Here is a 69,761-nt window from a genome sequence, read left to right on the forward strand (position 1 = left end):
TTTAAGTGCACTACGCAGAATAAACACAACATTATTAATATTGCTACTACGGATAATTTGATCCAAAATTCCCTAAAACAGCCCACTACCTATAATATAGGTTTTTTAAACATAAGATCTTTGATAAAAAAAAATGTTTCTGCTGTTACCTCAGAAATTGCCTGTTCAGATGTTATGATTGTGGCTCAGAGATTTGTATGTAGATTATATTTATTTTCCATAACAAACAGGATAACTTAAATACCCTGGCAGTGGCAATAAGCTTAAATGTTTGTATTTACATTTTTGGAGTTGATTTTCATCAAATATGCTATTTAACTGCTACTGTTTAACAAGGACTGATTTAAATTGTGTTTGCACAACAAATGTTTTGGCACTTTTGTTCATGTGGGAGAATATTCCAATAAAGGTGCACTACACACTACTTTTGAATTCATTATTGGGCTTTGCGTATACAATGCAGTTAATCGCGATTAATCGGAGAAATAGTGCGATTAACTTCGATTCAAAATTGTAATCGTTGCCCAGCCCTAATTTTAAGACAACAATCAGATGTCATTGGTCCACAATTTACTGTCTACAAGCAGGTGTTATAAGCCCATCATCAAAAGACAAGCAAACACACTTCATTCCTTTCCCATTTGATCTAAGATGTATTTTTTTGTTCAAACTGATACTTGTCAAAGTCTGGAAAGGATCCATGCTGCACTATGGCTTCATGGTTAGCATGTCAGCACGAATCCCTGTTGGCTCCTTTAAGTAGAGTTTGCATGTTCTCCCTGTGCTTGCGTGGGTTTTTCTCCAGCTATTGCTTGTATTCCGTCACGTGACTTCTTCCCGGAAGTGAAAACCAGTGGTGGTCAACCAAGACAAGATGGTGGTTTTACAGCCAGCAGCTCGCGAACTAAATGAGTATATATATTTTTTCAAACAGATACGGGCAAAAAATAAAACTGTGCATGAAATAGATCTCTACGGTTTATCTAAAAAATATTTGTCAAGTGATATCAAGGATTATACGTTCCCAGACATATCCAACTATTGTGCCCCGGACGCCATTCTACACAACAAAACAAAACTTGGAAAAGCACAAAGTCTAAACCTTCATTGCATGTGTCTGGGTCAAGGAATTTGGTAGTAAGACTATTCCACATTGGCACATATCAGTAGATTGTTTTATTGCTACAAACTCAGGACATAAGTTATTGGACACGGGTGGGCTTCGGGGACATTGGTGTTAGCTCAGTTTTATCTAAAGTTCAATGGAGGTTTGTTTTGATGCACATGGCTCTAACTACCACTGCTGTGTGATGTGATCACTGCCTGTGCATAATGTGTGCACAGAAACCCTTCAACCTTCACGAACAGGGAGACCATCGCCCCGGTCTGCCGATCCTGAGAACGACTGTGACTGACTTCCATGTAATGTTGAAGCAAAGTTCAATCAATATTTATTTATATAGCCCTAAATCACAAATGTCTCAAAGGACTGCACAAATCATTACGACTACAACATCCTCGGAAGAACCCACAAAAGGGCAAGGAAAACTCACACCCAGTGGGCAGGGAGAATTCACATCCAGTGGGAAGCCAGTGACAATGCTGACTATGAGAAACCTTGGAGAGGACCTCAGATGTGGGCAACCCCCCCCTCTAGGGGACCGAAAGCAATGGATGTCGAGCGGGTCTAACATGATACTGTGAAAGTTCAATCCATAGTGGCTCCAACACAGCCGCGAGAGTTCAGTTCAAGCGGATCCAAGACAGCAGCGAGAGTCCCGTCCACAGGAAACCATCTCAAGCGGATCAGCAGCGTAGAGATGTCCCCAACCGATACAGGCGAGCGGTCCATCCTGGGTCCCGACGAGCGGTCCATCCTGGGTCTCGACTCTGGACAGCCAGTACTTCATCCATGGTCATCGGACCGGACCCCCTCCACAAGGGAGGGGGGGACATAGGAGAAAGAAAAGAAGCGGCAGATCAACTGGTCTAAAAAGGAGGTCTATTTAAAGGCTAGAGTATACAGATGAGTTTTAAGGTGAGACTTAAATGCTTCTACTGAGGTAGCATCTCGAACTGTTACCGGGAGGGCATTCCAGAGTACTGGAGCCCGAACGGAAAACGCTCTATAGCCCGCAGACTTTTTTTGGGCTCTAGGAATCACTAATAAGCCGGAGTCTTTTGAACGCAGATTTCTTGCCGGGACATATGGTACAATACAATCGGCAAGATAGGCTGGAGCTAGACCGTGTAGTATTTTATACGTAAGTAGTAAAACCTTAAAGTCACATCTTAAGTGCACAGGAAGCCAGTGCAGGTGAGCCAGTATAGGTATATATGTATGTATATATGTATATAAAGGTATATACAGTATAGGTATATATGTATGTATATAAAGGTATATACAGTACAGGCGTAATATGATCAAACTTTCTTGTTCTTGTCAAAAGTCTAGCAGCCGCATTTTGTACCAACTGTAATCTTTTAATGCTAGACATGGGGAGACCCGAAAATAATACGTTACAGTAATCGAGACGAGACGTAACAAACGCATGGATAATGATCTCGGCGTCCTTAGTGGACAAAATGGAGCGAATTTTAGCGATATTACGGAGATGAAAGAAGGCCGTTTTAGTAACGCTTTTAATGTGTGACTCAAAGGAGAGAGTTGGGTCGAAGATAATACCCAGATTTTTTACCGAGTCACCTTGTTTTATTATTTGGTTGTCAAATGTTAAAGTTGTATTATTAAATAGAGGTCGGTGTCTAGCAGGACCGATAATCAGCATTTCCGTTTTTTTGGCATTAAGTTGCAAAAAGTTAGCGGACATCCATTGTTTAATTTCATTAAGACACGCTTCCAACTGACTACAGTCCGGCGTGTTGGTCAGCTTTAGGGGCATGTCCAACGAAGATAGTCCCACATTGTATGTTCCACGTAAGGTGAAGCATCCTGTACATACAAAAAAAAAGACTTTGACGAGGAAAACAATGGTGTCTTTGTTTCATTGGTTGGGTGTGAAACTGAGCTCAAGTTAATTATACCAATTATTTACGTCAACTTGTGACTATCTTTTATTCAGTATTTCCTTGTTGCAGACTCCTGTCCATAATTAACATACAGATCATTCCAGGGCTGCGTCAAGCTAGCAAATAAAAGGATGGCTCTTAGTTGTCCCAGGTTCAGCATCCAACAGCCCTGAAAACTTCAAAGGTAACACACTACAACTTTACAAGCGACTTTTCGAAGTCTATTTGACGGCATGTTCAATATAATAGTGTTTGTCTATCCTTGCACAGATGGCGTTTTCTCCTCGCATGTTTTTCCTCCTTTGTGGGATCAGTGGACTGATGACCGGAGCTGTAAGTCACAATCTCACCTGCTGACTTCAATAAACATGTATTATTTTCTTGCATTGTCTGCTGTCTTCATGTTTGTAAATGCTCTGTTCTTACCTTCTACACAGTGGTCTCGTCCTAGCAGAGGTTGGTAGCCGTGACCACTTTTTTTTCAATTAACAATGACTTATTTGATGTTATTCAGTCCGAAAATAACAATTGTGTTGCAGAAGTTTGCTGTCCCGAGGGATGGACTCAGTTGGATGGTCACTGTTACATCTTCAGAGATGACGAAAGGTCCTTTTTGGATGCAGAGGTATGAAAGAATGTCACAATGTAGTCGTAAAGTATTTATACACCAGGGGCTGCTGAGCCACCTGTTTGTTCATTTATCAAAATATTCCAACTATACGATGGAATGAATCTAATCTACTTTTTCACTCTGTTTCTACCATTAGAGTGTCTGCAACATTCTTGGTGGGAATCTGGCCTCAATCACCAGTGCGGTGAAAAATTCCGTCGTTCAAGACCTGGTCAATGAGGCGGGTGCAGATGAAGCCTGGATTGGACTCAGTGATGCCATTGAGGTGAAACATTTAACAATGTCAAAGTTGTCTCCTAGTCAGTGGAATAATTTATTGGCACCTATCAAATAAATGTATCCTCCATACTAAATCAGGGCAAAAAGGTGACAATAGGAGGTGTAGAGCTGAGGGTTTCATAATGATACTGTACCATGCTGATAATATTTGTAACACAATCAAGATGTAAAATATTGTGACAAAAGAGCAGTAGATAAAATGGCATGCAGTTGTTCTCTTCAGGAGTGACTCATTCAAATGTGACTTTGACTTCCAGACGGGAACCTTTCTTTGGACTGATGGCAAACCCTTCGGATTTAGTGACTTTCCAACAACGCTTCCTACGGATGGATGTGTGGTTATTGATGCTGACGCCACCACCGGTATAAGTATAATCAGTGAATCTAATTTAGTTGCAATTAACTGTAATGTCACTCTGAAAACTTTTTTTTTTCTAGAATCATGGGAAGGGGAGTCCTGTACCGACCTATTTCCATACGTTTGCATCAGAGAGGCGTGCTGTGACCACACTTTCTAATCAAACCATATCATCTTATCTTCTATAACAATGTCTTTCACTCATCACAGCGAGTGTACTCAGAAGATATAATACTTTGTGTTTCTGGGTTGACTATCAAATATGTTTTTTCTCCTACGCTGTTCAGTTGTTGAATGTTAGTGCAACACATTTGAAACTGAAACACCTTCTTTCTACTAAATAAAGGAAGCTATCTGCATGTAAATATGTATTTGTGTCTTATTTTCCACTCAACCAATTCTGAACTTGAGCATTGCTTCATTATATGAAATGACAACTTTGTCCGTGAAGAACAATTGGAATTTTGTGCAATTTAGCGTTTTTTTTGTTTCTTTAAATACTTCTTCACAGTCACGTTTTTTAAAGCAAAAACAATAATAACACCACTGGCTACCTTATTACCATTAGTGGTTGAACAGAACAAATTTTAGGGGAAATAGTCTATATTTTTCACAGTTACAATTAATTTAAAATGGCAACCCGCCCTATTTTGCCTATAAAGCCCTTAAAAACACCCAAACACCTCCAATAAAAATTTTTATACATGATGATACATCAATCAATATTTATCAATCAATGTTTATTTATATAGCCCTAAATCACTAATGTCTCAAAGGACTGTACAAACCACTATGACTACGACATCCTCGGAAGAACCCGCATAAGGGCAAGGAAAACTTACACCCAGTGGGCAAGGAACATTTATAATGAGATTTGATATTTACATACTTAGATCATTTTAAGCATACGCAGCGCATCAATTTCAAAAACACATGACAACGGTCGCCTTTTTCTTCAACATCACTGATTGTGCGCATGCGTTGATCTAGACGGCCGCTGCTGCAGTTCGCTCCGTCTTTGTCTTTTTTTTTTGTTCTTTGTGCGTTCTGTACTTTTCTATACTTTTACATTTCAATCAATCAATCAATGTTTACTTATATAGCCCTAAATCACTAGTGTCTCAAAGGACTGCACAAACCACTACGACATCCTCGGTAGGCCCACATAAGGGCAAGGAAAACTCACACCCAGTGGGACGTCGGTGACAATGATGACTATGACAACCTTGGAGAGGAGGAAAGCAATGGATGTCGAGCGGGTCTACTGTGAAAGTTCAATCCATAATGGATCCAACACAGTCGTAAGAGTCCAGTCCAAAGCGGATCCAACACAGCAGCGAGAGTCCCCTTTTAAGAGGACGGGCAATATGCGCATGTGTAAAGTTAGGAGGACATGCCTCGTTTAGCGCAAAAAAGTCGTTTGGTTTAAGCCAGGTTTCGCTGAGACCGATGACGTTAAGATTGTTGTCTCTGATGATATCATTAACTAACAACGTATTGGGAGACAATGATCTTATGTTTAAAAAAACTATATTATAGGTAGTGGGCTGTTTTAGGGAATTTTTGATCAAATTATCCGTATTAGCAACATTAATAATGTTGTGTTTATTATACCCAGTGCATTTAGTATAATTACGACCATATCTAGGAATTGATACGACGGGAATTTTCCGATTGTTTGTTTGTTGCTTTGATAAACTGCGCGCATCATAGTTAGCCACCTCAGTAAAACACATGTCCAACTCTGAAACACTCAAAGCAGAAAAAACGTGTTCTAATTTAACTGACTCCTTACCCAGACCAGTAGTCTCGCATCTTCCATTTAAATCCGGCTTCAGGATGGAGGGAAGTGGTGCTCTTTGGGGATTAGCCTTCTGCTTTGTTTTTAGCCCCGCTCGGCATCCGCGTTTCCGATTACACCGCTGGCGTCTGCTCCGTAGACGGCCCCCGCTGCTACTATACTCCCCTGCTTTACAGGCCGCTGGATGTAGCCGCCGAAGTATTCCCGTGCTAGTTAGCGGATCCAACACAGCAGCGAGAGTCCCCTTTTAAGAGGACGGGCAATATGCGCATGTGTAAAGTTAGGAGGACATGCCTCGTTTAGCGCAAAAAAGTATTTTGGTTTAAGCCAGGTTTCGCTGAGACCGATGAAGTTAAGATTGTTGTCTCAGATGATATCATTAACTAACAACGTTTTGGGAGACAATGATCTTATGTTTAAAAAACCTATATTATAGGTAGTGGGCTGTTTTAGGGAATTTTTGATCAAATTACCCGTAGTAGCAATATTAATAAATTTGTGTTTATTATACCCAGTGCATTTAGTATAATTACGACCATATCTAGGAATTGATACGACGGGAATTTTCCGATTGTTTGTTTGTTGCTTTGATGAACTGCACGCATCATAGTTAGCCACCTCAGTAAAACACATGTCCAACTCTGAAACACTCAAAGCAGAAAAAACTTGTTCTAATTTAACTGACTCCTTACCCAGACCAGTAGTCTCGCATCTTCCATTTAAATCCGGCTTCAGGATGGAGGGAAGTGGTGCTCTGTGGGGATTAGCCTTCTGCTTTGTTTTTAGCCCCGCTCGGCATCCGCGTTTCCGATTACACCGCTGGCGTCTCCTCCGTAGACGGCCCCCGCTGCTACTATACTCCCCTGCTTCACAGGCCGCTGGATGTAGCCGCCGAAGTATTCCCGTGCTAGTTAGCGGATCCAACACAGCAGCGAGAGTCCCCTTTTAAGAGGACGGGCAATATGCGCATGTGTAAAGTTAGGAGGACATGCCTCGTTTAGCGCAAAAAAGTTGTTTGGTTTAAGCCAGGTTTCGCTGAGACCGATGACGTTAAGATTGTTGTCTCTGATGATATCATTAACTAACAACGTTTTGGGAGACAATGATCTTATGTTTAAAAAACCTATATTATAGGTAGTGGGCTGTTTTGGGGAATTTTTGATCAAATTATCCGTAGTGGCAATATTAATAATGTTGTGTTTATTATGCCCAGTGCATTTAGTATAATTACGACCATATCTAGGAATTGATACGACGGGAATTTTCCGATTGTTTGTTTGTTGCTTTGATAAACTGCACGCATCATAGTTAGCCACCTCAGTAAAACACATGTCCAACTCTGAAACACTCAAAAGCAGAAAAAACTTGTTCTAATTTAACTGACTCCTTACCCAGACCAGTAGTCTCGCATCTTCCATTTAAATCCGGCTTCAGGATGGAGGGAAGTGGTGTTCTGTGGGGATTAGCCTTCTGCTTTGTTTTTAGCCCCACTCGGCATCCGCGTTTCCGATTACACCGCTGGCGTCTGCTCTGTAGACCGCCCCCGCTGCTACTATACTCCCCTGCTTCACAGGCCGTTGGATGTAGCCGCCGAAGTATTCCCGTGCTAGTTAGCGGATCCAACACAGCAGCGAGAGTCCCCTTTTAAGAGGACGGGCAATATGCGCATGTGTAAAGTTAGGAGGACATGCCTCGTTTAGCGCAAAAAAGTCGTTTGGTTTAAGCCAGGTTTCGCTGAGACCGATGACGTTAAGATTGTTGTCTCTGATGATATCATTAACTAACAACGTATTGGGAGACAATGATCTTATGTTTAAAAAAACTATATTATAGGTAGTGGGCTGTTTTAGGGAGTTTTTGATCAAATTATCCGTAGTAGCAATATTAATAATGTTGTGTTTATTATGCCCAGTGCATTTAGTATAATTACGACCATATCTAGGAATTGATACGACGGGAATTTTCCGATTGTTTGTTTGTTGCTTTGATAAACTGCACGCATCATAGTTAGCCACCTCAGTAAAACACATGTCCAACTCTGAAACATTCAAAGCAGAAAAAACGTGTTCTAATTTAACTGACTCCTTACCCAGACCAGTAGTCTCGCATCTTCCATTTAAATCCGGCTTCAGGATGGAGGGAAGTGGTGTTCTGTGGGGATTAGCCTTCTGCTTTGTTTTTAGCCCCGCTCAGCATCCGCGTTTCCGATTACACCGCTGGCGTCTGCTCCGTAGACGGCCCCCGCTGCTACTATACTCCCCTGCTTCACAGGCCGCTGGATGTAGCCGCCGAAGTATTCCCGTGCTAGTTAGCAGGTCTAGCAAACACGCGTCCATCAGTCCAAAACGGACCGATATGTCCACATCCAGAAGTGTCTGGCGGTCGTACGTGATCCCGGAGTGACCACGATGTGAGCCAGCCATAAAGTTTGTAGAATTGTCCGGTATTTCTGCCAAATGTTCCATATTTAGCAGGAGCTCCTCGAGGTCGCAGCCCTTCCGGGCGCCGCCATCTTGTTATATTATTATTGTTATATTATTATTGTTATATTATTTAATCTACATTTACTTTTTATCAAGTCGTGCCCTTCTAAACATGCAGTTTAGAAGTGTGGGGACGCTACTGATGAGCTCAGACGGGCAACAACAGTGCAGAAGCTCTTTCTTCTACACCAGGGGTAGGGAACCTATGGCTCTAGAGCCAGATGTGGCTCTTTTGATGACTGCATCTGGCTCTCGGATGAATCTGAACTGACGTTGCTTAACAAGATAAAAAATGAATAATTTTTTTGTGACTGACTTCCATGCAATGTTGAAGCAAAGTTCCAACCAAGATAGTCCCACATTATATGTTCCACGTAAGGTGAAGCATCCTGTACATACAAAAAAAAAAAAAAGACTTTGACGAGTAAAACAATGGTGTCTTTGTTTCATTGTTTGGGTGTGAAACTGAGCTCAAGTTAATTATACCAATTATTTACGTCAACTTGTGACTATCTTTTATTCGGTATTTCCTTGTTGCAGACTCCTGTCCATAATTAACATACAGATCATTCCAGGGCTGCGTCAAGCTAGCAAATAAAAGGATGGCTCTTAGTGGTCCCAGGTTCAGCATCCAACAGCCCTGAAAACTTCAAAGGTAACACACTACAACTTTAAAAGCGACTTTTCGAAGTCTATTTGACGGCATGTTCAATGTATTAGTGTTTGTCTATCCTTGCACAGATGGCGTTTTCTCCTCGCATGTTTTTCCTCCTTTGTGGGATCAGTGGACTGATGACCGGAGCTGTAAGTCACAATCTCACCTGCTGACTTCAATAAACATGTATTATTTTCTTGCATTGTCTGCTGTCTTCATGTTTGTAAATGCTCTGTTCTTACCTTCTACACAGTGGTCTCGTCCTAGCAGAGGTTGGTAGCTGTGACCACTTTTTTTTCAATTAACAATGACTTATTTGATGTTATTCAGTCCGAAAATAACAATTGTGTTGCAGAAGTTTGCTGTCCCGAGGGATGGACTCAGTTGGATGGTCACTGTTACATCTTCAGAGATGACGAAAGGTCCTTTTTGGATGCAGAGGTATGAAACAATGTCACAATGTAGTCGTAAAGTATTTATACACCCGGGGCTGCTGAGCCACCTGTTTGTTCATTTATCAAAATATTGCAACTATACGATGGAATGAATCTAATCTACGTTTTCACTCTGTTTCTACCATTAGAGTGTCTGCAACATTCTTGGTGGGAATCTGGCCTCAATCACCAGTGCGGTGAAAAATTCCGTCGTTCAAGACCTGGTCAATGAGGCGGGTGCAGATGAAGCCTGGATTGGACTCAGTGATGCCATTGAGGTGAAACATTTAACAATGTCAAAGTTGTCTCCTAGTCAGTGGAATAATTTATTGGCACCTATCAAATAAATGTATCCTCCATACTAAATCAGGGCAAAAAGGTGACAATAGGAGGTGTAGAGCTGAGGGTTTCATAATGATACTGTACCATGCTGATAATATTTGTAACACAATCAAGATGTAAAATATTGTGACAAAAGAGCAGTAGATAAAATGGCATGCAGTTGTTCTCTTCAGGAGTGACTCATTCAAATGTGACTTTGACTTCCAGACGGGAACCTTTCTTTGGACTGATGGCAAACCCTTCGGATTTAGTGACTTTCCAACAATGCTTCCTACGGATGGATGTGTGGTTATTGATGCTGACGCCACCACCGGTATAAGTATAATCAGTGAATCTAATTTAGCTGCAATTAACTGTAATGTCACTCTGAAAACTTTTTTTTTTCTAGAATCATGGGAAGGGGAGTCCTGTACCGACCTATTTCCATACGTTTGCGTCAGAGAGGCGTGCTGTGACCATACTTTCTAATCAAACCATATCATCTTATCTTCTATAACAATGTCTTTCACTCATCACAGCGAGTGTACTCAGAAGATATAATACTTTGTGTTTCTGGGTTGACTATCAAATATGTTTTTCTCCTACGCTGTTCAGTTGTTGAATGTTAGTGCAACACATTTGAAACTGAAACACCATCTTTCTACTAAATAAAGGAAGCTATCTGCATGCAAATATGTATTTGTGTCTTATTTTCCACTCAACCAATTCTGAACTTGAGCATTGCTTCATTATATGAAATGACAACTTTGTCCATGAAGAACAATTGGAATTTTGTGCAATTTAGCGTTTTTTTTTGTTTTTTTTAAATACTTCTTCACAGTCACGTTTTTTAAAGCAAAAACAATAACAACACCACTGGCTACCTTATTACCATTAGTGGTTGAACAGAACTTTTTTTTTTTAAATAGTCTATATTTTTCACAATTACAATTAATTTAAAATGGCAACCCGCCCTATTTTGCCTATAAAGCCCTTAAAAACACCCAAACACCTCCAATAAAAAATTTTATACATGATGATACATCAATCAATATTTATCAATCAATGTTTATTTATATAGCCCTAAATCACTAATGTCTCAAAGGACTGTACAAACCACTACGACTACGACATCCTCGGAAGAACCCGCATAAGGGCAAGGAAAACTTACACCCAGTGGGCAAGGAGCATTTATAATGAGATTTGATATTTACATACTTTGATCATTTTAAGCATACGCAGCGCATCAATTTCAAAAACGCATGACAACGGTCGCCTCTTTCCTCAACATCACTGATTGTGCGCATGCGTCGATCTAGACGGCCGCTGCTGCAGTTCGCTCCGTCTTTGTCTTTTGTTTTTGTTCTTTGTTCGTTCTGTACTTTTCTATACTTTTACATTTCAATCAATCAATCAATGTTTACTTATATAGCCCTAAATCACTAGTGTCTCAAAGGGCTGCACAAACCACTACGACATCCTCGGTAGGCCCACATAAGGGCAAGGAAAACTCACACCCAGTGGGACGTCGGTGACAATGATGACTATGAGAACCTTGGAGAGGAGGAAAGCAATGGATGTCGAGCGGGTCTACTGTGAAAGTTCAATCCATAATGGATCCAACACAGTCGTAAGAGTCCAGTCCAAAGCGGATCCAACACAGCAGCGAGAGTCCCCTTTTAAGAGGACGGGCAATATGCGCATGTGTAAAGTTAGGAGGACATGCCTCGTTCAGCGCAAAAAAGTCGTTTGGTTTAAGCCAGGTTTCGCTGAGACCGATGACGTTAAGATTGTTGTCTCTGATGATATCATTAACTAACAATGTTTTGGGAGACAATGATCTTATGTTTAAAAAACCTATATTATAGGTAGTGGGCTGTTTTAGGGAATTTTTGATCAAATTATCCGTAGTAGCAATATTAATAATGTTGTGTTTATTATACCCAGTACATTTAGTATAATTACGACCATATCTAGAAATTGATACAACGGGAATTTTCCGATTGTTTGTTTGTTGCTTTGATAAACTGCACGCATCATAGTTAGCCACCTCAGTAAAACACATGTCCAACACTGAAACACTCAAAGCAGAAAAAACTTGTTCTAATTTACCTGACTCCTTACCCAGACCAGTAGTCTCGCATCTTCCATTTAAATCCAGCTTCAGGATGGAGGGAAGTGGTGTTCTGTGGGGATTAGCCTTCTGCTTTGTTTTTAGCCCCGCTCGGCATCCGCGTTTCCGATTACACCGCTGGCGTCTGCTCCGTAGACGGCCCCCGCTGCTACTATACTCCCCTGCTTCACAGGCCGCTGGATGTAGCCGCCAAAGTATTCCCGTGCTAGTTAGCGGATCCAACACAGCAGCGAGAGTCCCCTTTTAAGAGGACGGGCAATATGCGCATGTGTAAAGTTAGGAGGACATGCCTCGTTTAGCGCAAAAAAGTTGTTTGGTTTAAGCCAGGTTTCGCTGAGACCGATGACGTTAAGATTGTTGTCTCAGATGATATCATTAACTAACGTTTTGGGAGACAATGATCTTATGTTTAAAAAAACTATATTATAGGTAGTGGGCTGTTTTAGGGAATTTTTGATCAAATTATCCGTAGTAGCAATATTAATAATGTTGTGTTTATTATACCCAGTGCATTTAGTATAATTACGACCATATCTAGGAATTGATACGACGGGAATTTTCCGATTGTTTGTTTGTTGCTTTGATAAACTGAAGGCATCATAGTTAGCCACCTCAGTAAAACACATGTCCAACACTGAAACACTCAAAGCAGAAAAAACTTGTTCTAATTTAACTGACTCCTTACCCAGACCAGTAGTCTCGCATCTTCCATTTAAATCCGGCTTCAGGATGGAGGGAAGTGGTGCTCTGTGGGGATTAGCCTTCTGCTTTGTTTTTAGCCCCGCTCGGCATCCGCGTTTCCGATTACACCGCTGGCGTCTGCTCCGTAGACGGCCCCCGCTGCTACTATACTCCCCTGCTTCACAGGCCGCTGGATGTAGCCGCCGAAGTATTCCCGTGCTAGTTAGCGGATCCAACACAGCAGCGAGAGTCCCCTTTTAAGAGGACGGGCAATATGCGCATGTGTAAAGTTAGGAGGACATGCCTCGTTTAGCGCAAAAAAGTCGTTTGGTTTAAGCCAAGTTTCGCTGAGACCGATGACGTTAAGATTGTTGTCTCTGATGATATCATTAACTAACAACGTTTTGGGAGACAATGATCTTATGTTTAAAAAACCTATATTATAGGTAGTGGGCTGTTTTAGGGAATTTTGATCAAATTATCCGTAGTAGCAATATTAATAATGTTGTGTTTATTATGCCCAGTGCATTTAGTATAATTACGACCATATCTAGGAATTGATACGACGGGAATTTTCCGATTGTTTGTTTGTTGCTTTGATAAACTGCACGCATCATAGTTAGCCACCTCAGTAAAACACATGTCCAACTCTGAAACATTCAAAGCAGAAAAAACTTGTTCTAATTTAACTGACTCCTTACCCAGACCAGTAGTCTCGCATCTTCCATTTAAATCCGGCTTCAGGATGGAGGGAAGTGGTGTTCTGTGGGGATTAGCCTTCTGCTTTGTTTTTAGCCCCGCTCAGCATCCGCGTTTCCGATTACACCGCTGGCGTCTGCTCTGTAGACGGCCCCCGCTAGTATTCCCGTGCTAGTTAGCAGGTCTAGCAAGCACGCGTCCATCAGTCCAAAACGGCCCGATATGTCCACATCCAGAAGTGTCTGGCGGTCGTACGTGATCACGGAGTGACCACGATGTGAGCCAGCCATAAAGTTTGTAGAATTGTCCGGTATTTCTGCCAAATGTTCCATATTTAGCAGGAGCTCCTCGAGGTTGCAGCCCTTCTGTGCGCCACCATCTTGTTATATTATTATTATTATATTATTATTGTTATATTATTTAATCTACATTTACTTTTTATCAAGTCGTGCCCTTCTAAACATGCAGTTTAGAAGTGTGGGGACGCTACTGATGAGCTCAGACGGGCAACCACAGTGCAGAAGCTCTTTCATCTACACCAGGGGTAGGGAACCTATGGCTCTAGAGCCAGATGTGGCTCTTTTGATGACTGCATCTGGCTCTCGGATAAATCTGAACTGACATTGCTTAACAAGATAAAAAATGAATAATTCAACTTGTAATCACAGTGTTAAAAACAACGTTCAAAATATAAAACATTCTCATGCATTTTTATGTTCAAGAAGTTGCGTTAATGGTAAGAAGTAATTTATTTATTATTGGTTAGTGTGGGGCTTGCCCTCCTGGGGGTTCTTCAGACCACCAAGAGCCTGTTTTAGGGTTGCAATATTTTTTTATTTTATTTATCTCAGTTGCTTTCCAGCAATTGTCTTTTTTCTCTTTCGTCCTCACTCGCGCTCTGGCTCCAGCCTCATTCCTGTCTCTTCTCCCGGCTGCTGCCTATAACAGAGCGACAGTTGATTAGATTAAAAAGGCCCAGGTGGGCCATCTACACACCTGTCGCTGATTTCGAGGCCGGTCCTGGCAACATCCCGCTTTGCTGCAGGCCCGCAGGCCACACCCCCTCCACAGTTAACTTCAGAATAACAATGTTAATACAAAGAATAAGAGACCTATTATACTCTGGAAATGTTGGTCTTACTTAAAAATGCACGCGTTTAGTTGTGTTCAGTGTTAAAAAAAAATATTATATGGCTCTTAGGGAAATACATTTTAAAATATTTGGCTTCTTGGCTCTCTCAGACAAAAAGGTTCCCGACCCCTGATCTACACCAAGGAAAAATGTTGTTAGCAGCACCAGTTATTAGCATCCAGCTAACTAACCAGATCCCAGAGGAGCTAAAAAGGACTTACGGAGGTTCTTGTGACTGTCGAGGGAAAGGGAGACGCTCGAGACAGAAGAGGGCTGAAGCGAGGAGGGAGCGAAGGAGATATAAAGCATATATTCCTTCCATCGTCATGCGTAACGTGCGTTCTCTGCCAAACAAAATGGATGAGTTGTCGGTGCTTGCCGGTAGTCAGAAAGAATATCGTGAGTGTAGCCTAATGTGTTTTACTGCACGGCCATGTTCGGGATAGTAACGTCTCTATAAACGGCTTTGAAATGGTGCGCGCTGACTGGGACCCGACCAACGGCAAGCGGAAAGGAGGGGGGCTTGTTTTTTTTATAAATAAGAAATATTGTCAACCAAGACAAGATGGTGGTTTTACAGCCAGCAGCTCGCGAACTAAATGAGTATATATTTGTTTCAAACAGATACGGGCAAAAAATAAAACTGTGCATGAAATAGATCTCTACGGTTTATCTAAAAAATATTTGTCAAGTGATATCAAGGATTATACGTTCCCAGACATATCCAACTATTGTGCCCCAGACGCCATTCTACACAACAAAACAAAACTTGGAAAAGCACAAAGTCTAAACCTTCATTGCATGTGTCTGGGTCAAGGAATTTGGTAGTAAGACTATTCCACATTGGCACATATCAGTAGATTGTTTTATTGCTACAAACTCAGGACATAAGTTATTGGACACGGGTGGGCTTCGGGGACATTGGTGTTAGCTCAGTTTTATCTAAAGTTCAATGGAGGTTTGTTTTGATGCACATGGCTCTAACTACCACTGCTGTGTGATGTGATCACTGCCTGTGCATAATGTGTGCACAGAAACCCTTCAACCTTCACGAACAGGGAGACCATCGCCCCGGTCTGCCGATCCTGAGAATGACTGTGACTGACTTCCATGCAATGTTGAAGCAAAGTTCCAACCAAGATAGTCCCACATTGTATGTTCCACGTAAGGTGAAGCATCCTGTACATACAAAAAAAAAAAGACTTTGACAAGGAAAACAATGGTGTCTTTGTTTCATTGAAACTGAGCTCAAGTTAATTATACCAATTATTTACGTCAACTTGTGACTATCTTTTATTCAGTATTTCCTTGTTGCAGACTCCTGTCCGTAATTAACATACAGATCATTCCAGGGCTGCGTCAAGCTAGCAAATAAAAGGATGGCTCTTAGTTGTCCCAGGTTCAGCATCCAACAGCCCTGAAAACTTCAAAGGTAACACACTGCAACTTTAAAAGCGACTTTTCGAAGTCTATTTGACGGCATGTTCAATATAATAGCGTTTGTCTATCCTTGCACAGATGGCGTTTTCTCCTCGCATGTTTTTCCTCCTTTGTGGGATCAGTGGACTGATGACCGGAGCTGTAAGTCACAATCTCACCTGCTGACTTCAATAAACATGTATTATTTTCTTGCATTGTCTGCTGTCTTCATGTTTGTAAATGCTCTGTTCTTACCTTCTACACAGTGGTCTCGTCCTAGCAGAGGTTGGTAGCTGTGACCACTTTTTTTCAATTAACAATGACTTATTTGATGTTATTCATTCCGAAAATAACAATTGTGTTGCAGAAGTTTGCTGTCCCGAGGGATGGACTCAGTTGGATGGTCACTGTTACATCTTCAGAGATGACGAAAGGTCCTTTTTGGATGCAGAGGTATGAAAGAATGTCACAATGTAGTCGTAAAGTATTTATACACCAGGGGCTGCTGAGCCACCTGTTTGTTCATTTATCAAAATATTCCAACTATACGATGGAATGAATCTAATCTACTTTTTCACTCTGTTTCTACCATTAGAGTGTCTGCAACATTCTTGGTGGGAATCTGGCCTCAATCACCAGTGCGGTGAAAAATTCCGTCGTTCAAGACCTGGTCAATGAGGCGGGTGCAGATGAAGCCTGGATTGGACTCAATGATGCCATTGAGGTGAAACATTTAACAATGTCAAAGTTGTCTCCTAGTCAGTGGAATAATTTATTGGCACCTATCAAATAAATGTATCCTCCATACTAAATCAGGGCAAAAAGGTGACAATAGGAGGTGTAGAGCTGAGGGTTTCATAATGATACTGTACCATGCTGATAATATTTGTAACACAATCAAGATGTAAAATATTGTGACAAAAGAGCAGTAGATAAAATGGCATGCAGTTGTTCTCTTCAGGAGTGACTCATTCAAATGTGACTTTGACTTCCAGACGGGAACCTTTCTTTGGACTGATGGCAAACCCTTCGGATTTAGTGACTTTCCAACAACGCTTCCTACGGATGGATGTGTGGTTATTGATTCTGACGCCACCACCGGTATAAGTATAATCAATGAATCTAATTTAGTTGCAATTAACTGTAATGTCACTCTGAAAACTTTTTTTTTTCTAGAATCATGGGAAGGGGAGTCCTGTACCGACCTATTTCCATACGTTTGCATCAGAGAGGCGTGCTGTGACCACACTTTCTAATCAAACCATATCATCTTATCTTCTATAACAATGTCTTTCACTCATCACAACGAGTGTACTCAGAAGATATAATACTTTGTGTTTCTGGGTTGACTATCAAATATGTTTTTCTCCTACGCTGTTCAGTTGTTGAATGTTAGTGCAACACATTTGAAACTGAAACACCATCTTTCTACTAAATAAAGGAAGCTATCTGCATGTAAATATGTATTTGTGTCTTATTTTCCACTCGACCAATTCTGAACTTGAGCATTGCTTCATTATATGAAATGACAACTTTGTCCGTGAAGAACAATTGGAATTTTGTGCAATTTAGCGTGTATTTGTTTTTTTTAAATACTTCTTCACAGTCACGTTTTTTTAAAGCAAAAACAATAATAACACCACTGGCTACCTTATTACCATTAGTGGTTGAACAGAACATTTTTTTTTGAAAATAGTCTATATTTTTCACAATTACAATTAATTTAAAATGGCAACCCGCCCTATTTTGCCTATAAAGCCCTTAAAAACACCCAAACACCTCCAATAAGATTTTTTATACATGATGATACATCAATCAATGTTTATCAATCAATGTTTATTTATATAGCCCTAAATCACTAATGTCTCAAAGGACTGTACAAACCACTACGACTACGACATCCTCGGAAGAACCCGCATAAGGGCAAGGAAAACTCACACCCAGTGGGCAAGGAGCATTTATAATGAGATTTGATATTTACATACTTTGTTCATTTTAAGCATACGCAGCGCATCAATTTCAAAAACGCATGACAACGGTCGCCTCTTTCCTCAACATCACTGATTGTGCGCATGCGTCGATCTAGACGGCCGCTGCTGCAGTTCGTTCCGTCTTTGTCTTTTGTTTTTGTTCTTTGTTCGTTCTGTACTTTTCTATACTTTTACATTTCAATCAATCAATCAATGTTTACTTATATAGCCCTAAATCACTAGTGTCTCAAAGGGCTGCACAAACCACTACGACATCCTCGGTAGGCCCACATAAGGGCAAGGAAAACTCACACCCAGTGGGACGTCGGTGACAATGATGACTATGAGAACCTTGGAGAGGAGGAAAGCAATGGATGTCGAGCGGGTCTACTGTGAAAGTTCAATCCATAATGGATCCAACACAGTCGTAAGAGTCCAGTCCAAATCGGATCCAACACAGCAGCGAGAGTCCCCTTTTAAGAGGACGGGCAATATGCGCATGTGTAAAGTTAGGAGGACATGCCTCGTTTTGCGCAAAAAAGTCGTTTGGTTTAAGCCAGGTTTCGCTGAGACCGATGACGTTAAGATTGTTGTCTCTGATGATATCATTAACTAACAACGTTTTGGGAGACAATGATCTTATGTTTAAAAAACCTATATTATAGGTAGTGGGCTGTTTTAGGGAATTTTTGATCAAATTATCCGTAGTAACAATATTAATAATGTTGTGTTTATTATGCCCAGTGCATTTAGTATAATTACGACCATATCTAGGAATTGATACGACGGGAATTTTCCGATTCTTTGTTTGTTGCTTTGATAAACTGCACGCATCATAGTTAGCCACCTCAGTAAAACACATGTCCAACTCTGAAACACTCAAAGCAGAAAAAACTTGTTCTAATTTAACTGACTCCTTACCCAGACCAGTAGTCTCGCATCTTCCATTTAAATCCGGCTTCAGGATGGAGGGAAGTGGTGTTCTGTGGGGATTAGCCTTCTGCTTTGTTTTTAGCCCCGCTCGGCATCCGCGTTTCCGATTACACCGCTGGCGTCTGCTCTGTAGACGGCCTCCGCTAGTATTCCCGTGCTAGTTAGCAGGTCTAGCAAGCACGCGTCCATCAGTCCAAAACGGCCCGATATGTCCACATCCAGAAGTGTCTGGCGGTCGTACGTGATCCCGGAGTGACCACGATGTGAGCCAGCCATAAAGTTTGTAGAATTGTCCGGTATTTCTGCCAAATGTTCCATATTTAGCAGGAGCTCCTCGAGGTCGCAGCCCTTCTGTGCGCCACCATCTTGTTATATTATTATTATTATATTATTATTGTTATATTATTTAATCTACATTTACTTTTTATCAAGTCGTGCCCTTCTAAACATGCAGTTTAGAAGTGTGGGGACGCTACTGATGAGCTCAGACGGGCAACAACAGTGCAGAAGCTCTTTCATCTACACCAGGGGTAGGGAACCTATGGCTCTAGAGCCAGATGTGGCTCTTTTGATGACTGCATCTGGCTCTCGGATAAATCTGAACTGACGTTGCTTAACAAGATAAAAAATGAATAATTCAACTTGTAATCACAGTGTTAAAAACAACGTTCAAAATATAAAACATTCTCATGCATTTTTATGTTCAAGAAGTTGCGTTAATGGTAAGAAGTAATTTATTTATTATTGGTTAGTGTGGGGCTTGCCCTCCTGGGGGTTCTTCAGACCACCAAGAGCCTGTTTTAGGGTTACAATATTTTTTTATTTTATTTATCTCAGTTGCTTTCCAGCAATTGTCTTTTTTCTCTTTCGTCCTCACTCACGCTCTGGCTCCAGCCTCAATCCTGTCCCTTCTCCTGGCTGCTGCTTATAACAGAGCGACAATTGATTAGATAAAAAGGCCCAGGTGGGCCGTCTACGCACCTGTCGCTGATTTCGAGGCCGGTCCTGGCAACATCCCGCTTTGCTGCAGGCCCGCAGGCCACGCCCCCTCCACAGTTAACTTCAGAATAACAATGTTAATACAAAGAATAAGATACCTATTATACTCTGGAAATGTTGGTCTTACTTAAAAATGCACGCGTTTAGTTGTGTTCAGTGTTCAAAAAAATATTATATGGCTCTTAGGGAAATACATTTTAAAATATTTGGCTTCTTGGCTCTCTCAGACAAAAAGGTTCCCGACCCCTGATCTACACCAAGGAAAAATGTTGTTAGCAGCACCAGTTATTAGCATCCAGCTAACTAACCAGATCCCAGAGGAGCTAAAAAGGACTTATGGAGGTTCTTGTGACTGTCGAGGGAAAGGGAGACGCTCGAGACAGAAGAGGGCTGAAGCGAGGAGGGAGCGAAGGAGATATAAAGCATATATTCCTTCCATCGTCATGCGTAACGTGCGCTCTCTGGCAAACAAAATGGATGAGTTGTCGGTGCTTGCCGGTAGTCAGAAAGAATATCGTGAGTGTAGCCTAATGTGTTTTACTGCACGGCCATGTTCGGGATAGTAACGTCTCTATAAACGGCTTTGAAATGGTGCGCGCTGACCGGGACCCGACCAACGGCAAGCGGAAAGGAGGGGGGCTTGTTTTTTTTATAAATAAGAAATATTGTCAACCAAGACAAGATGGTGGTTTTACAGCCAGCAGCTCGCGAACTAAATGAGTATATATTTGTTTCAAACAGATACGGGCAAAAAATAAAACTGTGCATGAAATAGATCTCTACAGTTTATCTAAAAAATATTTGTCAAGTGATATCAAGGATTATACGTTCCCAGACATATCCAACTATTGTGCCCCAGACGCCATTCTACACAACAAAACAAAACTTGGAAAAGCACAAAGTCTAAACCTTCATTGCATGTGTCTGGGTCAAGGAATTTGGTAGTAAGACTATTCCACATTGGCACATATCAGTAGATTGTTTTATTGCTACAAACTCAGGACATAAGTTATTGGACACGGGTGGGCTTCGGGGACATTGGTGTTAGCTCAGTTTTATCTAAAGTTCAATGGAGGTTTGTTTTGATGCACATGGCTCTAACTACCACTGCTGTGTGATGTGATCACTGCCTGTGCATAATGTGTGCACAGAAACCCTTCAACCTTCACGAACAGGGAGACCATCACCCCGGTCTGCCAATCCTGAGAACGACTGTGACTGACTTCCATGCAATGTTGAAGCAAAGTTCAATCAATCAATCAATGTTTATTTATATAGCCCCAAATCACAAATGTCTCAAAGGACTGCACAAATCATTACGACTACAACATCCTCGGAAGAACCCACAAAAGGGCAAGGAAAACTCACACCCAGTGGGCAGAGAGAATTCACATCCAGTGGGACGCCAGTGACAATGCTGACTATGAGAAACCTTGGAGAGGACCTCAGATGTGGGCAACCCCCCCTCTCTAGGGGACCGAAAGCAATGGATGTCGAGCGGGTCTAACATGATACTGTGAAAGTTCAATCTATAGTGGCTCCAACACAGCCGCGAGAGTTCAGTTCAAGCGGATCCAAGACAGCAGCGAGAATCCCGTCCACAGGAAACCATCTCAAGCGGATCAGCAGCATAGAGATGTCCCCAACCGATACAGGCGAGCGGTCCATCCTGGGTCCTGACGAGCGGTCCATCCTGGGTCTCGACTCTGGACAGCCAGTACTTCATCCATGGTCATCGGACCGGACCCCCTCCACAAGGGAGGGGGGGACATAGGAGAAAGAAAAGAAGCGGCAGATCAACTGGTCTAAAAAGGAGGTCTATTTAAAGGCTGGAGTATACAGATGAGTTTTAAGGTGAGACTTAAATGCTTCTACTGAGGTAGCATCTCCAACTGTTACAGGGAGGGCATTCCAGAGTACTGGAGCCCGAACGGAAAACGCTCTATAGCCCGCAGACTTTTTTTGGGCTCTAGGAATCACTAATAAGCCGGAGTCTTTTGAACGCAGATTTCTTGCCGGGACATACGGTACAATACAATCGGCAAGATAAGATGGAGCTAGACCGTGTAGTATTTTATACGTAAGTAGTAAAACCTTAAAGTCACATCTTAAGTGCACAGGAAGCCAGTGCAGGTGAGCCAGTACAGGCGTAATATGATCAAACTTTCTTGTTCTTGTCAAAAGTCTAGCAGCCGCATTTTGTACCAACTGTAATCTTTTAATGCTAGACATGGGGAGACCCGAAAATAATACGTTACAGTAATCGAGACGAGACGTAACAAACGCATGGATAATGATCTCGGCGTCCTTAGTGGACAAAATGGAGCGAATTTTAGCGATATTACGGAGATGAAAGAAGGCCGTTTTAGTAACGCTTTTAATGTGTGACTCAAAGGAGAGAGTTGGGTCGAAGATAATACCCAGATTTTTTACCGAGTCACCTTGTTTTATTATTTGGTTGTCAAATGTTAAAGTTGTATTATTAAATAGAGGTCGGTATCTAGCAGGACCGATAATCAGCATTTCCGTTTTTTTGGCATTAAGTTGCAAAAAGTTAGCGGACATCCATTGTTTAATTTCATTAAGACACGCTTCCAACTGACTACGTGTTGGTCAGCTTTAGGGGCATGTCCAACGAAGATAGTCCCACATTGTATGTTCCACGTAAGGTGAAGCATCCTGTACATACAAAAAAAAAAAGACTTTGACGAGTAAAACAATGGTGTCTTTGTTTCATTGTTTGGGTGTGAAACTGAGCTCAAGTTAATTATACCAATTATTTACGTCATCTTGTGACTATCTTTTATTCAGTATTTCCTTGTTGCAGACTCCTGTCCATAATTAACATACAGATCATTCCAGGGCTGCGTCAAGCTAGCAAATAAAAGGATGGCTCTTAGTTGTCCCAGGTTCAGCATCCAACAGCCCTGAAAACTTCAAAGGTAACACACTGCAACTTTAAAAGCGACTTTTCGAAGTCTATTTGACGGCATGTTCAATATAATAGTGTTTGTCTATCCTTGCACAGATGGCGTTTTCTCCTCGCATGTTTTTCCTCCTTTGTGGGATCAGTGGACTGATGACCGGAGCTGTAAGTCACAATCTCACCTGCTGACTTCAATAAACATGTATTATTTTCTTGCATTGTCTGCTGTCTTCATGTTTGTAAATGCTCTGTTCTTACCTTCTACACAGTGGTCTCGTCCTAGCAGAGGTTGGTAGCTGTGACCACTTTTTTTTCAATTAACAATGATTTATTTGATGTTATTCATTCCGAAAATAACAATTGTGTTGCAGAAGTTTGCTGTCCCGAGGGATGGACTCAGTTGGATGGTCACTGTTACATCTTCAGAGATGACGAAAGGTCCTTTTTGGATGCAGAGGTATGAAAGAATGTCACAATGTAGTCGTAAAGTATTTATACACCAGGGGCTGCTGAGCCACCTGTTTGTTCATTTATCAAAATATTCCAACTATACGATGGAATGAATCTAATCTACTTTTTCACTCTGTTTCTACCATTAGAGTGTCTGCAACATTCTTGGTGGGAATCTGGCCTCAATCACCAGTGCGGTGAAAAATTCCGTCGTTCAAGACCTGGTCAATGAGGCGGGTGTAGATGAAGCCTGGATTGGACTCAGTGATGCCATTGAGGTGAAACATTTAACAATATCAAAGTTGTTTCCTAGTCAGTGGAATAATTTATTGGCACCTATCAAATAAATGTATCCTCCATACTAAATCAGGGCAAAAAGGTGACAATAGGAGGTGTAGAGCTGAGGGTTTCATAATGATACTGTACCATGCTGATCATATTTGTAACACAATCAAGATGTAAAATATTGTGACAAAAGAGCAGTAGATAAAATGGCATGCAGTTGTTCTCTTCAGGAGTGACTCATTCAAATGTGACTTTGACTTCCAGACGGGAACCTTTCTTTGGACTGATGGCAAACCCTTCGGATTTAGTGACTTTCCAACAACGCTTCCTACGGATGGATGTGTGGTTATTGATGCTGACGCCACCACCGGTATAAGTATAATCAGTGAATCTAATTTAGTTGCAATTAACTGTAATGTCACTCTGAAAACTTTTTTTTTTCTAGAATCATGGGAAGGGGAGTCCTGTACCGACCTATTTCCATACGTTTGCATCAGAGAGGCGTGCTGTGACCACACTTTCTAATCAAACCATATCATCTTATCTTCTATAACAATGTCTTTCACTCATCACAGCGAGTGTACTCAGAAGATATAATACTTTGTGTTTCTGGGTTGACTATCAAATATGTTTTTTCTCCTACGCTGTTCAGTTGTTGAATGTTAGTGCAACACATTTGAAACTGAAACACCTTCTTTCTACTAAATAAAGGAAGCTATCTGCATGTAAATATGTATTTGTGTCTTATTTTCCACTCAACCAATTCTGAACTTGAGCATTGCTTCATTATATGAAATGACAACTTTGTCCGTGAAGAACAATTGGAATTTTGTGCAATTTAGCGTTTTTTTTGTTTCTTTAAATACTTCTTCACAGTCACGTTTTTTAAAGCAAAAACAATAATAACACCACTGGCTACCTTATTACCATTAGTGGTTGAACAGAACAAATTTTAGGGGAAATAGTCTATATTTTTCACAGTTACAATTAATTTAAAATGGCAACCCGCCCTATTTTGCCTATAAAGCCCTTAAAAACACCCAAACACCTCCAATAAAAATTTTTATACATGATGATACATCAATCAATATTTATCAATCAATGTTTATTTATATAGCCCTAAATCACTAATGTCTCAAAGGACTGTACAAACCACTATGACTACGACATCCTCGGAAGAACCCGCATAAGGGCAAGGAAAACTTACACCCAGTGGGCAAGGAACATTTATAATGAGATTTGATATTTACATACTTAGATCATTTTAAGCATACGCAGCGCATCAATTTCAAAAACACATGACAACGGTCGCCTTTTTCTTCAACATCACTGATTGTGCGCATGCGTTGATCTAGACGGCCGCTGCTGCAGTTCGCTCCGTCTTTGTCTTTTTTTTTTGTTCTTTGTGCGTTCTGTACTTTTCTATACTTTTACATTTCAATCAATCAATCAATGTTTACTTATATAGCCCTAAATCACTAGTGTCTCAAAGGACTGCACAAACCACTACGACATCCTCGGTAGGCCCACATAAGGGCAAGGAAAACTCACACCCAGTGGGACGTCGGTGACAATGATGACTATGACAACCTTGGAGAGGAGGAAAGCAATGGATGTCGAGCGGGTCTACTGTGAAAGTTCAATCCATAATGGATCCAACACAGTCGTAAGAGTCCAGTCCAAAGCGGATCCAACACAGCAGCGAGAGTCCCCTTTTAAGAGGACGGGCAATATGCGCATGTGTAAAGTTAGGAGGACATGCCTCGTTTAGCGCAAAAAAGTCGTTTGGTTTAAGCCAGGTTTCGCTGAGACCGATGACGTTAAGATTGTTGTCTCTGATGATATCATTAACTAACAACGTATTGGGAGACAATGATCTTATGTTTAAAAAAACTATATTATAGGTAGTGGGCTGTTTTAGGGAATTTTTGATCAAATTATCCGTATTAGCAACATTAATAATGTTGTGTTTATTATACCCAGTGCATTTAGTATAATTACGACCATATCTAGGAATTGATACGACGGGAATTTTCCGATTGTTTGTTTGTTGCTTTGATAAACTGCGCGCATCATAGTTAGCCACCTCAGTAAAACACATGTCCAACTCTGAAACACTCAAAGCAGAAAAAACGTGTTCTAATTTAACTGACTCCTTACCCAGACCAGTAGTCTCGCATCTTCCATTTAAATCCGGCTTCAGGATGGAGGGAAGTGGTGCTCTTTGGGGATTAGCCTTCTGCTTTGTTTTTAGCCCCGCTCGGCATCCGCGTTTCCGATTACACCGCTGGCGTCTGCTCCGTAGACGGCCCCCGCTGCTACTATACTCCCCTGCTTTACAGGCCGCTGGATGTAGCCGCCGAAGTATTCCCGTGCTAGTTAGCGGATCCAACACAGCAGCGAGAGTCCCCTTTTAAGAGGACGGGCAATATGCGCATGTGTAAAGTTAGGAGGACATGCCTCGTTTAGCGCAAAAAAGTATTTTGGTTTAAGCCAGGTTTCGCTGAGACCGATGAAGTTAAGATTGTTGTCTCAGATGATATCATTAACTAACAACGTTTTGGGAGACAATGATCTTATGTTTAAAAAACCTATATTATAGGTAGTGGGCTGTTTTAGGGAATTTTTGATCAAATTACCCGTAGTAGCAATATTAATAAATTTGTGTTTATTATACCCAGTGCATTTAGTATAATTACGACCATATCTAGGAATTGATACGACGGGAATTTTCCGATTGTTTGTTTGTTGCTTTGATGAACTGCACGCATCATAGTTAGCCACCTCAGTAAAACACATGTCCAACTCTGAAACACTCAAAGCAGAAAAAACTTGTTCTAATTTAACTGACTCCTTACCCAGACCAGTAGTCTCGCATCTTCCATTTAAATCCGGCTTCAGGATGGAGGGAAGTGGTGCTCTGTGGGGATTAGCCTTCTGCTTTGTTTTTAGCCCCGCTCGGCATCCGCGTTTCCGATTACACCGCTGGCGTCTCCTCCGTAGACGGCCCCCGCTGCTACTATACTCCCCTGCTTCACAGGCCGCTGGATGTAGCCGCCGAAGTATTCCCGTGCTAGTTAGCGGATCCAACACAGCAGCGAGAGTCCCCTTTTAAGAGGACGGGCAATATGCGCATGTGTAAAGTTAGGAGGACATGCCTCGTTTAGCGCAAAAAAGTTGTTTGGTTTAAGCCAGGTTTCGCTGAGACCGATGACGTTAAGATTGTTGTCTCTGATGATATCATTAACTAACAACGTTTTGGGAGACAATGATCTTATGTTTAAAAAACCTATATTATAGGTAGTGGGCTGTTTTGGGGAATTTTTGATCAAATTATCCGTAGTGGCAATATTAATAATGTTGTGTTTATTATGCCCAGTGCATTTAGTATAATTACGACCATATCTAGGAATTGATACGACGGGAATTTTCCGATTGTTTGTTTGTTGCTTTGATAAACTGCACGCATCATAGTTAGCCACCTCAGTAAAACACATGTCCAACTCTGAAACACTCAAAAGCAGAAAAAACTTGTTCTAATTTAACTGACTCCTTACCCAGACCAGTAGTCTCGCATCTTCCATTTAAATCCGGCTTCAGGATGGAGGGAAGTGGTGTTCTGTGGGGATTAGCCTTCTGCTTTGTTTTTAGCCCCACTCGGCATCCGCGTTTCCGATTACACCGCTGGCGTCTGCTCTGTAGACCGCCCCCGCTGCTACTATACTCCCCTGCTTCACAGGCCGTTGGATGTAGCCGCCGAAGTATTCCCGTGCTAGTTAGCGGATCCAACACAGCAGCGAGAGTCCCCTTTTAAGAGGACGGGCAATATGCGCATGTGTAAAGTTAGGAGGACATGCCTCGTTTAGCGCAAAAAAGTCGTTTGGTTTAAGCCAGGTTTCGCTGAGACCGATGACGTTAAGATTGTTGTCTCTGATGATATCATTAACTAACAACGTATTGGGAGACAATGATCTTATGTTTAAAAAAACTATATTATAGGTAGTGGGCTGTTTTAGGGAGTTTTTGATCAAATTATCCGTAGTAGCAATATTAATAATGTTGTGTTTATTATGCCCAGTGCATTTAGTATAATTACGACCATATCTAGGAATTGATACGACGGGAATTTTCCGATTGTTTGTTTGTTGCTTTGATAAACTGCACGCATCATAGTTAGCCACCTCAGTAAAACACATGTCCAACTCTGAAACATTCAAAGCAGAAAAAACGTGTTCTAATTTAACTGACTCCTTACCCAGACCAGTAGTCTCGCATCTTCCATTTAAATCCGGCTTCAGGATGGAGGGAAGTGGTGTTCTGTGGGGATTAGCCTTCTGCTTTGTTTTTAGCCCCGCTCAGCATCCGCGTTTCCGATTACACCGCTGGCGTCTGCTCCGTAGACGGCCCCCGCTGCTACTATACTCCCCTGCTTCACAGGCCGCTGGATGTAGCCGCCGAAGTATTCCCGTGCTAGTTAGCAGGTCTAGCAAACACGCGTCCATCAGTCCAAAACGGACCGATATGTCCACATCCAGAAGTGTCTGGCGGTCGTACGTGATCCCGGAGTGACCACGATGTGAGCCAGCCATAAAGTTTGTAGAATTGTCCGGTATTTCTGCCAAATGTTCCATATTTAGCAGGAGCTCCTCGAGGTCGCAGCCCTTCCGGGCGCCGCCATCTTGTTATATTATTATTGTTATATTATTATTGTTATATTATTTAATCTACATTTACTTTTTATCAAGTCGTGCCCTTCTAAACATGCAGTTTAGAAGTGTGGGGACGCTACTGATGAGCTCAGACGGGCAACAACAGTGCAGAAGCTCTTTCTTCTACACCAGGGGTAGGGAACCTATGGCTCTAGAGCCAGATGTGGCTCTTTTGATGACTGCATCTGGCTCTCGGATGAATCTGAACTGACGTTGCTTAACAAGATAAAAAATGAATAATTTTTTTGTGACTGACTTCCATGCAATGTTGAAGCAAAGTTCCAACCAAGATAGTCCCACATTATATGTTCCACGTAAGGTGAAGCATCCTGTACATACAAAAAAAAAAAAAAGACTTTGACGAGTAAAACAATGGTGTCTTTGTTTCATTGTTTGGGTGTGAAACTGAGCTCAAGTTAATTATACCAATTATTTACGTCAACTTGTGACTATCTTTTATTCGGTATTTCCTTGTTGCAGACTCCTGTCCATAATTAACATACAGATCATTCCAGGGCTGCGTCAAGCTAGCAAATAAAAGGATGGCTCTTAGTGGTCCCAGGTTCAGCATCCAACAGCCCTGAAAACTTCAAAGGTAACACACTACAACTTTAAAAGCGACTTTTCGAAGTCTATTTGACGGCATGTTCAATGTATTAGTGTTTGTCTATCCTTGCACAGATGGCGTTTTCTCCTCGCATGTTTTTCCTCCTTTGTGGGATCAGTGGACTGATGACCGGAGCTGTAAGTCACAATCTCACCTGCTGACTTCAATAAACATGTATTATTTTCTTGCATTGTCTGCTGTCTTCATGTTTGTAAATGCTCTGTTCTTACCTTCTACACAGTGGTCTCGTCCTAGCAGAGGTTGGTAGCTGTGACCACTTTTTTTTCAATTAACAATGACTTATTTGATGTTATTCAGTCCGAAAATAACAATTGTGTTGCAGAAGTTTGCTGTCCCGAGGGATGGACTCAGTTGGATGGTCACTGTTACATCTTCAGAGATGACGAAAGGTCCTTTTTGGATGCAGAGGTATGAAACAATGTCACAATGTAGTCGTAAAGTATTTATACACCCGGGGCTGCTGAGCCACCTGTTTGTTCATTTATCAAAATATTGCAACTATACGATGGAATGAATCTAATCTACGTTTTCACTCTGTTTCTACCATTAGAGTGTCTGCAACATTCTTGGTGGGAATCTGGCCTCAATCACCAGTGCGGTGAAAAATTCCGTCGTTCAAGACCTGGTCAATGAGGCGGGTGCAGATGAAGCCTGGATTGGACTCAGTGATGCCATTGAGGTGAAACATTTAACAATGTCAAAGTTGTCTCCTAGTCAGTGGAATAATTTATTGGCACCTATCAAATAAATGTATCCTCCATACTAAATCAGGGCAAAAAGGTGACAATAGGAGGTGTAGAGCTGAGGGTTTCATAATGATACTGTACCATGCTGATAATATTTGTAACACAATCAAGATGTAAAATATTGTGACAAAAGAGCAGTAGATAAAATGGCATGCAGTTGTTCTCTTCAGGAGTGACTCATTCAAATGTGACTTTGACTTCCAGACGGGAACCTTTCTTTGGACTGATGGCAAACCCTTCGGATTTAGTGACTTTCCAACAACGCTTCCTACGGATGGATGTGTGGTTATTGATGCTGACGCCACCACCGGTATAAGTATAATCAGTGAATCTAATTTAGTTGCAATTAACTGTAATGTCACTCTGAAAACTTTTTTTTTTCTAGAATCATGGGAAGGGGAGTCCTGTACCGACCTATTTCCATACGTTTGCATCAGAGAGGCGTGCTGTGACCACACTTTCTAATCAAACCATATCATCTTATCTTCTATAACAATGTCTTTCACTCATCACAGCGAGTGTACTCAGAAGATATAATACTTTGTGTTTCTGGGTTGACTATCAAATATGTTTTTTCTCCTACGCTGTTCAGTTGTTGAATGTTAGTGCAACACATTTGAAACTGAAACACCTTCTTTCTACTAAATAAAGGAAGCTATCTGCATGTAAATATGTATTTGTGTCTTATTTTCCACTCAACCAATTCTGAACTTGAGCATTGCTTCATTATATGAAATGACAACTTTGTCCGTGAAGAACAATTGGAATTTTGTGCAATTTAGCGTTTTTTTTGTTTCTTTAAATACTTCTTCACAGTCACGTTTTTTAAAGCAAAAACAATAATAACACCACTGGCTACCTTATTACCATTAGTGGTTGAACAGAACAAATTTTAGGGGAAATAGTCTATATTTTTCACAGTTACAATTAATTTAAAATGGCAACCCGCCCTATTTTGCCTATAAAGCCCTTAAAAACACCCAAACACCTCCAATAAAAATTTTTATACATGATGATACATCAATCAATATTTATCAATCAATGTTTATTTATATAGCCCTAAATCACTAATGTCTCAAAGGACTGTACAAACCACTATGACTACGACATCCTCGGAAGAACCCGCATAAGGGCAAGGAAAACTTACACCCAGTGGGCAAGGAACATTTATAATGAGATTTGATATTTACATACTTAGATCATTTTAAGCATACGCAGCGCATCAATTTCAAAAACACATGACAACGGTCGCCTTTTTCTTCAACATCACTGATTGTGCGCATGCGTTGATCTAGACGGCCGCTGCTGCAGTTCGCTCCGTCTTTGTCTTTTTTTTTTGTTCTTTGTGCGTTCTGTACTTTTCTATACTTTTACATTTCAATCAATCAATCAATGTTTACTTATATAGCCCTAAATCACTAGTGTCTCAAAGGACTGCACAAACCACTACGACATCCTCGGTAGGCCCACATAAGGGCAAGGAAAACTCACACCCAGTGGGACGTCGGTGACAATGATGACTATGACAACCTTGGAGAGGAGGAAAGCAATGGATGTCGAGCGGGTCTACTGTGAAAGTTCAATCCATAATGGATCCAACACAGTCGTAAGAGTCCAGTCCAAAGCGGATCCAACACAGCAGCGAGAGTCCCCTTTTAAGAGGACGGGCAATATGCGCATGTGTAAAGTTAGGAGGACATGCCTCGTTTAGCGCAAAAAAGTCGTTTGGTTTAAGCCAGGTTTCGCTGAGACCGATGACGTTAAGATTGTTGTCTCTGATGATATCATTAACTAACAACGTATTGGGAGACAATGATCTTATGTTTAAAAAAACTATATTATAGGTAGTGGGCTGTTTTAGGGAATTTTTGATCAAATTATCCGTATTAGCAACATTAATAATGTTGTGTTTATTATACCCAGTGCATTTAGTATAATTACGACCATATCTAGGAATTGATACGACGGGAATTTTCCGATTGTTTGTTTGTTGCTTTGATAAACTGCGCGCATCATAGTTAGCCACCTCAGTAAAACACATGTCCAACTCTGAAACACTCAAAGCAGAAAAAACGTGTTCTAATTTAACTGACTCCTTACCCAGACCAGTAGTCTCGCATCTTCCATTTAAATCCGGCTTCAGGATGGAGGGAAGTGGTGCTCTTTGGGGATTAGCCTTCTGCTTTGTTTTTAGCCCCGCTCGGCATCCGCGTTTCCGATTACACCGCTGGCGTCTGCTCCGTAGACGGCCCCCGCTGCTACTATACTCCCCTGCTTTACAGGCCGCTGGATGTAGCCGCCGAAGTATTCCCGTGCTAGTTAGCGGATCCAACACAGCAGCGAGAGTCCCCTTTTAAGAGGACGGGCAATATGCGCATGTGTAAAGTTAGGAGGACATGCCTCGTTTAGCGCAAAAAAGTATTTTGGTTTAAGCCAGGTTTCGCTGAGACCGATGAAGTTAAGATTGTTGTCTCAGATGATATCATTAACTAACAACGTTTTGGGAGACAATGATCTTATGTTTAAAAAACCTATATTATAGGTAGTGGGCTGTTTTAGGGAATTTTTGATCAAATTACCCGTAGTAGCAATATTAATAAATTTGTGTTTATTATACCCAGTGCATTTAGTATAATTACGACCATATCTAGGAATTGATACGACGGGAATTTTCCGATTGTTTGTTTGTTGCTTTGATGAACTGCACGCATCATAGTTAGCCACCTCAGTAAAACACATGTCCAACTCTGAAACACTCAAAGCAGAAAAAACTTGTTCTAATTTAACTGACTCCTTACCCAGACCAGTAGTCTCGCATCTTCCATTTAAATCCGGCTTCAGGATGGAGGGAAGTGGTGCTCTGTGGGGATTAGCCTTCTGCTTTGTTTTTAGCCCCGCTCGGCATCCGCGTTTCCGATTACACCGCTGGCGTCTCCTCCGTAGACGGCCCCCGCTGCTACTATACTCCCCTGCTTCACAGGCCGCTGGATGTAGCCGCCGAAGTATTCCCGTGCTAGTTAGCGGATCCAACACAGCAGCGAGAGTCCCCTTTTAAGAGGACGGGCAATATGCGCATGTGTAAAGTTAGGAGGACATGCCTCGTTTAGCGCAAAAAAGTTGTTTGGTTTAAGCCAGGTTTCGCTGAGACCGATGACGTTAAGATTGTTGTCTCTGATGATATCATTAACTAACAACGTTTTGGGAGACAATGATCTTATGTTTAAAAAACCTATATTATAGGTAGTGGGCTGTTTTGGGGAATTTTTGATCAAATTATCCGTAGTGGCAATATTAATAATGTTGTGTTTATTATGCCCAGTGCATTTAGTATAATTACGACCATATCTAGGAATTGATACGACGGGAATTTTCCGATTGTTTGTTTGTTGCTTTGATAAACTGCACGCATCATAGTTAGCCACCTCAGTAAAACACATGTCCAACTCTGAAACACTCAAAAGCAGAAAAAACTTGTTCTAATTTAACTGACTCCTTACCCAGACCAGTAGTCTCGCATCTTCCATTTAAATCCGGCTTCAGGATGGAGGGAAGTGGTGTTCTGTGGGGATTAGCCTTCTGCTTTGTTTTTAGCCCCACTCGGCATCCGCGTTTCCGATTACACCGCTGGCGTCTGCTCTGTAGACCGCCCCCGCTGCTACTATACTCCCCTGCTTCACAGGCCGTTGGATGTAGCCGCCGAAGTATTCCCGTGCTAGTTAGCGGATCCAACACAGCAGCGAGAGTCCCCTTTTAAGAGGACGGGCAATATGCGCATGTGTAAAGTTAGGAGGACATGCCTCGTTTAGCGCAAAAAAGTCGTTTGGTTTAAGCCAGGTTTCGCTGAGACCGATGACGTTAAGATTGTTGTCTCTGATGATATCATTAACTAACAACGTATTGGGAGACAATGATCTTATGTTTAAAAAAACTATATTATAGGTAGTGGGCTGTTTTAGGGAGTTTTTGATCAAATTATCCGTAGTAGCAATATTAATAATGTTGTGTTTATTATGCCCAGTGCATTTAGTATAATTACGACCATATCTAGGAATTGATACGACGGGAATTTTCCGATTGTTTGTTTGTTGCTTTGATAAACTGCACGCATCATAGTTAGCCACCTCAGTAAAACACATGTCCAACTCTGAAACATTCAAAGCAGAAAAAACGTGTTCTAATTTAACTGACTCCTTACCCAGACCAGTAGTCTCGCATCTTCCATTTAAATCCGGCTTCAGGATGGAGGGAAGTGGTGTTCTGTGGGGATTAGCCTTCTGCTTTGTTTTTAGCCCCGCTCAGCATCCGCGTTTCCGATTACACCGCTGGCGTCTGCTCCGTAGACGGCCCCCGCTGCTACTATACTCCCCTGCTTCACAGGCCGCTGGATGTAGCCGCCGAAGTATTCCCGTGCTAGTTAGCAGGTCTAGCAAACACGCGTCCATCAGTCCAAAACGGACCGATATGTCCACATCCAGAAGTGTCTGGCGGTCGTACGTGATCCCGGAGTGACCACGATGTGAGCCAGCCATAAAGTTTGTAGAATTGTCCGGTATTTCTGCCAAATGTTCCATATTTAGCAGGAGCTCCTCGAGGTCGCAGCCCTTCCGGGCGCCGCCATCTTGTTATATTATTATTGTTATATTATTATTGTTATATTATTTAATCTACATTTACTTTTTATCAAGTCGTGCCCTTCTAAACATGCAGTTTAGAAGTGTGGGGACGCTACTGATGAGCTCAGACGGGCAACAACAGTGCAGAAGCTCTTTCTTCTACACCAGGGGTAGGGAACCTATGGCTCTAGAGCCAGATGTGGCTCTTTTGATGACTGCATCTGGCTCTCGGATGAATCTGAACTGACGTTGCTTAACAAGATAAAAAATGAATAATTTTTTTGTGACTGACTTCCATGCAATGTTGAAGCAAAGTTCCAACCAAGATAGTCCCACATTATATGTTCCACGTAAGGTGAAGCATCCTGTACATACAAAAAAAAAAAAAAGACTTTGACGAGTAAAACAATGGTGTCTTTGTTTCATTGTTTGGGTGTGAAACTGAGCTCAAGTTAATTATACCAATTATTTACGTCAACTTGTGACTATCTTTTATTCGGTATTTCCTTGTTGCAGACTCCTGTCCATAATTAACATACAGATCATTCCAGGGCTGCGTCAAGCTAGCAAATAAAAGGATGGCTCTTAGTGGTCCCAGGTTCAGCATCCAACAGCCCTGAAAACTTCAAAGGTAACACACTACAACTTTAAAAGCGACTTTTCGAAGTCTATTTGACGGCATGTTCAATGTATTAGTGTTTGTCTATCCTTGCACAGATGGCGTTTTCTCCTCGCATGTTTTTCCTCCTTTGTGGGATCAGTGGACTGATGACCGGAGCTGTAAGTCACAATCTCACCTGCTGACTTCAATAAACATGTATTATTTTCTTGCATTGTCTGCTGTCTTCATGTTTGTAAATGCTCTGTTCTTACCTTCTACACAGTGGTCTCGTCCTAGCAGAGGTTGGTAGCTGTGACCACTTTTTTTTCAATTAACAATGACTTATTTGATGTTATTCAGTCCGAAAATAACAATTGTGTTGCAGAAGTTTGCTGTCCCGAGGGATGGACTCAGTTGGATGGTCACTGTTACATCTTCAGAGATGACGAAAGGTCCTTTTTGGATGCAGAGGTATGAAACAATGTCACAATGTAGTCGTAAAGTATTTATACACCCGGGGCTGCTGAGCCACCTGTTTGTTCATTTATCAAAATATTGCAACTATACGATGGAATGAATCTAATCTACGTTTTCACTCTGTTTCTACCATTAGAGTGTCTGCAACATTCTTGGTGGGAATCTGGCCTCAATCACCAGTGCGGTGAAAAATTCCGTCGTTCAAGACCTGGTCAATGAGGCGGGTGCAGATGAAGCCTGGATTGGACTCAGTGATGCCATTGAGGTGAAACATTTAACAATGTCAAAGTTGTCTCCTAGTCAGTGGAATAATTTATTGGCACCTATCAAATAAATGTATCCTCCATACTAAATCAGGGCAAAAAGGTGACAATAGGAGGTGTAGAGCTGAGGGTTTCATAATGATACTGTACCATGCTGATAATATTTGTAACACAATCAAGATGTAAAATATTGTGACAAAAGAGCAGTAGATAAAATGGCATGCAGTTGTTCTCTTCAGGAGTGACTCATTCAAATGTGACTTTGACTTCCAGACGGGAACCTTTCTTTGGACTGATGGCAAACCCTTCGGATTTAGTGACTTTCCAACAATGCTTCCTACGGATGGATGTGTGGTTATTGATGCTGACGCCACCACCGGTATAAGTATAATCAGTGAATCTAATTTAGCTGCAATTAACTGTAATGTCACTCTGAAAACTTTTTTTTTTCTAGAATCATGGGAAGGGGAGTCCTGTACCGACCTATTTCCATACGTTTGCATCAGAGAGGCGTGCTGTGACCATACTTTCTAATCAAACCATATCATCTTATCTTCTATAACAATGTCTTTCACTCATCACAACGAGTGTACTCAGAAGATATAATACTTTGTGTTTCTGGGTTGACTATCAAATATGTTTTTCTCCTACGCTGTTCAGTTGTTGAATGTTAGTGCAACACATTTGAAACTGAAACACCATCTTTCTACTAAATAAAGGAAGCTATCTGCATGCAAATATGTATTTGTGTCTTATTTTCCACTCAACCAATTCTGAACTTGAGCATTGCTTCATTATATGAAATGACAACTTTGTCCATGAAGAACAATTGGAATTTTGTGCAATTTAGCGTTTTTTTTTGTTTTTTTTAAATACTTCTTCACAGTCACGTTTTTTAAAGCAAAAACAATAACAACACCACTGGCTACCTTATTACCATTAGTGGTTGAACAGAACTTTTTTTTTTTAAATAGTCTATATTTTTCACAATTACAATTAATTTAAAATGGCAACCCGCCCTATTTTGCCTATAAAGCCCTTAAAAACACCCAAACACCTCCAATAAAAAATTTTATACATGATGATACATCAATCAATATTTATCAATCAATGTTTATTTATATAGCCCTAAATCACTAATGTCTCAAAGGACTGTACAAACCACTACGACTACGACATCCTCGGAAGAACCCGCATAAGGGCAAGGAAAACTTACACCCAGTGGGCAAGGAGCATTTATAATGAGATTTGATATTTACATACTTTGATCATTTTAAGCATACGCAGCGCATCAATTTCAAAAACGCATGACAACGGTCGCCTTTTTCTTCAACGTCACTGATTGTGCGCATGCGTCGATCTAGACGGCCGCTGCTGCAGTTCGCTCCGTCTTTTGTTTTTGTTCTTTGTTCGTTCTGTACTTTTCTATACTTTTACATTTCAATCAATCAATCAATGTTTACTTATATAGCCCTAAATCACTAGTGTCTCAAAGGGCTGCACAAACCACTACGACATCCTCGGTAGGCCCACATAAGGGCAAGGAAAACTCACACCCAGTGGGACGTCGGTGACAATGATGACTATGAGAACCTTGGAGAGGAGGAAAGCAATGGATGTCGAGCGGGTCTACTGTGAAAGTTCAATCCATAATGGATCCAACACAGTCGTAAGAGTCCAGTCCAAAGCGGATCCAACACAGCAGCGAGAGTCCCCTTTTAAGAGGACGGGCAATATGCGCATGTGTAAAGTTAGGAGGACATGCCTCGTTCAGCGCAAAAAAGTCGTTTGGTTTAAGCCAGGTTTCGCTGAGACCGATGACGTTAAGATTGTTGTCTCTGATGATATCATTAACTAACAATGTTTTGGGAGACAATGATCTTATGTTTAAAAAACCTATATTATAGGTAGTGGGCTGTTTTAGGGAATTTTTGATCAAATTATCCGTAGTAGCAATATTAATAATGTTGTGTTTATTATACCCAGTACATTTAGTATAATTACGACCATATCTAGAAATTGATACAACGGGAATTTTCCGATTGTTTGTTTGTTGCTTTGATAAACTGCACGCATCATAGTTAGCCACCTCAGTAAAACACATGTCCAACACTGAAACACTCAAAGCAGAAAAAACTTGTTCTAATTTACCTGACTCCTTACCCAGACCAGTAGTCTCGCATCTTCCATTTAAATCCAGCTTCAGGATGGAGGGAAGTGGTGTTCTGTGGGGATTAGCCTTCTGCTTTGTTTTTAGCCCCGCTCGGCATCCGCGTTTCCGATTACACCGCTGGCGTCTGCTCCGTAGACGGCCCCCGCTGCTACTATACTCCCCTGCTTCACAGGCCGCTGGATGTAGCCGCCAAAGTATTCCCGTGCTAGTTAGCGGATCCAACACAGCAGCGAGAGTCCCCTTTTAAGAGGACGGGCAATATGCGCATGTGTAAAGTTAGGAGGACATGCCTCGTTTAGCGCAAAAAAGTTGTTTGGTTTAAGCCAGGTTTCGCTGAGACCGATGACGTTAAGATTGTTGTCTCAGATGATATCATTAACTAACGTTTTGGGAGACAATGATCTTATGTTTAAAAAAACTATATTATAGGTAGTGGGCTGTTTTAGGGAATTTTTGATCAAATTATCCGTAGTAGCAATATTAATAATGTTGTGTTTATTATACCCAGTGCATTTAGTATAATTACGACCATATCTAGGAATTGATACGACGGGAATTTTCCGATTGTTTGTTTGTTGCTTTGATAAACTGAAGGCATCATAGTTAGCCACCTCAGTAAAACACATGTCCAACACTGAAACACTCAAAGCAGAAAAAACTTGTTCTAATTTAACTGACTCCTTACCCAGACCAGTAGTCTCGCATCTTCCATTTAAATCCGGCTTCAGGATGGAGGGAAGTGGTGCTCTGTGGGGATTAGCCTTCTGCTTTGTTTTTAGCCCCGCTCGGCATCCGCGTTTCCGATTACACCGCTGGCGTCTGCTCCGTAGACGGCCCCCGCTGCTACTATACTCCCCTGCTTCACAGGCCGCTGGATGTAGCCGCCGAAGTATTCCCGTGCTAGTTAGCGGATCCAACACAGCAGCGAGAGTCCCCTTTTAAGAGGACGGGCAATATGCGCATGTGTAAAGTTAGGAGGACATGCCTCGTTTAGCGCAAAAAAGTCGTTTGGTTTAAGCCAAGTTTCGCTGAGACCGATGACGTTAAGATTGTTGTCTCTGATGATATCATTAACTAACAACGTTTTGGGAGACAATGATCTTATGTTTAAAAAACCTATATTATAGGTAGTGGGCTGTTTTAGGGAATTTTGATCAAATTATCCGTAGTAGCAATATTAATAATGTTGTGTTTATTATGCCCAGTGCATTTAGTATAATTACGACCATATCTAGGAATTGATACGACGGGAATTTTCCGATTGTTTGTTTGTTGCTTTGATAAACTGCACGCATCATAGTTAGCCACCTCAGTAAAACACATGTCCAACTCTGAAACATTCAAAGCAGAAAAAACTTGTTCTAATTTAACTGACTCCTTACCCAGACCAGTAGTCTCGCATCTTCCATTTAAATCCGGCTTCAGGATGGAGGGAAGTGGTGTTCTGTGGGGATTAGCCTTCTGCTTTGTTTTTAGCCCCGCTCAGCATCCGCGTTTCCGATTACACCGCTGGCGTCTGCTCTGTAGACGGCCCCCGCTAGTATTCCCGTGCTAGTTAGCAGGTCTAGCAAGCACGCGTCCATCAGTCCAAAACGGCCCGATATGTCCACATCCAGAAGTGTCTGGCGGTCGTACGTGATCACGGAGTGACCACGATGTGAGCCAGCCATAAAGTTTGTAGAATTGTCCGGTATTTCTGCCAAATGTTCCATATTTAGCAGGAGCTCCTCGAGGTTGCAGCCCTTCTGTGCGCCACCATCTTGTTATATTATTATTATTATATTATTATTGTTATATTATTTAATCTACATTTACTTTTTATCAAGTCGTGCCCTTCTAAACATGCAGTTTAGAAGTGTGGGGACGCTACTGATGAGCTCAGACGGGCAACCACAGTGCAGAAGCTCTTTCATCTACACCAGGGGTAGGGAACCTATGGCTCTAGAGCCAGATGTGGCTCTTTTGATGACTGCATCTGGCTCTCGGATAAATCTGAACTGACATTGCTTAACAAGATAAAAAATGAATAATTCAACTTGTAATCACAGTGTTAAAAACAACGTTCAAAATATAAAACATTCTCATGCATTTTTATGTTCAAGAAGTTGCGTTAATGGTAAGAAGTAATTTATTTATTATTGGTTAGTGTGGGGCTTGCCCTCCTGGGGGTTCTTCAGACCACCAAGAGCCTGTTTTAGGGTTGCAATATTTTTTTATTTTATTTATCTCAGTTGCTTTCCAGCAATTGTCTTTTTTCTCTTTCGTCCTCACTCGCGCTCTGGCTCCAGCCTCATTCCTGTCTCTTCTCCCGGCTGCTGCCTATAACAGAGCGACAGGTGATTAGATTAAAAAGGCCCAGGTGGGCCATCTACACACCTGTCGCTGATTTCGAGGCCGGTCCTGGCAACATCCCGCTTTGCTGCAGGCCCGCAGGCCACACCCCCTCCACAGTTAACTTCAGAATAACAATGTTAATACAAAGAATAAGAGACCTATTATACTCTGGAAATGTTGGTCTTACTTAAAAATGCACGCGTTTAGTTGTGTTCAGTGTTAAAAAAAAATATTATATGGCTCTTAGGGAAATACATTTTAAAATATTTGGCTTCTTGGCTCTCTCAGACAAAAAGGTTCCCGACCCCTGATCTACACCAAGGAAAAATGTTGTTAGCAGCACCAGTTATTAGCATCCAGCTAACTAACCAGATCCCAGAGGAGCTAAAAAGGACTTATGGAGGTTCTTGTGACTGTCGAGGGAAAGGGAGACGCTCGAGACAGAAGAGGGCTGAAGCGAGGAGGGAGCGAAGGAGATATAAAGCATATATTCCTTCCATCGTCATGCGTAACGTGCGCTCTCTGGCAAACAAAATGGATGAGTTGTCGGTGCTTGCCGGTAGTCAGAAAGAATATCGTGAGTGTAGCCTAATGTGTTTTACTGCACGGCCATGTTCGGGATAGTAACGTCTCTATAAACGGCTTTGAAATGGTGCGCGCTGACCGGGACCCGACCAACGGCAAGCGGAAAGGAGGGGGGCTTGTTTTTTTTATAAATAAGAAATATTGTCAACCAAGACAAGATGGTGGTTTTACAGCCAGCAGCTCGCGAACTAAATGAGTATATATTTGTTTCAAACAGATACGGGCAAAAAATAAAACTGTGCATGAAATAGATCTCTACAGTTTATCTAAAAAATATTTGTCAAGTGATATCAAGGATTATACGTTCCCAGACATATCCAACTATTGTGCCCCAGACGCCATTCTACACAACAAAACAAAACTTGGAAAAGCACAAAGTCTAAACCTTCATTGCATGTGTCTGGGTCAAGGAATTTGGTAGTAAGACTATTCCACATTGGCACATATCAGTAGATTGTTTTATTGCTACAAACTCAGGACATAAGTTATTGGACACGGGTGGGCTTCGGGGACATTGGTGTTAGCTCAGTTTTATCTAAAGTTCAATGGAGGTTTGTTTTGATGCACATGGCTCTAACTACCACTGCTGTGTGATGTGATCACTGCCTGTGCATAATGTGTGCACAGAAACCCTTCAACCTTCACGAACAGGGAGACCATCGCCCCGGTCTGCCGATCCTGAGAACGACTGTGACTGACTTCCATGCAATGTTGAAGCAAAGTTCAATCAATCAATCAATGTTTATTTATATAGCCCCAAATCACAAATGTCTCAAAGGACTGCACAAATCATTACGACTACAACATCCTCGGAAGAACCCACAAAAGGGCAAGGAAAACTCACACCCAGTGGGCAGGGAGAATTCACATCCAGTGGGACGCCAGTGACAATGCTGACTATGAGAAACCTTGGAGAGGACCTCAGATGTGGGCAACCCCCCCTCTCTAGGGGACCGAAAGCAATGAATGTCGAGCGGGTCTAACATGATACTGTGAAAGTTCAATCCATAGTGGCTCCAACACAGCCGCGAGAGTTCAGTTCAAGCGGATCCAAGACAGCAGCGAGAGTCCCGTCCACAGGAAACCATCTCAAGCGGATCAGCAGCATAGAGATGTCCCCAACCGATACAGGCGAGCGGTCCATCCTGGGTCCCGACGAGCGGTCCATCCTGGGTCTCGACTCTGGACAGCCAGTACTTCATCCATGGTCATCGGACCGGACCCCCTCCACAAGGGAGGGGGGGACATAGGAGAAAGAAAAGAAGCGGCAGATCAACTGGTCTAAAAAGGAGGTCTATTTAAAGGCTAGAGTATACAGATGAGTTTTAAGGTGAGACTTCAATGCTTCTACTGAGGTGGCATCTCGAACTGTTACCGGGAGGGCATTCCAGAGTACTGGAGCCCGAACGGAAAACGCTCTATAGCCCGCAGACTTTTTTTGGGCTCTAGGAATCACTAATAAGCCGGAGTCTTTTGAACGCAGATTTCTTGCCGGGACATATGGTACAATACAATCGGCAAGATAGGCTGGAGCTAGACCGTGTAGTATTTTATACGTAAGTAGTAAAACCTTAAAGTCACATCTTAAGTGCACAGGAAGCCAGTGCAGGTGAGCCAGTATAGGTATATATGTATGTATATATGTATATAAAGGTATATACAGTATAGGTATATATGTATGTATATATGTATATAAAGGTATATACAGTACAGGCGTAATATGATCAAACTTTCTTGTTCTTGTCAAAAGTCTAGCAGCCGCATTTTGTACCAACTGTAATCTTTTAATGCTAGACATGGGGAGACCCGAAAATAATACGTTACAGTAATCGAGACGAGACGTAACAAACGCATGGATAATGATCTCGGCGTCTTTAGTGGACAAAATGGAGCGAATTTTAGCGATATTACGGAGATGAAAGAAGGCCGTTTTAGTAATGCTTTTAATGTGTGACTCAAAGGAGATAGTTGGGTGGAAGATAATACCCAGTTTTTTTACCGAGTCACCTTGTTTTATTATTTGGTTGTCAAATGTTAAAGTTGTATTATTAAATAGAGGTCGGTGTCTAGCAGGACCGATAATCAGCATTTCCGTTTTTTTGGCATTAAGTTGCAAAAAGTTAGCGGACATCCATTGTTTAATTTCATTAAGACACGCTTCCAGCTGACTACAGTCCAGCGTGTTGGTCAGCTTTAGGGGCATGTCCAACCAAGATAGTCCCACATTGTATGTTCCACGTAAGGTGAAGCATCCTGTACATACAAAAAAAAAAAGACTTTGACGAGGAAAACAATGGTGTCTTTGTTTCATTGTATGGGTGTGAAACTGAGCTCAAGTTAATTGTACCAATTATTTACGTCAACTTGTGACTATCTTTTATTCAGTATTTCCTTGTTGCAGACTCCTGTCCATAATTAACATACAGATCATTCCAGGGCTGCGTCAAGCTAGCAAATAAAAGGATGGCTCTTAGTTGTCCCAGGTTCAGCATCCAACAGAACCTGAAAACTTCAAAGGTAACACACTACAACTTTAAAAGCGACTTTTCGAAGTCTGTTTGACGGCATGTTCAATATAATAGTGTTTGTCTATCCTTGCACAGATGGCGTTTTCTCCTCGCATGTTTTTCCTCCTTTGTGGGATCAGTGGACTGATGACCGGAGCTGTAAGTCACAATCTCACCTGCTGACTTCAATAAACATGTATTATTTTCTTGCATTGTCTGCTGTCTTCATGTTTGTAAATGCTCTGTTCTTACCTTCTACACAGTGGTCTCGTCCTAGCAGAGGTTGGTAGCCGTGACCACTTTTTTTTCAATTAACAATGACTTATTTGATGTTATTCATTCCGAAAATAACAATTGTGTTGCAGAAGTTTGCTGTCCCGAGGGATGGACTCAGTTGGATGGTCACTGTTACATCTTCAGAGATGACGAAAGGTCCTTTTTGGATGCAGAGGTATGAAAGAATGTCACAATGTAGTCGTAAAGTATTTATACACCAGGGGCTGCTGAGCCACCTGTTTGTTCATTTATCAAAATATTCCAACTATACGATGGAATGAATCTAATCTACTTTTTCACTCTGTTTCTACCATTAGAGTGTCTGCAACATTCTTGGTGGGAATCTGGCCTCAATCACCAGTGCGGTGAAAAATTCCGTCGTTCAAGACCTGGTCAATGAGGCGGGTGTAGATGAAGCCTGGATTGGACTCAATGATGCCATTGAGGTGAAACATTTAACAATGTCAAAGTTGTCTCCTAGTCAGTGGAATAATTTATTGGCACCTATCAAATAAATGTATCCTCCATACTAAATCAGGGCAAAAAGGTGACAATAGGAGGTGTAGAGCTGAGGGTTTCATAATGATACTGTACCATGCTGATAATATTTGTAACACAATCAAGATGTAAAATATTGTGACAAAAGAGCAGTAGATAAAATGGCATGCAGTTGTTCTCTTCAGGAGTGACTCATTCAAATGTGACTTTGACTTCCAGACGGGAACCTTTCTTTGGACTGATGGCAAACCCTTCGGATTTAGTGACTTTCCAACAACGCTTCCTACGGATGGATGTGTGGTTATTGATTCTGACGCCACCACCGGTATAAGTATAATCAATGAATCTAATTTAGTTGCAATTAACTGTAATGTCACTCTGAAAACTTTATTTTTTCTAGAATCATGGGAAGGGGAGTCCTGTACCGACCTATTTCCATACGTTTGCATCAGAGAGGCGTGCTGTGACTACGCTTTCTAATCAAACCATATCATCTTATCTTCTATAACAATGTCTTTCACTCATCACAGCGAGTGTACTCAGAAGATATAATACTTTGTGTTTCTGGGTTGACTATCAAATATGTTTTTCTCCTACTCTGTTCAGTTGTTGAATGTTAGTGCAACACATTTGAAACTGAAACACCATCTTTCTACTAAATAAAGGAAGCTATCTGCATGTAAATATGTATTTGTGTCTTATTTTCCACTCGACCAATTCTGAACTTGAGCATTGCTTCATTGTATGAAACGACAACTTTGTCCATGAAGAACAATTGGAATTTTGTGCAATTTAGCGTTTTTTTTTTGTTTTTTTTAAATACTTCTTCACAGTCACGTTTTTTAAATCAAAAACAATAACAACACCACTGGCTACCTTATTACCATTAGTGGTTGAACAGAACAAATTTTAGGGAAAATAGTCTATATTTTTCACAATTACAATTAATTTAAAATGGCAACCCGCCCTATTTTGCCTATAAAGCCCTTAAAAACACCCAAACACCTCCAATAAGACTTTTTATACATGATGATACATCAATCAATGTTTATCAATCAATGTTTATTTATATAGCCCTAAATCACTAATGTCTCAAAGGACTGTACAAACTACTATGACTACGACATCCTCGGAAGAACCCGCATAAGGGCAAGGAAAACTTACACCCAGTGGGCAGGGAGCATTTATAATGAGATTTGATATTTACATACTTTGATCATTTTAAGCATACGCAGCGCATCAATTTCAAAAACGCATGACAACGGTCGCCTTTTTCTTCAACGTCACTGATTGTGCGCATGCGTCGATCTAGACGGCCGCTGCTGCAGTTCGCTCCGTCTTTTGTTTTTGTTCTTTGTTCGTTCTGTACTTTTCTATACTTTTACATTTCAATCAATCAATCGATGTTTACTTATATAGCCCTAAATCACTAGTGTCTCAAAGGGCTGCACAAACCACTACGACATCCTCGGTAGGCCCACATAAGGGCAAGGAAAACTCACACCCAGTGGGACGTCGGTGACAATGATGACTATGAGAACCTTGGAGAGGAGGAAAGCAATGGATGTCGAGCGGGTCTACTGTGAAAGTTCAATCCATAATGGATCCAACACAGTCGTAAGAGTCCAGTCCAAAGCGGATCCAACACAGCAGCGAGAGTCCCCTTTTAAGAGGACGGGCAATATGCGCATGTGTAAAGTTAGGAGGACATGCCTCGTTCAGCGCAAAAAAGTCGTTTGGTTTAAGCCAGGTTTCGCTGAGACCGATGACGTTAAGATTGTTGTCTCTGATGATATCATTAACTAACAATGTTTTGGGAGACAATGATCTTATGTTTAAAAAACCTATATTATAGGTAGTGGGCTGTTTTAGGGAATTTTTGATCAAATTATCCGTAGTAGCAATATTAATAATGTTGTGTTTATTATACCCAGTGCATTTAGTATAATTACGACCATATCTAGAAATTGATACGACGGGAATTTTCCAATTGTTTGTTTGTTGCTTTGATAAACTGCACGCATCATAGTTAGCCACCTCAGTAAAACACATGTCCAACACTGAAACACTCAAAGCAGAAAAAACTTGTTCTAATTTAACTGACTCCTTACCCAGACCAGTAGTCTCGCATCTTCCATTTAAATCCGGCTTCAGGATGGAGGGAAGTGGTGCTCTGTGGGGATTAGCCTTCTGCTTTGTTTTTAGCCCCGCTCGGCATCCACGTTTCCGATTACACCGCTGGCGTCTGCTCCGTAGACCGCCCCCACTGCTACTATACTCCCTGCTTCACAGGCCGCTGGATGTAGCCGCCGAAGTATTCCCGTGCTAGTTAGCGGATCCAACACAGCAGCGAGAGTCCCCTTTTAAGAGGACGGGCAATATGCGCATGTGTAAAGTTAGGAGGACATGCCTCGTTTAGCGCAAAAAAGTCGTTTGGTTTAAGCCAGGTTTCGCTGAGACCGATGACGTTAAGATTGTTGTCTCAGATGATATCATTAACTAACAACGTTTTGGGAGACAATGATCTTATGTTTAAAAAAACTATATTATAGGTAGTGGGCTGTTTTGGGGAATTTTTTATCAAATTATCCGTAGTAACAATATTAATAATGTTGTGTTTATTATGCCCAGTGCATTTAGTATAATTACGACCATATCTAGGAATTGATACGACGGGAATTTTCCGATTCTTTGTTTGTTGCTTTGATAAACTGCACGCATCATAGTTAGCCACCTCAGTAAAACACATGTCCAACTCTGAAACACTCAAAGCAGAAAAAACTTGTTCTAATTTAACTGACTCCTTACCCAGACCAGTAGTCTCGCATCTTCCATTTAAATCCGGCTTCAGGATGGAGGGAAGTGGTGTTCTGTGGGGATTAGCCTTCTGCTTTGTTTTTAGCCCCGCTCGGCATCCGCGTTTCCGATTACACCGCTGGCGTCTGCTCTGTAGACGGCCCCCGCTAGTATTCCCGTGCTAGTTAGCAGGTCTAGCAAGCACGCGTCCATCAGTCCAAAACGGCCCGATATGTCCACATCCAGAAGTGTCTGGCGGTCGTACGTGATCCCGGAGTGACCACGATGTGAGCCAGCCATAAAGTTTGTAGAATTGTCCGGTATTTCTGCCAAATGTTCCATATTTAGCAGGAGCTCCTCGAGGTCGCAGCCCTTCTGTGCGCCACCATCTTGTTATATTATTATTATTATATTATTATTGTTATATTATTTAATCTACATTTACTTTTTATCAAGTCGTGCCCTTCTAAACATGCAGTTTAGAAGTGTGGGGACGCTACTGATGAGCTCAGACGGGCAACAACAGTGCAGAAGCTCTTTCATCTACACCAGGGGTAGGGAACCTATGGCTCTAGAGCCAGATGTGGCTCTTTTGATGACTGCATCTGGCTCTCGGATAAATCTGAACTGACGTTGCTTAACAAGATAAAAAATGAATAATTCAACTTGTAATCACAGTGTTAAAAACAACGTTCAAAATATAAAACATTCTCATGCATTTTTATGTTCAAGAAGTTGCGTTAATGGTAAGAAGTAATTTATTTATTATTGGTTAGTGTGGGGCTTGCCCTCCTGGGGGTTCTTCAGACCACCAAGAGCCTGTTTTAGGGTTACAATATTTTTTTATTTTATTTATCTCAGTTGCTTTCCAGCAATTGTCTTTTTTCTCTTTCGTCCTCACTCACGCTCTGGCTCCAGCCTCAATCCTGTCCCTTCTCCTGGCTGCTGCTTATAACAGAGCGACAATTGATTAGATAAAAAGGCCCAGGTGGGCCGTCTACGCACCTGTCGCTGATTTCGAGGCCGGTCCTGGCAACATCCCGCTTTGCTGCAGGCCCGCAGGCCACGCCCCCTCCACAGTTAACTTCAGAATAACAATGTTAATACAAAGAATAAGATACCTATTATACTCTGGAAATGTTGGTCTTACTTAAAAATGCACGCGTTTAGTTGTGTTCAGTGTTAAAAAAAAATATTATATGGCTCTTAGGGAAATACATTTTAAAATATTTGGCTTCTTGGCTCTCTCAGACAAAAAGGTTCCCGACCCCTGATCTACACCAAGGAAAAATGTTGTTAGCAGCACCAGTTATTAGCATCCAGCTAACTAACCAGATCCCAGAGGAGCTAAAAAGGCCTTACGGAGGTTCTTGTGACTGTCGAGGGAAAGGGAGACGCTCGAGACAGAAGAGGGCTGAAGCGAGGAGGGAGCGAAGGAGATATAAAGCATATATTCCTTCCGTCGTCATGCGTAACGTGCGTTCTCTGCCGAACAAAATGGATGAGTTGTCGGTGCTTGCCGGTAGTCAGAAAGAATATCGTGAGTGTAGCCTAATGTGTTTTACTGCACGACCATGTTCGGGATAGTAACGTCTCTATAAACGGCTTTGAAATGGTGCGCGCTGACCGGGACCCGACCAACGGCAAGCGGAAAGGAGGGGGGCTTGCTTTTTTTATAAATAAGAAATATTGTCATCCCGGTCACATTACAATAAAAGAGTGCCACTGTGACCCGAATATACAGAGGTTAGCTGTAAGACCGGAGGGTGTGTTCCAACTATCGTGGGATCACACTCCTCAGCCTTCCCGGTAAGGTTTATTCAGGTGTACTGGAGAGGAGGCTTCGCCGGATAGTCAAACCTCGGATTCAGGAGGAACAGTGTGGTTTTCGTCCTGGTCGTGGAACTGTGGACCAGCTCTATACTCTCGGCAGGGTTCTTGAGGGTGCATGGGAGTTTGCCCAACCAGTCTACATGTGCTTTGTGGACTTGGAGAAGGCATTCGACCGTGTCCCTCGGGAAGTCCTGTAGGGAGTGCTCAGAGAGTATGGGGTACCGGACGGTCTTATTGTGGCGGTCCGCTCCCTGTATGATCAGTGCCAGAGCTTGGTCCGCATTGCTGGCAGTAAGTCGGACACATTTCCAGTGAGGGTTGGACTCCGCCAAGGCTGTCCTTTGTCACCGATTCTGTTCATAACTTTTATGGACAGAATTTCTAGGCGCAGTCAAGGCGTTGAGGGGTTCCGGTTTGGTAACCGCAGGATTAGGTCTCTGCTTTTTGCAGATGATGTGGTCCTGATGGCTTCATCTGACCGGGATCTTCAGCTCTCGCTGGATCGGTTCGCAGCCGAGTGTGAAGCGACCGGAATGAGAATCAGCACCTCCAAGTCCGAGTCCATGGTTCTCGCCCGGAAAAGGGCGGCGTGCCATCTCCGGGTTGGAGAGGAGACCCTGCCCCAAGTGGAGGAGTTCAAGTACCTAGGAGTCTTGTTCACGAGTGAGGGAAGAGTGGATCGTGAGATCGACAGGCGGATCGGTGCGGCGTCTTCAGTAATGCGGACGTTGTACCGATCCGTTGTGGTAAAGAAGGAGCTGAGCCGGAAGGCAAAGCTCTCAATTTACCGGTCGATCTACGTTCCCATCCTCACCTATGGTCATGAGCTTTGGGTCATGACCGAAAGGATAAGATCACGGGTACAAGCGGCCGAAATGAGTTTCCTCCGCCGTGTGGCGGGTCTCTCCCTTAGAGATAGGGTGAGAAGCTCTGCCGAGAGGAACTCAAAGTAAAGCCGCTGCTCCTTCACATCGAGAGGAGCCAGATGAGGTGGTTCGGGCATCTGGTCAGGATGCCACCCGAACGCCTCCCTAGGGAGGTGTTTAGGGCACGTCCAACCGGTAGGAGGCCACGGGGAAGACCCAGGACACGTTGGGAAGACTATGTCTCCCGGCTGGCCTGGGGACGCCTCGGGATCCCCCGGGAAGAGCTAGACGAAGTGGCTGGGGAGAGGGAAGTCTGGGTTTCCCTGCTTAGGCTGTTGCCCCCGCGACCCGACCTCGGATAAGCGGAAGATGATGGATGGATGGATGGATAGCTGTAGGACTCGGACCATATTATTTGCCCAGGGAGATTCCGCATGTTCCACAGCTCCATAGCCAGACTACAAACCCAGCACCCGAAAGCTCTCTTCCTCATCTCGGGGGATTTTAACCATGTTACTATGGACAAATCACTCCCCAACTTCACTCAGTATGTCAGCTGCCACACCAGAGGAAATAAGATCCTGGGCCTACTGTACGCAAACATCAAGGATGCGTATAGCTCCATAACACTACCAGAGCTGGGCCGGTCAGACCACAACCTTGTTTACCTCAACCCCTGTTATGTGCCTCTGCTCAAAATCAATCAATCAATCAATCAATGTTTACTTATATAGCCCTAAATCACTAGTGTCTCAAAGGGCTGCACAAACCACTACGACATCCTCGGTAGGCCCACATAAGGGCAAGGAAAACTCACACCCAGTGGGACATCCGTGACAATAATGACTATGAGAACCTTGGAGAGGAGGAAAGCAATGGATGTCGAGCGGGTCTAACATAATACTGTGAAAGTTCAATCCACAATGGATCCAACACAGTCGCGAGAGTCCAGTCCAAAGCGGATCCAACACAGCAGCGAGAGTCCCGTTCACAGTGGAGCCAGCAGGAAACCATCCCAAGCGGAGGCGGATCAGTAGCGCAGAGATGTCCCCAGCCGATACACAGGCAAGCAGTACATGGCCACCGGATCGGACCGGACCCCCTCCACAAGGGAGAGTGGGACATAGGAGAAAAAGAAAAGAAACGGCAGATCAACTGGTCGAAAAAGGGAGTCTATTTAAAGGCTAGAGTATACAAATGAGTTTTAAGGTGAGACTTAAATGCTTCTACTGAGGTAGCATCTCGAACTGTTACCGGGAGGGCATTCCAGAGTACTGGAGCCCGAAATGAAAAAGCTCTATAGCCCGCAAACTTTTTTTGGGCTTTGGGAAGCACTAATAAGTCGGAGTCCTTTGAACGCAGATTTCTTGCCGGGACATATGGTACAATACAATCGGCAAGATAGGATGGAGCTAGACCGTGTAGTATTTTATACGTAAGTAGTAAAACCTTAAAGTCACATCTTAAGTGCACAGGAAGCCAGTGCAGGTGAGCCAGTATAGGACTATATGTATGCATATATGTATATAAAGGTATATACAGTATAGGTATATATGTATGTATATATGTATATAAAGGTATATACAGTATACGTATATATGTATGTATATATGTATATAAAGGTATATACAGTACAGGTATATATGTATATAAAGGTATATACAGTATAGGTATATATGTATGTATATATGTATATAAAGGTATATACAGTATAGGTATATATGTATGTATATATGTATATAAAGGTATATACAGTATAGGTATATATGTATGTATATAAAGGTATATACAGTACAGGCGTAATGTGATCAAACGTTCTTGTTCTTGTCAAAAGTCTAGCAGCCGCATTTTGTACCAACTGTAATCTTTTAATGCTAGACATGGGGAGACCCGAAAATAATACGTTACAGTAGTCGAGGCGAGACGTAACAAACGCATGGATAATGATCTCAGCGTCTTTAGTGGACAGAATGGAGCGAATTTTAGCGATATTACGGGGATGAAAGAAGGCCGTTTTAGTAACGCTTTTAATGTGTGCCTCAAAGGAGAGAGTTGGGTCGAAGATAATACCCAGATTCTTTACCGAGTCGCCTTGTTTAATTGTTTGGTTGTCAAATGTTAGAGTTGTATTATTAAATAGAGGTCGGTGTCTAGCAGGACCGATAATCAGCATTTCCGTTTTTTTGGCGTTGAGTTGCAAAAAGTTAGCGGACATCCATTGTTTAATTTCATTAAGACTGCCTGTGACCAAAAAAACTGCGAGAAGGTGGCCAGAAGGGGTCCAAGAGACACTACAGGGCTGTTTTGAGGTAACTGACTGGCAGGTAGGTGCTCATGGAGCCTCATGGTGAGGACATTGACGGGCTCACAGAGTCCATCACAGACTATATCAACGTCTGTGTGGACTCAAATGTCCCATCAAAGACGGTCAACAAGCCATGGGTGATCAAAGACATCAAAGCCATACTGAATGAGAAGAAGAGGGCATTCAATGCTGGCAACAGGGAGGAGGTGAAAAGAGTCCAGGTGCTGCTGAAGACCAAACTATAGGAGGCCATGGAGAACTACAGGAGGAAGCTAGAAGGGAAAGCTGAAGGACAACAACATGAAGGCGATTTGGAGAGGTATGCAGACCATCACCGGCCTCAAGTTGAGGGTTGGACGGAGACAAAGAGAGGGCCAATGAACTAAACCAGTTCTTTAACAGGTTTGACACAGTGGCTCGGACAAAACCCCCCCTCCCAAAACATGACAGCTGGCCCCCTGTCAACTTCAGCGAACCATCTGATGAATAAATACAAGTAAATAAAGTGCTATCCTATCCTACCACCATCAGACCGCAATTGTTCTCAAGCATTAACATATTTCCTTCACTGAATGGTATGTCCTAAAAACAAAATGAACGCAACGTCTATTATTATACTACCTCATAAATCCAGTGTTTGTGTTAGCAGCATTTTGTTTCTGATTGCTTGGCATCTCAGCCTTTGTTGAGAGCGCTGACTCAGCTGCTGGGATTGCCAACTTTCTGTCCAAACCAGATCTCTTTGTCTCTTCTCGGATTTGACGTGCTGAGAAAAGGCAGCTGAATGACACTTGTTCAGTACGGCGTGATAGTAGAGCGGCCGTTCCAGCGACATGTGGGTTGCAGGTTCGCTCCCCACCTCTTGAGATCCAAATCGTTGCCGTTGTGTCCTTGGGCAGGACACTTCACCCTTTGCCCCCTGGTGCCGCTCAGATTGATGAATGAATGACAGGTGGTGGTTGGAGGGGTCGTAGGCGCAAACTGGCAGCCTCGCTTCCGTCAGTCTACCCCAGGGCAGCTGTGGCTACAAATGTAGCTTACTACCACCAGGTGTGAATGAATGATGGGTTCCCACCTCTCTGTGAGCGCTTCGAGTATCTAATAATAGAAAAGCGCCATATAAAATCTAATCCAGTGGAGTCGGCTGTCTTGGTTGCTTTGTTGGGTCTGCTCCTGTCTCTGGCCATGCTGCCTCCACCCCAGCGGACGATGGCGTGGAACACCGCAGAGGCCACCACAGTGGATATGTTTCTTTTACTTTTTATTTATAACTGTATGTAAAAGTGTCTGGTTGTATCTGCTGCTTTAATGTCTATAATGTCCTATGTGTTCTTTGATGTTTGATGTTTCCCTCTTACACACATTAGATAGATAGTACTTTATTTATTCCGTCAGGAGAGTTCCTTCAGGAAAATTACAATTTTCAGCACAATCCCATTCAAGATCAGACAAACATTAAAGGGGGACAGAACAGGATCGCTGACGGGTCTGCCGGCTTCCAGCGCCCCTTACAAAAAAAGATGAGATACAGGTAAACAAGGGGGGGGGGGAATAGAAGATTAAAATAAAATAAAAAAATCGGTCTTAGCCTGGGCCCTGGAGAGGGGGTGCAGACTAAGACCGATTTTGTAAGAGGGATGTGTGCTATGGCTATGAGTAGTTGTTTTTTTCCCTTGCCCTCAGTCTGCACCCCATCTCCAGGGCCCAGGCTAACACCGATTTTTTTATTTTATTTTAATCTTCTATTCCCCCCCTTGTATACCTGTATCTCATCCTTTTTTTGTAAGGGCCGCTGGAAGCCGGCAGACCCGTCAGCGATCCTGTTCTGTCTCCCTTTAATGTTTGTCTGATCTTGAATGGGATTGTGCTGAAAATTGTAATTTTCCTGACGGAATAAATAAAGTACTATCTAATCTAATCTAATAGAAAAGCACCATAATATAAAATCTAATCCATTATCATTGTGTTGTCCTGAAGTCAACTGTTAATATTATTTACGTAATTACATTATAATATTTTTGTATTACTTGGTAATATTTTGTATTAGTAACTGCAATCCTTTAATTTGGAGTTAAAGTTGTTTATATTTATCGTACTTTATAATCGGTAAACAGCAGTTAGATGATGTCACTTCCGCTAAATTACTTCCGGTTGGTTGACTTCCGGTATTTGTTCGAAAGCTAGAGATACATTTTGTGGTCTTCTGTAGTACTTTCTGTTGCCATCCTACACAAAGCGGCGAAGAAGCAATGCCGTAAGTCGTCTTTAATAAGTTAAGAACATGTCAGACACGTTAAAAAAAAAGTGTAATGGTGCCGATATGTTAAATATAATTGTCGAACTAGATACAATGTGTTCAAGTCATTTAGGCAGACGGGAGTCTCCCTCTGCTGGACATTTTCCGACATTACCGTTACATTTTTATATGTCATTGTGAAAGAATATGTACAGAGGCAATAAGTGTGTTGTGTCTCTTGTTCTTTTCAGTTTTTCACCATCTTGTCTATGAAGGAATTGTCAAAAGTAAATGGTCAAGCTTACAACGACGTTCTCTTCATTGGTGTTGAGTTGGCGTTTTTTACACGTCTCACGAGAACACTAAAATCATTATTATTATTATTCACACCATACCGGGTTAACTCTCCGCAATCGCTCACTAAAACATTTCATTTAAATCTCCTAAACAAGCTAAAAGCCGAGTCTGAGCGACATGGCTCAGATAGTAGAGTGAGAACTTGAGAAGGTTCTGGGTACAAATCCTGAAAAACCCTTAAATGTGTGCCTTCCTTCTCAAATCTGGCATTCTGTGTATTCAACAACTTCTGTCTTTTTGGAGCAAGGCCAACGCGATTAACTTCTGAGGCGTTCCATCCATTTTCCTACCACTTGTCCCTTTCGGAGTCGCGGGGGTTGCTGGAGCCTATCTTTGTTACATCTTCATGGCATCGTGACGCAAGGGGTGCTTCTTTCGAGATGCAGTCGGGCGACGGACACAGCGAAGGTAAGAATGAATGATTTATTAAAACTAAGAACAGGCTACTAACAAAAAGACTGGTGCTAAGGGAAAAGGCAAACAAAGAACTACTAGCGTTTGAGCTAGGGAAACAAAGAACTACTAAGCGCGGAAGCATTAGCGAGTACACACGTAGAAAACAAAGAGGCTAGGCATGGAAGCTAGCGAGTGCCAAAACGGAGTATTACCAAAGTCAGGAATCAAAGTAGACATCGAAAGCGTGTAGCAAACTTCAATCAATCAATCAATCAATGTTTATTTATATAGCCCCAAATCACAAATGTCTCAAAGGACTGCACAAATCATTACGACTACGACATCCTCGGAAAAACCCACAAAAGGGCAAGGAAAACTCACACCCAGTGGGCATGGAGAATTCACATCCAGTGGGACGCCAGTGACAATGCTGACTATGAGAAACCTTGGAGAGGACCTAAGATGTGGGCAACCCCCCACCCCCCTCTAGGGGACCGAAAGCAATGGATGTCGAGCGGGTCTAACATGATACTGTGAAAGTTCAATCCATAGTGGCTCCAACACAGCCGCGAGAGTTCAGTTCAAAGCGGATCCAAGACAGCAGCGAGAGGCCCGTCCACAGGAAACCATCCCAAGCGGAGGCGGATCAGCAGCGTAGAGATGTCCCCAACCGATACACGGGCGAGCGGTCCATCCTGGGTCTCGACTCTGGACCGCCAGTACTTCATCCATGGTCATCGGGCCGGACCCCCTCCACAAGGGAGGGGGGGGCATAGGAGAAAAAAAAGAAGCGGCAGATCAACTGGTCTAAAAAGGAGGTCTATTTAAAGGCTAGAGTATACAGATGAGTTTTAAGGTGAGACTTAAATGCTTCTACTGAGGTGGCATCTCGAACTGTTACCGGGAGGGCATTCCAGAGTACTGGAGCCCGAGCGGAAAACACTCTATAGCCCGCAGACTTTTTTTGGGCTCTAGGAATCACTAATAAGCCGTAGTCTTTTGAACGCAGATTTCTTGCCGGGACATATGGTACAATACAATCGGCAAGATAGGCTGGAGCTAGACCGTGTAGTATTTTATACCTAAGTAGTAAAACCTTAAAGTCACATCTTAAGTGCACAGGAAGCCAGTGCAGGTGAGCCAGTATAGGTATATATGTATGTATATATGTATATAAAGGTATATACAGTATAGGTATATATGTATGTATATATGTATATAAAGGTATATACAGTATAGGTATATATGTATGTATATATGTATATAAAGGTATATACAGTACAGGTATATATGTATGTATATATGTATATAAAGGTATATACAGTATAGGTATATATGTATGTATATATGTATATAAAGGTATATACAGTATAGGTATATATGTATGTATATATGTATATAAAGGTATATACAGTACAGGCGTAATGTGATCAAACTTTCTTGTTCTTGTCAAAAGTCTAGCAGCCGCATTTTGTACCAACTGTAATCTTTTAATGCTAGACATGGGGAGACCCCAAAATAATACGTTACAGTAATCGAGACGAGGCGTAACAAACGCATGGATAATGATCTCAGCGTCTTTAGTGGACAAAATGGAGCAAATTTTAGCGATATTACGGAGATGAAAGAAGGCCGTTTTACTTGGCGAGACCGGGCCGAGTAAAAGAAACAGAGCGGTTGATATAGAGTCTCTAATCAAAACCAGGTGTGCAAACAAAGACAGGTGAACAAATCAAACACTACGGCCCATTTTTTTAGTGTTGCCATTCAACCTATCCCATGTCTTTGGAGGTGGGAGGAAGGCGGATTACCCGAAGGCAACCCTGTATTTTGCTCAAAGGAGAGAAATGCGTTTCACACAAAGACGATGTTGAAGAGCTGCCTAGACATTACACGCCCTTGCCTAACCCGGAAAGGCAAGGTTGCTGTTTCCCACACGACAAGTGAAAATAGTGTGGAAAGTCTTGGTGAGTTCTACTATATAGATACATAAATAGTACTTTATTGATTCCTTCAGGAAAATTTAAATTCCAGCAGCATTGAGATCAATTTAAATAAAAGTAAATCATGGGGGTTCAAATGGAAACAAAATAGAGAAATATTACAATAAGAATAAAAACTAAAAAGCAACAATGGGAATAAAAATATAACAGTAAAATAAGAATATAACAAGACAAACTAGGCAGTAGTGACCATGTTATGAACATGTATTGCACTGTTATTGTTTTGCATCCCCTGTCATCCTAGTACCCCCCGGCCCCCCGCCCCAGAGAGGAGTTATACAGTCTAATGGCGTGTGGGACAAAGGAGTTTTTGAGTCCTGCACTTGGGATGAAGCAGTCTAGAACTGAACAGGCTCCTCTGGCTACTGATAAGGCTATGCAGAGGGTGACTGGCATCATCCAGGATGCTCACTAGTTTGTCAACAGTCCTCTTCTCTGCCACCGTCACCAGTGTGTCCAGTTTCATTCCCATTGTAGAACCGGCCCACCTGATCAGTTTCTCAAGTCTGGAGCTGTCCTTCTTAGATGTACACTACCATGTGGAACAGAACACTGGCAACCACAGACTGGTAGTACATCCACAGGAGTTTTTTTGCAGATGTTGAAGGAGTGCAGTCTCCTGGGGAAGTACAGCCTGCTCTGTCCTTTCTTGTACCGGTGGTCCGTGTTAACAGTCCAGTCCAGTTTATTGTCACCCCCAAACCCCGAGGTACTTGAATGAGTCCACGGTCTGTACCTCAACTCCCTCAATCACAATAGGTTGTGATCATTGACCGTGGACTAAATGACCACCTCCTTGGTCTTTGATGGATTGAGCTGCAAGAGGTTCGTGTGGCACCAGACAACAAAGTCCCTCACCAGATTCCAAAACTCCTCCTCTCTGCCGTCCCTGATATGTTGTGGTGTCCAGTACGCTCCTAGAGTTTTCCAAAGCCCGTCTCGGTGTGTGCTATCAAGAGCCTTCTCAAAGTCAGCTCCAGACTTGAGAAACTGATCAGTTTCTCAAGTCTGGAGCTGTCCTTCTTAGATGTACACTACCATGTAGAACAGAACACTGGCAACCACAGACTGGTAGTACATCCACAGGAGTTTTTTGCAGATGTTAAAGGAGTGCAGTCTCCTGGGGAAGTACTGCCTGCTCTGTCCTTTCTTGTACTGGTGGTCCGTGTTAACAGTCCGGTCCAGTTTATTGTCACCCCAAACCCCGAGGTACTTGAATGAGTCCACGGTCTGTACCTCAACTCCCTCGATCATAATAGGTTGTGACCGTGGACTCGACTTTCCAAAGTCAATGACCAGCTCCTTGGTCTTTGATGGATTGAGCTGCAAGAGGTTTGTTTGCACCAGACAACAAAGTCCCTCACCAGATTCCGAAACTCCTCCTCTCTGCCAATCCCTGATATGTTGTGGTGTCCAGTACGCTCCTAGAGTTTTCCAAAGCTCGGCTCGGTGTGTGCTATCAAGAGCCTTCTCAAAGTCATTCGAAGATGAGCTTAGAAAAACCCGCTTAAGGACAATAAATTGTAGGCTGCAGAGATCAAATGGTTGGGTCTTAAACGACAAACATAACACCAACCAGCGTTTTGGTTGAATAAGTTGTCAATTCTGTGACCATAGCAGCATAGAAGCAAAACTTCCAAATGCAGACATTAGTGATGAAGTCTTGCTTGGTGTCTGTTCTAGATCTGCAATGTTGGACTGACCTGAAACCACAGACTCTGCATTCAGCTTATAGTCAAGCTTTTAATCAAATGCCTTGCCAGGTCGAGGACCCTAATTAGCATAATTGCTGAGTAATCACTCACATAAAGTGTGAATAATTGTCATTCAGCTGTCTTTTCCCAGCACATCAAATCCAACAATAAAGAATCCGACTAAAAGGCATCAAAAAAGCATCTATAACTCGATGGGGCAATTCCTGATCTATGGCCTTTTGCTGACCTCTGCTGGCCAATTGCATGTACTGCACATCAGGGATGCCTGGGCGCGGGTTTGAGCTTTTCCAGTGCTTTCCTAGTTTAGTCATTATTGGTATAGAACAGGGCTATTCCACTGCATAATGAAGTGAAGTGAATTATATTTATATAGCGCTTTTTCTCTAGTGACTCAAAAGCGCTTTACATAGTGAAACCCAATATCAAAGTTACATTCAAACCAGTGTGGGTGGCACTGGGAGCAGGTGGGTAAAGTGTCTTGCCCAAGGACACAACGGCAGTGACTAGGTTGGCAGAAGCGGGAATTGAACCTGCAACCCTCAAGTTGCTGGCACGGCCACTCTACCAACCGAGGGCTACAGGTTCAACTGCCCAAGTGCTGAAAATGTGAATGTTTCTTCAGAAAGTTATGTTCCTTAGAGTCTGCGTTTACCTTTTTACAAAGCTTTCAGCTTTCAACACTGTCGATGAATTCATTTTCCTTCCCTCGCTGCTTGTTTGCAGCGTGTGCGGCTATACAGATAGTTAACGGCATAAAGACAGTTTTGTTGATACTTGTTGTTATACTTGTATGGCACTTTTCTACCTTCAAGGTACTCAAAGTGCTTTGACACTACTTCCACATTCACCCGTTCACACACACATTCACACACTGATGGCCAGGCTAGGCCCTAACCCCGATCCATCAGGAGCAAGGGTGAAGTGTCTTGCTCAAGGACACAACGGCCGTGACTAGGTTGGTAGAAGGTGGTGATCGAACCAGGAATCCTCAGGTTGCTGGCACGGCCACTCTCCCAACCGCGTCACACCGTCCCCTTTTAATTATTACAAAAGATTAACCATTGTGTAAGTTATGTCAATTGTTTATGTTACATCAAAAAAATAGAATTTAATACACACAGCAAACATTGCACACATGCGGTTTAATGCAATTACACCTAAGCTGTAGCTTTATCCCGCTCTGCTGGGATAGAATTAATGAAGGTGGACCCCGACTTAAATAAATTGAAAGACTTATTGGGGTGTTAGCATTTAGTGGTCAATTGTAGGGAATATGTACTGTACTGTACTGTACTATCTACTAATACAAGTTTCAATCAATCGATCAATGCTGGTCAAATTCAGATATTTAACCACTTTTGATCCAGTTAAATCAATCAATCAATGTTTACTTATATAGCCCTAAATCACTAGTGTCTCAAAGGGCTGCACAAACCACTACGACATCCTCGGTAGGCCCACATAAGGGCAAGGAAAACTCACACCCAGTGACAATGATGACTATGGGAACCTTGGAGAGGACGAAAGCAATGGATGTCGAGCGGGTCTAACATGATACTGTGAAAGTTCAATCCATAATGGATCCAACACAGTCGTAAGAGTCCAGTCCAAAGCGGATCCAACACAGCAGCGAGAGTCCCCTTTTAAGAGGACGGGCAATATGCGCATGTGTAAAGTTAGGAGGACAAGCCTCGTTCAGCGCAAAAAAGTCGTTTGGTTTAAGCCAGGTTTCGCTGAGACCGATGACGTTAAGATTGTTGTCTCTGATGATATCATTAACTAACAATGTTTTGGGAGACAATGATCTTATGTTTAAAAAACCTATATTATAGGTAGTGGGCTGTTTTAGGGAATTTTTGATCAAATTATCCGTAGTAGCAATATTAATAATGTTGTGTTTATTATACCAAGTGCATTTAGTATAATTACGACCATATCTAGGAATTGAGTCCCGTTCACAGCGGAGACAGCAGGAAACCATCCCAAGCGGAGGCTGATCAGCAGCGCAGAGATGTCCCCAGCCGATACACAGGCAAGCAGTACATGGCCACCGGATCGGACCCGACCAAATAGCCCAAAAACAACACAAGTCATCAAAAAGTCAGTCATTTCAATTCAACTCATACTTTGTTGTCCAGTCGCCGTTAAAAGGCTGATTTTGGCTATTTATTTGGATTCTTTTTCAAGGTCAATACTTCCTTCTTCTTCTACTCACCCACTGCCGCCTTAGTGTGCCACCTTTTGCTGCTGCCCTCTGCGGGGTGGCGGGGGGACTGCAGGCATGAGCAACCCTGCTTTGAATGCTGTCTTCAAGTTGGAGCGTTGATGGGCGGCCCGCCAGTTGAATGGTCTGCTACAGAAATGTGACATTTTGACATTTAGACTTCAAGTAACGCTTCAACTAACTCACCAGATATTGAACACGGTGGCCACGGAGGAACCACTGGCTGTCCAGAGTCGGGACTCGGGGTGGACCACTCGGCTGTGCATCAGGTTGGGGCATCTCTGTGCTGCTGACCAGCCTCCGCTCAGGATGGTCTCCTGCTGGCTCCACTATGGATTAGACTCTCACTATTGTGTTGGATCCACTATGGACTGGACTCTCACACTATTATGTTAGATCCACGATGGACTGGACTCTTACTATTATGTTAGATCCACTATGGACTGGACTCTCACTATTATGTTAGATCCACTATGGACTGGACTCTCACTATTATGTTGGATCCACTATGGACTGGACTCTCACACTATTATGTTAGATCCACTATGGACTGGACTCTCACTATTATGTTAGATCCACTATGGACTGGACTCTCACTATTATGTTAGATCCACTATGGAATGGACTATCACTATTATTTTAGATCCACTATGGACTGGACTCTCACACTATTATGTTAGATCCACTATGGACTGGACTCTCACTATTATTTTAGATCCACTGTGGACTGGACTCACACTATTATGTTAGATCCACTATGGACTGGACTCTCACTATTATGTTAGATCCACTATGGACTGGACTCACACTATTATGTTAGATCCACTATGGACTGGACTCTCACACTATTATGTTAGATCCACTATGGACTGGACTCTCACTGTTGGTAAAAAGTGTGTTTTAAATTTTTAATGTCCACGACCACTACTTCCTGCTGGTAAAAAGCATGTTTTCTATCTTTCATATCATGTGACCACTATTTCCTGTTGGTAAAAAGCATGTTTTGTATCTTTCATGTCACGTGACCACTACTTCCTGTTGGTAAAAAGTATGTTTTAAATTTTTTATGTCCAAGACCACTACTTCCTGTTGGTAAAAAGCATGTTTTCTATCTTTCATATCATGTGACCACTATTTCCTGTTGGTAAAAAGCATGTTTTCTATCTTTCAGGTCACGTGACCACTACTTCCTGTTGGTAAAAAGCATGTTTTCTATCTTTCATGTCACGTGACCACTACTTCCTGTTGGTAAAAAGCATGTTTTCTATCTTCCGTGTCACGTGACCACTACTTCCTGTTGGTAAAAAGCATGATTTCTATCTTTCATGTTACGTGACCACTACTTCCTGTTGGTAAAAAGCATGTTTTCTATCTTTCATGTCACGTGACAACTACTTCCTGTTGGTAGTTAGTATGTTTTCTATCTTCCATGTCACGTGACCACTACTTCCTGTTGGTAAAAAGTATGTTTTAAATTTTTAATGTCCAAGACCACTACTTCCTGTTGGTAAAAAGCATGTTTTCTATCTTTCATATCATGTGACCACTATTTCCTGTTGGTAAAAAGCATGTTTTCTATCTTTCAGGTCACGTGACCACTACTTCCTGTTGGTAAAAAGCATGTTTTCTATCTTTCATGTCACGTGACCACTACTTCCTGTTGGTAAAAAGCATGTTTTCTATCTTCCGTGTCACGTGACCACTACTTCCTGTTGGTAAAAAGCATGATTTCTATCTTTCATGTTACGTGACCACTACTTCCTGTTGGTAAAAAGCATGTTTTCTATCTTTCATGTCACGTGACAACTACTTCCTGTTGGTAGTTAGTATGTTTTCTATCTTCCATGTCACGTGACCACTACTTCCTGTTGGTAAAAAGTATGTTTTAAATTTTCAATGTCCACGACCACTACTTCCTGTTGGTAAAAAGGCATGTTTTCTATCTTTCATGTCACGTGACCACTACTTCCTGTTGGTAAATAGTATGTTTTAAATTTTTAATGTCCACGACCACTACTTCCTGTTGGTAAAAAGCATGTTTTCTATCTTTAATGTCACGTGACCACTACTTCCTGCAGGTAAAAAGTATGTTTTGTTTCTTTCATGTCATGTGACCACTACTTCCTGTTGGTAAAAAGTATGTTTTACATTTTTAATCTCCAAGACCACTACTTCCTGTTGGTAAAAAGCATGTTTTCTATCTTTCATGTCACGTGACCACTACTTCCTGTTGGTAAATAGTATGTTTTAAATTTTTAATGTCCACGACCACTACTTCCTGTTGGTAAAAAGCATGTTTTCTATCTTTCATGTCACATGACCACTACTTCCTGTTGGTAGAAAGCATGTTTTCAATCTTAAATGTCACGTGACCACTACTTCCTGTTGGTAAAAAGCATGTTTTCCATGTGTAGGTAGCATTGTGCTACAAGGAGTCACAGAGGAAGAGTTGATGTGATTTTTACTTCATTTTCAAATATGTGTAATACTGTAAATGTGCTTTTATTGAACATGCAGTTCTCCATTTTGGCCGCTAGTCGGCAGTGTTGACTTTTTGCATCTTCTACTGAGTCAATACTGTATGGTTTTAGTGTGTATTTCTGCAAAATGTTCAACTTTGACTCGGCTGCTGAGGAAGCAGAGCAGGAGTTGATGTGAGTTTTACTTCCTTTTCACAATAAAAGCTCCTGATCGCTGCCTGAGAACTCATCACGAGTCCAGACCAGTTACACTGACCACCCATGATTCGGGCCTTTGACCTCGGTGTTTGTGGAATCCTATAATTACGGCCCTGCTTGTCACGTATGTGCGAGTCTCTACGCACGTGCCTTGTGAGGCTTGACGGCGAGACTTGAGCAGTCGCCGATCTCGTGCGACCTTCTGTGGTGAGTGAGTCCTTTCACTTTGGTGAGTCACCAAGTCGGTGAGAAGAATCACATTCACCATCACCAATGGAGAAGCATTTAGGAATAGTTCATGCAATGCTTCACGTTGATTAAACGTCATCAATGCAGGGTATGTTCCCCCGGGATGCAGACGGACCACTCCGGACAGGACGTGTAGGTAGGAACATGATTTATTCTTTGAAAATCAAAGAAGTACCAAAAACGGAAAACAAGTCGAAGGAACAACGTGGCGATCGCACTGGAAGCTAAGGCTACCACTTAGCATAGACGAGAGACAAGCAACTAAGCAAATAACGAAGCCAAGCCGACTGTTCCATCTCCGGGTTGGGGAGGAGACCCTGCCCCAAGTGGAGGAGTTCAAGTACCTCGGAGTCTTGTTCACGAGTCGGGGAAGAGTGGATCGTGAGATTGACAGGCGGATCGGTGCGGCGTCTTCAGTAATGCGGACGTTGTACCGATCCGTTGTGGTGAAGAAGGAGCTGAGCCGGAAGGCAAAGCTCTCAATTTACCGGTCGATCTACGTTCCCATCCTCACCTATGGTCATGAGCTTTGGGTCATGACCGAAAGGATAAAATCACGGGTACAAGCGGCCGAAATGAGTTTCCTCCGCCGGGTGGCGGGGCTCTCCCTTAGGGTGAGGAGCTCGGTCATCCGGGAGGAACTCAAAGTAAAGCCGCTGTTCCTCCACATCGAGAGGAGCCAGATGAGGTGGTTCGGGCATCTGGTCAGGCATCTGGTTAGGGCACGTCCGGCCGGTAGGAGGCCACGGGGAAGACCCAGGACACGTTGGGAAGACTATGTCTCCCGGCTGGCCTGGGAACACCTCGGGATCCCCCGGGAAGAGCTAGACGAAGTGGCTGGGGAGAGGGAAGTCTGGGCTTCCCTGCTTAGGCTGCTGCCCCCGTGACCTGACTTCACATAAGCGGAAGAAGATGGATGGATGGATGGCCGACTGACCGCCAAAGACAGGCTTAAATAATGCCTCTGATTAGTGCTCGGGAAACAGGTGAGCGTCCCGAACACCAATCAGAGACAGGTGGAGATAATGAGCAACCACGGTAACTAAAAACAAACTCAAGGAACCGAGGGATTCCAAAACTTACAGAAAACAACAAAACATGATCCGCCCCACGGATCATAACATTGCATGTGAGTAAACCCATCCACCCATCCATTTCCTACCGCTTGTCCCTTTTGGGGTGGCGTGGGGTGCCGGAGCCAGCTGCATTCGGGCGTAAAGCGGGGTACACCCTGGACAAGTCGCCACCTCATCGCAGTGTTAGTAAAGCATCTCCTAAAAAACCACGCCCCCTCCAGCTCCATGCGGACCTGAGTGGGGACAGCCTGTTTTCACGTCCGCTTTCCTGCCCAATCACGTTACAACATCTACGGATTTGAATAAAAAAACTGCACACACGAGGAGACGAAGCAGAAGAACGAGGAAGTTACAGCCATAGAGTGATCTATGTTGTGTGGTGCCATCTCCTGGTGAATGTTAGCTATAGCGTTATGGGGTTGCTTTTTGATTGGCCAACGATTTACGCGGTCTTGCGCACCTGTTGGCAAGTGACTCTCGCCAGTACGCAAATGGCAGAACAAAGGTTACTCAAATAGTGAAAGGTAAGTGTTGTTGTTGTTTTTTTTTAGTAACCAGCAAGCACAGTACAGTTAGTAAAACAACTGTGTTTTTTTTACTGTGTATTGGTTAGGTGCCGGGCTTCACGGTGGCAGAGGGGTTAGTGCGTCTGCCTCACAATACGAAGGTCCTGCAGTCCTGGGTTCAAATCCAGGCTCGGGATCTTTCTGTGTGGAGTTTGCATGTTCTCCCCGTGAATGCGTGGGTTCCCTCCGGGTACTCCGGCTTCCTCCCACCTCCAAAGACATGCACCTGGGGATAGGTTGATTGGCAACACTAAATGGGCCCTAGGGGTGGTATAGCTCGGTTGGTAGAGCGTCTGTCCCAGCAACTTGAGGGTTGCAGGTTCGATTCCCGCTTCCACCATCCCAGTCACTGCCGTTGTGTCCTTGGGCAAGACACTTTACCCACCTGCTCCCAGTGCCACCCACACTGGTTTAAATGGAACTTAGATATTGGGTTTCACCATGTAAAGCGCTTCGAGTCACTTGAGAAAAGCGCTATATAAATATAATTGACTTCACTTCACTAGTGTGTGAATGTGAGCTGTCTATTTGTGTTGGCCCCGCGATGAGGTGGCGACTTGTCCGGGGTGTACCCCGCCTTCCGCCCGATTGTAGCTGAGATAGGCGCCGGCGCCCCCCGCGACCCCAAAAGGGAATAAGCGGTAGGAAATGGATGGATGGATGGACAGGTGCCGTCTGAAATTCAACTATTTCTTTTATTTATATAAAAGAAATATGTAAAATAAATACATATAGCTAGAAATCACTGAAAGTCAGATATTTCATACATATATATATATATATATATGAAATACTCGAGTTGGTGAATTGTAGATGTAAATATACGTCCCTCTTAACCACGCCCTTGCCCCCGCCCCCACCCCAAACCACGCCCTTGCCCCCGCCCCCACCCCCAACCACGCCCCCCTTGGCAAGTATGCATTGACCACAACCAATATGCTTCCTGTTGACATGCACCATGCACACATTTGCCATGTGATGGCGCTCTAGTAGCAAGGTGTGTGATGTCCGTAGCTGTGGTGACGTCGGGAAAACCGGTTCTTGCTCCAAATAGCATTTAAAACGTTGTCCTGTTCCACTGCATTGGACGGGAATCAGAACCAGAGTCTGATTCGATGTGATATACCTGGCTAAGTTCATGTTTTTGTGACACCACCTGGCTTAAGTTTTTACCTCCATTTGTGCACAGGGGTGTGATAATTGTTCCTTATGTCTCCCATTCAATCAATGTTTATTTATATAGACCCAAATCACAAATGTCTCAAAGGACTGCACAAATCATTACGACTACAACATCCTCGGAAGAACCCACAAAAGGGCAAGGAAAACTCACACCCAGTGGGCAGGGAGAATTCACATCCAGTGGGACGCCAGTGACAATGCTGACTATGAGAAACCTTGGAGAGGACCTCAGATGTGGGCAACCCCCAACCCCCAAACCCCCCTCTAGGGGACCGAAAGCAATGGATGTCGAGCGGGTCTAACATGATACTGTGAAAGTTCAATCCATAGTGGCTCCAACACAGCCGCGAGAGTTCAGTTCAAAGCGGATCCAAGACAGCAGCGAGAGTCCCGTCCACAGGAAACCATCTCAAGCGGATCAGCAGCGTAGAGATGTCCCCAACCGATACAGGCGAGCGGTCCATCCTGGATCCCAACGAGCGGTCCATCCTGGGTCTCGACTCTGGACAGCCAGTACTTCATCCTTGGTCATCGGACCGGACCCCCTCCACAAGGGAGGGGGGGACATAGGAGAGAGAAAAGAAGCGGCAGATCAACTGGTCTAAAAAGGAGGTCTATTTAAAGGCTAGAGTATACAGATGAGTTTTAAGGTGAGACTTAAATGCTTCTGTCTTCACTCTCTTCAACAAGTCAACGCTAAAGAGACTTACGACGCTACAAAATGTGCCTGCCAGACTTTAGACCAGTCTATGTTCTACCTAGTCTTTATTGGCTTCTAGTCAAATTCCAAAAAAGTGTTTAAGATTTCCTTGAGTTGCATGGTGGGGCCCCTCAGTACATCACCGACTTGTTGTGCCTCTACTCTTCAGTTGCATGGTGGGGCCCCTCAGTACATCACTGACTTGTTATGCCTCTACTCTTCAGTTGCATGGTGGGGCCCCTCAGTATATCACCGACTTGTTGTGCCTCTACTCTTCAGTTACATGGTGGGGCCCCTCAGTACATCACTGACTTATTATGCCTCTACTCTTCAGCTGGCAGCCTCCAGTCTTCAGGCCAGGGTCTCCTAAAGACCCCCAAAAGTTCCTTTTAAAATCCTATCATTCCAGACTCTAGTTCCCAGACTCTGGACCAACCAGCACCAGTCCCTCCTGGATCTTGACTGTGTTGAGACTTTTAAGAAACATTTGAAGACCTCCCTTTTAAGCTTTTAATGAATGAACATTCATATTCAATCCTCTTCTTTTAATGTTGTTTTACTTCACTTGTGTTTTGTACACAATTTAGGAACTTTGCTGTCACCAAATGTCTGCAAGAATACGTCAGGATTTAAATACTTTCTACAGTTTCATGTCTTCCTGGTCATTCAGAGAGGCGTCAGCTTGCTTGGTTTAATTGTGTCTTCTAGAACATTCTGTTTTGCAGCATGACTGTGGCAACCACTTCTGGGAACTTAATTGTTGTGGGAACGTCAGAGCCCTCAGTTCTGCAAACTTTTAGAACCACTTTTTCGTATTCAATCGGACGAGTTCATTGACACACATGAAAGCCAACAAGGCGTCAAAACAAATCGAGCGGCAATAAATCAGTGAGGCTTTTTCTGAGGTGTAACTTTGTCTAGGTTTTATGTATCGGGTATGTTTTGTGTGAGTTCTGCTCCACAGTCACTTTTGGAAAATGTTTTCTAAGTCTAAGTTTTCCGTAGTCCATAGTGGATCTAGCATAATAGTGAGAGTCCAGTCCATAGTGGATCTAACATAATAGTGAGAGTCCAGTCCATAGTGGATCTAACATAATAGTGTGAGAGTCCAGTCCATAGTGGATCTAACATAATAGTGAGAGTCCAGTCCATAGTGGATCTAACATAATAGTGTGAGAGTCCAGTCCATAGTGGATCTAACATAATAGTGAGAGTCCAGTCCATAGTGGATCTAACATAAGAGTGTGAGTCCAGTCCATAGTGGATCCAACATAATATTGTGTGAGTCCAGTCCATAGTGGATCTAACATAATAGTGTGAGAGTCCAGTCCATAGTGGATCTAACATAATAGTGTGAGAGTCCAGTCCATAGTGGATCTAACATAATAGTGAGAGTTCAGGCAATAGTGGATCTAACATAATAGTGAGAGTTCAGGCTATAGTGGATCTAACATAATAGTGAGAGTCCAGTCCATAGTGGATCTAAAAGAATAGTGTGAGAGTCCAGTCCATAGTGGATCTAACATAATAGTGAGAGTCCAGTCCATAGTGGATCTAACATAATAGTGAGAGTCCAGTCCATAGTGGATCTAACATAATAGTGAGAGTCCAGTCCATAGTGGATCTAACATAATAGTGAGAGTCCAGTCCATAGTGGGTCTAACATAATAGTGTGAGAGTCCAGTCCATAGTGGATTTAACATAATAGTGTGAGAGTCCAGTCCATAGTGGATCTAGCATAATAGTGAGAGAGTCCAGTCCATAGTGGATCTAACATAATAGTGTGAGAGTCCAGTCCATAGTGGATCTAGCATAATAGTGAGAGAGTCCAGTCCATAGTGGATCTAACATAATAGTGTGAGAGTCCAGTTCATAGTGGATCTAAGATAATAGTGTGAGAGTCCAGTCCATAGTGGATCTAACATAATAGTGAGAGTCCAGTCTATAGTGGATCTAACATAATAGTGAGAGTCCAGTCCATAGTGGATCTAAGATAATAGTGTGAGAGTCCAGTCCATAGTGGATCTAACATAATAGTGAGAGTCCAGTCTATAGTGGATCCAACATAATAGTGAGAGTCCAGTCCATAGTGGGGCTAGCAGGAGACCATCCCGAGCAGAGACAGGTCAGCAGCACAAGACGTCCCCAACCGATGCACAGATGAGTGGTCCACCCTGGGTCTTGACCCTGGACAGCCAGCGCTTCATCCGTGGCCACCAGACCTGTGCCCCTCCCACCCCCCACCCCCTCCACAAAGGAGAGGGGGGCAGAGCAGAAAAGAAATGGCAGATCAACTGGTCCAAAAGGGGGTTGTATTTAAAGGCTAGAGCAGTCGATCGCGAGCTACCAGTCGACCGCGGGGGGTGTGTCAGTCCATCTCCAGCCAGGCTTTTAGAAAAAAATAGACCTAAAAATGAGTGATCATCAATCTTCACCAAGACGTCACTTAAATGACATTCACGGTACCGGAGGGTCTTGTGAGATGACGCTGGCTGCTGCAAGATCATTATTATGAAAATATGACCGAGAGGAAGGCGAGAAACACTTTT

At 42.6% G+C, this 69,761-nt stretch overlaps 7 protein-coding genes across 7 annotated transcripts; all 7 read left to right on the forward strand.

The window, feature by feature from the left end:
* The first annotated feature begins 3,157 nt into the window (after positions 1-3,157).
* On the forward strand, positions 3,158-4,663 carry LOC133554119 (lithostathine-1-alpha-like). Its single transcript, XM_061902530.1, has 7 exons — positions 3,158-3,214; positions 3,301-3,363; positions 3,468-3,486; positions 3,570-3,655; positions 3,798-3,926; positions 4,198-4,303; positions 4,379-4,663. Exons 2-7 carry the CDS (start codon positions 3,301-3,303, stop codon positions 4,456-4,458), a joined length of 483 nt encoding a protein of 160 aa, XP_061758514.1. The 5' UTR covers positions 3,158-3,214; the 3' UTR covers positions 4,459-4,663.
* A 4,660-nt stretch (positions 4,664-9,323) lies between these two features.
* LOC133554121 (lithostathine-1-alpha-like) lies at positions 9,324-10,685 on the forward strand. Its single transcript, XM_061902532.1, has 6 exons — positions 9,324-9,386; positions 9,491-9,509; positions 9,593-9,678; positions 9,821-9,949; positions 10,221-10,326; positions 10,402-10,685. The coding sequence occupies exons 1-6, from the start codon at positions 9,324-9,326 to the stop codon at positions 10,479-10,481; spliced, it is 483 nt and encodes a 160-aa protein (XP_061758516.1). The 3' UTR covers positions 10,482-10,685.
* Positions 10,686-16,032: 5,347 nt separating this feature from the next.
* Positions 16,033-17,517, forward strand: LOC133554120 (lithostathine-1-alpha-like). The gene is made up of 7 exons (XM_061902531.1): positions 16,033-16,070; positions 16,157-16,219; positions 16,324-16,342; positions 16,425-16,510; positions 16,653-16,781; positions 17,053-17,158; positions 17,234-17,517. Exons 2-7 carry the CDS (start codon positions 16,157-16,159, stop codon positions 17,311-17,313), a joined length of 483 nt encoding a protein of 160 aa, XP_061758515.1. The 5' UTR covers positions 16,033-16,070; the 3' UTR covers positions 17,314-17,517.
* A 5,310-nt stretch (positions 17,518-22,827) lies between these two features.
* LOC133554123 (lithostathine-1-alpha-like) lies at positions 22,828-24,350 on the forward strand. The gene is made up of 7 exons (XM_061902533.1): positions 22,828-22,901; positions 22,988-23,050; positions 23,155-23,173; positions 23,257-23,342; positions 23,485-23,613; positions 23,885-23,990; positions 24,066-24,350. Exons 2-7 carry the CDS (start codon positions 22,988-22,990, stop codon positions 24,143-24,145), a joined length of 483 nt encoding a protein of 160 aa, XP_061758517.1. The 5' UTR covers positions 22,828-22,901; the 3' UTR covers positions 24,146-24,350.
* A 4,538-nt stretch (positions 24,351-28,888) lies between these two features.
* LOC133553872 (lithostathine-1-alpha-like) lies at positions 28,889-30,373 on the forward strand. Its single transcript, XM_061902212.1, has 7 exons — positions 28,889-28,924; positions 29,011-29,073; positions 29,178-29,196; positions 29,280-29,365; positions 29,508-29,636; positions 29,908-30,013; positions 30,089-30,373. The coding sequence occupies exons 2-7, from the start codon at positions 29,011-29,013 to the stop codon at positions 30,166-30,168; spliced, it is 483 nt and encodes a 160-aa protein (XP_061758196.1). The 5' UTR covers positions 28,889-28,924; the 3' UTR covers positions 30,169-30,373.
* Positions 30,374-34,914: 4,541 nt separating this feature from the next.
* LOC133554125 (lithostathine-1-alpha-like) lies at positions 34,915-36,395 on the forward strand. Its single transcript, XM_061902535.1, has 7 exons — positions 34,915-34,947; positions 35,034-35,096; positions 35,201-35,219; positions 35,303-35,388; positions 35,531-35,659; positions 35,931-36,036; positions 36,112-36,395. Exons 2-7 carry the CDS (start codon positions 35,034-35,036, stop codon positions 36,189-36,191), a joined length of 483 nt encoding a protein of 160 aa, XP_061758519.1. The 5' UTR covers positions 34,915-34,947; the 3' UTR covers positions 36,192-36,395.
* A 6,802-nt stretch (positions 36,396-43,197) lies between these two features.
* LOC133554124 (lithostathine-1-alpha-like) lies at positions 43,198-44,714 on the forward strand. The gene is made up of 7 exons (XM_061902534.1): positions 43,198-43,266; positions 43,353-43,415; positions 43,520-43,538; positions 43,622-43,707; positions 43,850-43,978; positions 44,250-44,355; positions 44,431-44,714. Exons 1-7 carry the CDS (start codon positions 43,213-43,215, stop codon positions 44,508-44,510), a joined length of 537 nt encoding a protein of 178 aa, XP_061758518.1. The 5' UTR covers positions 43,198-43,212; the 3' UTR covers positions 44,511-44,714.
* Positions 44,715-69,761: the final 25,047 nt, after the last annotated feature.

The sequence above is a fragment of the Nerophis ophidion genome, linkage group LG06 (assembly GCF_033978795.1).
Source record: "Nerophis ophidion isolate RoL-2023_Sa linkage group LG06, RoL_Noph_v1.0, whole genome shotgun sequence".
Lineage (NCBI taxonomy): Eukaryota > Metazoa > Chordata > Actinopteri > Syngnathiformes > Syngnathidae > Nerophis > Nerophis ophidion.

Coding starts and splice junctions, on each gene's coding strand:
- LOC133554119 (XM_061902530.1), top strand. CDS start 3,301: ATGGCGTTTTCTCCTCGCATGTTTTTCCTCCTTTGTGGGATCAGTGGA. Junction 3,656..3,797: donor GGTCCTTTTTGGATGCAGAG/GTATGAAAGAAT, acceptor TTCTACCATTAG/AGTGTCTGCAACATTCTTGG. Junction 3,927..4,197: donor GACTCAGTGATGCCATTGAG/GTGAAACATTTA, acceptor TTTGACTTCCAG/ACGGGAACCTTTCTTTGGAC.
- LOC133554121 (XM_061902532.1), top strand. CDS start 9,324: ATGGCGTTTTCTCCTCGCATGTTTTTCCTCCTTTGTGGGATCAGTGGA. Junction 9,679..9,820: donor GGTCCTTTTTGGATGCAGAG/GTATGAAACAAT, acceptor TTCTACCATTAG/AGTGTCTGCAACATTCTTGG. Junction 10,327..10,401: donor TGATGCTGACGCCACCACCG/GTATAAGTATAA, acceptor TTTTTTTTCTAG/AATCATGGGAAGGGGAGTCC.
- LOC133554120 (XM_061902531.1), top strand. CDS start 16,157: ATGGCGTTTTCTCCTCGCATGTTTTTCCTCCTTTGTGGGATCAGTGGA. Junction 16,511..16,652: donor GGTCCTTTTTGGATGCAGAG/GTATGAAAGAAT, acceptor TTCTACCATTAG/AGTGTCTGCAACATTCTTGG. Junction 17,159..17,233: donor TGATTCTGACGCCACCACCG/GTATAAGTATAA, acceptor TTTTTTTTCTAG/AATCATGGGAAGGGGAGTCC.
- LOC133554123 (XM_061902533.1), top strand. CDS start 22,988: ATGGCGTTTTCTCCTCGCATGTTTTTCCTCCTTTGTGGGATCAGTGGA. Junction 23,343..23,484: donor GGTCCTTTTTGGATGCAGAG/GTATGAAAGAAT, acceptor TTCTACCATTAG/AGTGTCTGCAACATTCTTGG. Junction 23,991..24,065: donor TGATGCTGACGCCACCACCG/GTATAAGTATAA, acceptor TTTTTTTTCTAG/AATCATGGGAAGGGGAGTCC.
- LOC133553872 (XM_061902212.1), top strand. CDS start 29,011: ATGGCGTTTTCTCCTCGCATGTTTTTCCTCCTTTGTGGGATCAGTGGA. Junction 29,366..29,507: donor GGTCCTTTTTGGATGCAGAG/GTATGAAACAAT, acceptor TTCTACCATTAG/AGTGTCTGCAACATTCTTGG. Junction 30,014..30,088: donor TGATGCTGACGCCACCACCG/GTATAAGTATAA, acceptor TTTTTTTTCTAG/AATCATGGGAAGGGGAGTCC.
- LOC133554125 (XM_061902535.1), top strand. CDS start 35,034: ATGGCGTTTTCTCCTCGCATGTTTTTCCTCCTTTGTGGGATCAGTGGA. Junction 35,389..35,530: donor GGTCCTTTTTGGATGCAGAG/GTATGAAACAAT, acceptor TTCTACCATTAG/AGTGTCTGCAACATTCTTGG. Junction 36,037..36,111: donor TGATGCTGACGCCACCACCG/GTATAAGTATAA, acceptor TTTTTTTTCTAG/AATCATGGGAAGGGGAGTCC.
- LOC133554124 (XM_061902534.1), top strand. CDS start 43,213: ATGGCTCTTAGTTGTCCCAGGTTCAGCATCCAACAGAACCTGAAAACT. Junction 43,979..44,249: donor GACTCAATGATGCCATTGAG/GTGAAACATTTA, acceptor TTTGACTTCCAG/ACGGGAACCTTTCTTTGGAC. Junction 44,356..44,430: donor TGATTCTGACGCCACCACCG/GTATAAGTATAA, acceptor TATTTTTTCTAG/AATCATGGGAAGGGGAGTCC.